Source organism: Vigna unguiculata, chromosome 10 (assembly GCF_004118075.2).
Source record: "Vigna unguiculata cultivar IT97K-499-35 chromosome 10, ASM411807v1, whole genome shotgun sequence".
Lineage (NCBI taxonomy): Eukaryota > Viridiplantae > Streptophyta > Magnoliopsida > Fabales > Fabaceae > Vigna > Vigna unguiculata.
In genome coordinates this window covers 11,062,553-11,134,641 of record NC_040288.1, presented here as the reverse complement: position 1 = coordinate 11,134,641, position 72,089 = coordinate 11,062,553, and the positions used below count along the sequence as shown (strand labels likewise).

The 72,089-nt window shown below is 31.6% G+C and overlaps 3 protein-coding genes and 2 non-coding genes across 13 annotated transcripts; 2 read left to right on the top strand and 3 right to left on the bottom strand.

The window, feature by feature from the left end:
* Window positions 1-18,102: 18,102 nt before the first annotated feature.
* LOC114167999 lies at window positions 18,103-18,178 on the bottom strand. Its single transcript, XR_003600597.1, has one exon. It is a non-coding gene; the product is annotated as a small nucleolar RNA R21 (small nucleolar RNA).
* Window positions 18,179-27,800: 9,622 nt separating this feature from the next.
* Window positions 27,801-35,608, top strand: LOC114167261 (octanoyltransferase LIP2p, chloroplastic-like). Of its 7 annotated transcripts, none has more exons than XM_028052293.1 (7): window positions 27,801-28,029; window positions 29,081-29,158; window positions 32,038-32,115; window positions 33,679-34,051; window positions 34,138-34,402; window positions 34,495-34,641; window positions 35,051-35,232. In XM_028052293.1, the coding sequence occupies exons 4-7, from the start codon at window positions 33,894-33,896 to the stop codon at window positions 35,096-35,098; spliced, it is 618 nt and encodes a 205-aa protein (XP_027908094.1). In that variant the 5' UTR covers window positions 27,801-28,029; window positions 29,081-29,158; window positions 32,038-32,115; window positions 33,679-33,893; the 3' UTR covers window positions 35,099-35,232. The 7 variants fall into 7 exon arrangements, with proteins under 7 accessions (XP_027908094.1, XP_027908092.1, XP_027908088.1 ...); XM_028052291.1 differs by having other exon boundaries at window positions 27,803-27,996; window positions 34,495-34,645; window positions 35,051-35,608; XM_028052287.1 differs by having other exon boundaries at window positions 27,803-28,029; window positions 34,495-34,645; window positions 35,051-35,608.
* LOC114165231 lies at window positions 29,699-30,475 on the bottom strand. Its single transcript, XM_028049889.1, has one exon. The coding sequence runs from the start codon at window positions 30,473-30,475 to the stop codon at window positions 29,699-29,701; it is 777 nt and encodes a 258-aa protein (XP_027905690.1).
* LOC114167998 lies at window positions 33,031-33,104 on the top strand. Its single transcript, XR_003600596.1, has one exon. It is a non-coding gene; the product is annotated as a small nucleolar RNA R21 (small nucleolar RNA).
* Window positions 35,609-39,140: 3,532 nt separating the features above from the next.
* LOC114167582 lies at window positions 39,141-42,740 on the bottom strand. 3 transcript variants are annotated; one of them, XM_028052681.1, is made up of 5 exons: window positions 42,579-42,740; window positions 42,364-42,439; window positions 41,423-41,452; window positions 40,360-40,592; window positions 39,141-39,678 (listed from the first exon to the last, which is right to left on the bottom strand). In XM_028052681.1, exons 4-5 carry the CDS (start codon window positions 40,502-40,504, stop codon window positions 39,395-39,397), a joined length of 429 nt encoding a protein of 142 aa, XP_027908482.1. In that variant the 5' UTR covers window positions 40,505-40,592; window positions 41,423-41,452; window positions 42,364-42,439; window positions 42,579-42,740; the 3' UTR covers window positions 39,141-39,394. The 3 variants fall into 3 exon arrangements, with proteins under 3 accessions (XP_027908482.1, XP_027908483.1, XP_027908485.1); XM_028052682.1 differs by having other exon boundaries at window positions 42,364-42,433; window positions 42,579-42,737; XM_028052684.1 differs by having other exon boundaries at window positions 42,364-42,433; window positions 42,575-42,735.
* Window positions 42,741-72,089: the final 29,349 nt, after the last annotated feature.

The following is a 72,089-nucleotide window of genomic DNA, read 5'->3' as shown; positions in this document are numbered from 1 at the left end:
AGGAGCTAAAAAACTAACTATCTTTGAATGTAATTTATGTTTTTTGCATCCTTTTTGAATTATATATATAGTTACAAAATATTTTAATATAGTTTTTTTAACAATGTCTTTGTAACGTATTTATATTTTGTCCTTTACCTGGACTTTATAGTTTTATATTCATCTAGGAGCTAATGTACTAACTTCTTAATAATACAATTTGTGCTTATGAAACTTCTACGATAAATTATTTTGTTTTACTAGGATTTGTATGGTGGTATGACATTGTTAGTTTAGTTGAAACTTGATGAATGTTTTAGGTCACAATTTGTTTGGAACAAACATCTTTTGGAAGAGCTTATTGAGTGTTAGGTTAGTTTATTTGGCAGTTCTTCATGTTTGACGAAGTAAAAGTACTTTAAGTTTTAGTAAAAGGACATACTTTGTTTATGAAGAAATAGGAATTAAAGTTTTAATGAACCTCCATCTTTTCTTTTATCTAATAAACTTTTTCTACCTTTCATGAATAACAGTTCATGTGGTAACGGGTTGTGTTTGTTTCAAGTGGTTGGCGATGCCTATGCAATGACATAATTGGAGGTGAAGGCTATTCTGATGGGGATTTTGGTTGAAGGTTTATTGCAATTTGTGTTTTTCAATTTTAGTTATTGTCATGAAAACCAATGCTTTTACCATTGTTCTGTGTTTTTCCCATCTGAATATTTTTTTTTGTTCTACATGCACCTTTTAAATAATTTTATCAACTTAATCCTTCAAATTAATTGGCAACATTTCCTTTAATATAATTTTTCTATATAAATTATGTTGAATGCTTTATATATTATAGCTTTATGTTGTGGCTTCTAAAGATGTGGATTCCTTAACATTTTTCCTTTAACTGTTAAACATTTTGTACCTTTCATGAATAGCAGTTCTCATGGTTACTGGTATGCATTTAATTGTAGAGAAGTTAATCTTTGATTATGTATCTTTATTTTATTCTATTATTTTACTAATAGTAATTTAAGAATGTATAATACTATAAGCCCCATTTTCATAAACTATTTAAGATGGTTGGCAGCTTGGACAAAAGTTTTGAAGGTGAATTAATGTTATATATGTGCAGTTATTTGTTAAAAACAAGCACTTTTAGTTCTAACAATGTACCCCCTTTTGATATTATGTTCTCCTTTCATCTAACTATTATATATTCATGCTTGAAGGTATTCCAAGAATTGCTAAAGTTGAAAGATCTGCTAAATATGTAATGACTACAAATGGTTATGTTGCCCTTGAATATGTAATAACTGATATAACCTTTGTTTTTCAAATATGTTCAAATTGTAAAAAGAATGAAAACTACAATTTTCAACAAAACATGAATGTGAATAAAACATTTTTGTACTAATGTTTTGTAACACACATTAGCCAGGGTGAAAATTGTTGGATGGACCAAGAAATATGATTTATGAAATAGCTTCTTTGGAATCAAGTTATTGCTATCACATTGGGGTTAATCCCAATTGTTTTCAGTCCTTTGATCTTGCAACATGGCTACAAATTTTCTTAAAATGATTTATAACTTTCTCTTAAATATAATTTTGAGATAATTTTCTCATTAAGTACTTGATTTTCTCTTAAATATAGATCGATTAAAAATATTTTCTATGGCTCAACAAAAGCTTTATTTACTTGATTGAATTATGATATTTTGTTTCAATTTCAGAATTGCATGCATGAAGCTTGAGGAGTATCATAATGCCAAGGTTGCTCTGGAGACTGCTTCATTGTCTCTAGCCAACTCAAGATTTGTTAATTTAATCAAAGAGTGTGACAAGCTCATTGCAGGTGATTTTTTGTTCTTTTTAATGGTAAAATCCTTTTTATTCAATTAAACTTATTTGTCTTTAAGGTGTAACTTTCATCTTTTAGATTTTGTTTTATGTGTTACTGATGAGTGTGTTTTGACTGTTAGAAGTGAAAATGTAGATTAATGCCATTTTTGGCTATGAAACTGGCTTGAGCTTGATGGACATTTTGTGTTCAACAGAAGAATCTTATACCATCACACCTATACAAGAAAATACTATAGCACATGATGATAATCCAAAAGTCGTTCAACAATAGGATGATCTTTTAGAGAAGCCACCACTTACATTGAATAAACCTAAAATTACGTCAAACATGTTTTTACTTTATGGTTATGCATGTTTATTGTTATGACTATTTGTATATATTAACAATACTTCTGTTGTTGTAACTATTATGACCATGTCATGGTATTTGTTATTTTTGTCTTAAAAATTAACACTCTCAAATACTTAATCTAGAGTTTTTATGCTGAAATTTATCTTTTCATTAAAAGAACGAGGGCATGAAAGATCTAACATTTTATCACTTGATATAGACTTTGATGTTGTGTTTGAACTAATCATCCCAAAAGTCAAAGATTTCAGTGAAGTCAAATGGATCTTTGGACTTTAAGTATGGTATTATATTAAGCTTTATATTAAAATGGTCAAGTAATTAGAACAAATCCTAATGGTCAGAATATATCTAAAAAGGAATAAATGTATCTAGGGATTAGTAGGTTCAGAAAGAATTCTCCCGTAATATTCAATATCCTTATGAAAAATGCATTGCTTATGAAGTATGTGTAAAAGAATAGAAAAAGCTTTTATTGTGTCACTTAAATTATATATAAATTCTTGAACCAAAGAGTTAATAAGAACAAGTTCTTGTTTACCAAGAATACCTAGCTACTGACTATAGTACACAACTATCATTGTTTACACATCACATGTGGATTGGTGGATTTCTCGGTGTTGCTATGCATGCTAGTACCTATTATCCAAAGAGGAATTCTTCCAGTAGTATCGGCCATTTATCCCAGAATTCCCAGTAATAAAAAACAGAACTTCCTGTAGTGTACAAAATAAACTTTGTAGCTGAATACAAACCTTTCCACAGGGACCAGGAGATTGGATCTAGCCATAAGAAGAATCAAATGTCTGGTTGTTAAATAACAAGTTTCTAATAGAACTTCATCCCTCATAGATAGAAATATATATATATATATATATATATATATATATATATATATATATATATATATATTAGATAGATATATTTATTTGTTTCAAGAATTCTTAATTCAAGAGTTGTAGGGAGGGATTTATGTCACCACAAATAGAGACTAAAGAAAGTTTTGGAATTCATTTATTTCTTGCAAGAGTGGCTTGTTTTGGTTTTGGCGCATTTCATGTAACAGGATTGTATGGTCTCGGAATATGGGTGTCTGATCCTTATGGACTAACTAAAAGGATACAATCTGTAAATCCCACGTGCATAAAAATATTTGTATCAAGAAAAAAATCACAGAATTCCTTCGATTTTTTGGGTTTGGAAAAGTCCAAATACGGCGAATATTTTTCGTCGGAAAAAGTAGAAGTCCCACTCCTATTTAAAAAACTGTTTTTTTCAAAATATTTCAATTTTTAGTTTTATAGATGGGACATTTTTTGGTTTCGAAATTTGATTATAGTCATAACTCGAAGTGCTCCTTGGTGTATTTCTAAAAAGTGTGTTTCACATATATATATATATATATATATATATATATATATATATATATATATATATATATATATATATATATATATATATATATATATATTCCAAAACTCGTCCCTTGTCATTATGATAGATAAGAAAATTATGATAGATAGGAAATTGATGAAAATAAAAATTCCAATTTCGTTGGGAAATAATAAATCGAATAAATAAATCATTTGATAATCCAATGAATCTCTGATTCTTTGTTTGACCAAATAGACTTTTTTAATGGACCAATATCAAGCATATTTAGAAATCCGTAGAAAAATCCTTCCCTTTTTTGGCTGGTTGTGGGCGAGGAGAAATTCGAACTCCCGACACCATGGTTCGTAGCCACGTGCTCTAATCCTTTGAGCTACAAGCTCTAGCCCATCATCTCCATTGGAATTTAAATAATTAAATAAATAATTATTTAATAAATGTGGGTAGTGGAAGCCTTTATGGCATTACATTCTAACATGTATAATGTGGAAAAGTGTTAGCTCAAATGGTTGAGAGCACTTTGATTGTGTGAGAGGATTTGAGTTCAAGTCCTATGTATGCCAATTGTGTGTTAGTTAATTATTATTATTTTTAATATATGTTGATCATGTTGTGAGATATTATAATAATTGAATCATATTAGTTAACATGAAACATGGATTAGTTGAATGGTTGAGCATTGATCTGACATTGGCATGGTTGTGGGTTCAAGCCTTAGAGAACCCAAATTAAACTTTTTTTTTGCTATTTTTAGTTTTGGCTTGAATTTGAAGGGTTAAAGGAAACCCAAGGGTGGCTAGAAAACAGTCTATTAAGTGTGCTTGAATGATAATTAACATCATCAATAAGACAATTTTCGTTTTGGGACTTTAATCCATTATTAAGACCCATTAAAAAGCAAATTGAGGGAGAAAAGAAAGGTTTCTGCAATTATCATTGTTGGATAGGCAGAGAAGTGTGAAAATCAGTGGTAATTGAGAGTGAGTGGATCATTAAGGCTGAATTGAGAGAAGTCAAGGAAGGTTATTGGTGAAGTAAGGGAGAACCAAGGGATACTCAAAGTTTAAGCAAAGGAAACCAGGTTAGGGGAGTTCTATTCTATGTTTTGTATGTCCATTATATGCTCGAGTAATAAATATGATGAATGGAATGCATCTATCTCTGTTTCATTTTGAAATTCGTCGTGTTCTGGAAATTCCAGAAACCACCTGGCAACGTCGGGAAGAACCGCTAGGCGACACATGCTCCAGAACCTAAAATCTGGGTTTTCTTTATGAACTGTCTGGCAGTAGAGGGTGACCCGCTAGGCAGAACATATTGTGTTGCCTAGTTTTCTCTGATTTTTGGTATGTCTGTGGTGTGATGATGTTTAGGGTGGATTTTATTGTACGCTAATAATTGACATGATGAATTATGAACTAAAACCATGTAATTGGGGAAAACTGCATGAAACTCGTGAATCAATTTGGGATTTGGTTTCATGTTATGGTTGGAAATAATTAAGTATGAAATATGTTCATGACCTATGCACTATTTTATAGAATTGTTGTAGTATGAATAATGTATAAACTTTGTATGATGGGTACATTTGAAATTATATCGGTATGATGCAAGATGATGGAATTGGGATTGCTTGGGGTCACGACTGGTGTAGATAATCCTGGGCAGAAGCAGATTTTTTACGCATCGCCTGGCGGCACTGAGGTTGCCGCCAGGCGACCCATCAACACAGCGAAAAATTTGATTTTGTTTGTGTTCATGTCATGGGGGTTTTAATTAGGCGAATTAATGTGTATATGTACAGGGATTCAGCATGCAGATGATTGAGACATTTTAGAGAATAAAGAAGGATTAAAAGAAGTGAAATCGTTAAGGGGGATGTAGTGTAAGGGTTGTCTTTAAATGTGTTGTGTTATGTGATAGACTGTAATTTAGTATGTCTTTCATTTGGAATAATTATGAGATTCACCTGTGTGAGATTGATGCCCTGAAGTGGTTTAGATTATATGCGACAATGTTTGTGTAGCTTAGAGTGTATAATATTGACAACTTTGTGGCATGATCCAATATGAAGATAAAGGAGAATAAACATGACATGTAGGGGATTGGTGTTTGAGGTGAAGTAGATTGTATGCTTCACTATTTGTGTTGTTTAAAAGTATATGTGCAATATTGATAATTGTTGTGGCAGGATTAAAAGAATGCATTAAGATTCAGTCATACTGTTGGGACTGGATGACTTTGAGTGTGTTATGATTCGTGTAATGTGTGTTTGGGGTCCTTTAGGAACCTGTTTAATATGCCTAAAAAGCAGTAGCATTTCGCTATTGGTGTGACGCCTAGCGGCTCGGGGCGAGCCACCAAGCAGAAGAGGTACAAAACAGTGGCAGTGGCCACTGTCTACGCGAGGCACCTGGCGGCAAGGTTGTGTCCGCCAAGCGGTGATGAGGTGAGAGGGCTGTTGTATGGCGCTTGGGGCCTGGCAGGGTGAGATGCCCACCAGGCGATCTGGAATTAGGTTCCGCCTGGCGGCGTGACAGGTGCCCCAGGCGGTTATGGGTGCAATGTTGGCTCGTGAGGAGGTTTTCTACACAGCTTTGGGTGAAGGTCATGATGCGATGCTTTGGCTGGGGGCCCAATTACGAGTGCGACTTGTATTTGGGTAACACGCAGCCACTCTAGGTTGTAGCTTGGTGGTTTAGGAAGTCCAGTAGAGTGTGCGAGATCGTGGCTCGTACAACGAGGTTTTGGATGATTGCCCTCTTCAGTGCAACTGATAGAGTTTTGGTTGTTTGGGAACAACTACGGACTTCGATTCATTTTGGGGAACTCCACTTGGTGTCGCGGTGAGAGCCCATGGCAAATTCATTCCCATGTGTGGACTATTAGGTGGTGGCCTGGAGTCGGAGGGGCGAGTAGACACTCGTGCGGCAAAGATCCATCAGTGAACTCACCAAAGGGTGTAGAAATAATAGACGTATAAATCAAGAGTTGAAAGTTGAGAAACTAAGGAAAAAGGGGAAATTTCTAACATGTGTTATATTTCTGAGTTGTTTTACTTGTTGTCATATTTTAGTTGTTTATTTAAATGAGTTCACCCTATCTGTGTGTGTTTGGCGATGATCATGTAACTTGTTACATAGGAGCAGATGTTGATGCAGGTGACCATGTGGATGGTTAGCGATGGAGTGGGGAACAACTATGGGAGTTTTAGTAGTTCTTTTTGTAGTAGTTTTCCTTACGAAGAAAAATTGACTACTTTTATAATACTGTTATGGATGGGTTATTTGTGTAATAATTAAACGCTGCAATTTATTTGTTATTGGCGCGTTAACTTTGAATTTTAAATTTTTCGCGTTTTGGGAAGAACTTTGAGAATAAATGAGGTGTTTTATTATTATGTTTAGTTTATTTTAATTTAAATAAGTAATTTCCGGCTAGGACGTTACAGTTGTTAAATAACAAGTTTCTAATAGAACTTCATCCCTCGTAGATAGAAATATATTTTTTTTAGATAGATATATTTATTTGTTTCAAGAATTCTTAATTCAAGAGTTGTAGGGAGGTATTTGTCACCACAAATAGAGACTAAAGCAAGTTTTGGAATTCATTTATTTCTTGCAGGGGTGGCTTGTTTTGGTTTTGGCGCATTTCATGTAACAGGATTGTATGGTCCCGGAATATGGGTGTCTGATCCTTATGGACTAACTAGAAGGATACAATCCGTAAATCCCGCGTGCATAAAAATATTTGTATCAAGAAAAAATCTCAGAATTCCTTCGATTTTTTGGGTTTGGAAAAGCCCAAATACGGTGAATATTTTTCGTTGCCGTCAGAAAAAGTAGAAGTCTCACTCCTATTAAAAAAAACATTTTTTTTCAAAATATTTCAATTTTTATTTTTATAGATGGGACATTTTTTGATTTCAAAATTTGAATATTATAGTCATAACTCGAAGTGCTCTTGGTGTATTTCTAAAAAGTGTGTTTCACATATAATTTATATCTGTTCCAAATCTCATCCCTTGTCATTATGATAGATAAGAAAATTATGATAGATAGGAAATTGATGAAAATAAAAATTCCAATTTCGTTGGGAAATAATAAATCGAATAAAACAATCATTTGATAATCCAATGAATCTCTGATTCTTTGTTTGACCAAATAGACCTTTTTAATGGAGCAATATCAAGCATATTTAGAACTTCATAGAAAAATCTTTCCCTTTTTTGGCCGGCTGTGGGCGAGGAGAAATTTGAACCCCTGACACCGTGGTTCGTAGCCACGTGCTCTAATCCTTTGAGCTACATGCCCCACCCTGTCATCTCCACTAGAAATTAGTTCCTGGTTTCAGGTACAGGTACCCATTTGTTATAGGTCATTCGAGCTTGTCCATTGTAGCACGTGTGTCGCCCAAGGCATAAGGGGCATGATGACTTGACGTCATCCTAACCTTCCTCCGGCTTATCACTGACAGTCTGCTCAGGGTTCCTTACCTTACTAACTAGAATTAAAGAATTAGTAGATATGCTCCGCCCAAAATGGGAATGGGCTAGGTCAAAGCAAACCCTTTCATTCCGAATTACAGATTTCAGAATCAATTCAATCTCCCCAAGTAGGATTCGAACCTACGACCAGCCATTTATTTCTTTTAAGATAATTTTTTGAAAGTGTTCAAACTAGATAGATTTTGAAATTGGTTTGTGGGTTCCTTAAATAATAAACAATAGAATAACCAACTTTCTTTTTTTCTTTTTGAATCTATTTTTAAATAATCAATCAGTTTAATATTCGATAGTCACAAATTCGTTAAATTAAAGAGTAATTTTCAATTATTCAATTTATTAGATCTTGAATTTAGATGAACTTTTTTTAAGGGATTCGTAAAAGAATAAATCGAGCAAAACCCACCGATTTCGGTCAAAAAAAATGGAATGGAAAAACCCGGAGTATCCTAGAAAAAGGGAACCTTTCCTCTCCCCAGCCTAAGAAGATGTGAAAACGTCTCTCGCTCTATAAGAACGGTGCGTTCTGAGGTGGATGGCAGGCAGGCTTATATTTCTGGGTTTCAATAGGACTCCTTACAATCATTGTTTCTATCTACTATTATCTAAAAATAATCAAGTTATTAATGACTGGAGGAAACCAAGAAATAACTATTCACGTGTTCTATAGGAACTGGACGATCCTATTTGGAGTAGGTGAAAATTCTCCTAATTCCCGCTTGGGGAGTACGTTCGCAAGAATGAAACTCAAAGGAATTGATGAGGGCCCGCACAAGCGGTGGAGCATGTGGTTTAATTCGATGCCCAAATATCAAAATGACATTGCCATAAATCTATAAAATAGTATTTCCATTTATTTATCAAAAACGGAGTATTCTTTAAAACCAGAATTTATTTTTTATTTGGATCATTACTCCATCTAATTGTACGTTAAAAATAGGTTAATGCTTGATGTGGGAAAAGTTTTTCTGGTGAATGGTTTATTTTTGTTATGAGTTCGTGTAAGGCCCATTTTTTCTGCCCTAATGTTTTAAGGGCTGCCTTTGATCTAATGGGCCTAAGGGCTGGCCCAAAGACGAAAATCATACCTAATGTGCCCTAACCCTAACCACTATGCTCATTTTCGTAAAACAGAACCCCTTGCCTCCTTGAGCAGTCGCACTCTCTGCTAGGGTTTGGTTTCCACCACTGCTAAGTTCGCCTAAACTCGTTTCACACCAAGTAAGTTGTTCCCTAACCCATACTTTTTCTCCTTGGGCTGGTTTTCGTAGTTCCTAGTAGGGGGTTCAAAATAGTGACCTCATTTCCTTTTTGTGTCACTGTTCACAGCTCTCAACACTACTCTCGAAGTGGTTGTGTTCATGGGGTAAGCGTCGGGATCCCTTGCTAGCTTATTTCCAGGTAAGGGAAGCTAGGGTTTACAATTATTTACATTTTTCGTATGCTTTCTGACTTTTAATCATATGCTTGAAGTATGCTCGTGGTTTGATTGCTTTGTATTGGTGAAAGTATGATTTTTGGTGTTGTTTCTGACGTTTTTCAGGAGTGAACAATGGTGAGCACTGGTTTTCTCGCCCAAGCGAGCGTGTCTCGCCTAGGCGAGACTAATAGAGGCTCGCCCAAGCTTTTCTGCACAAATTGTCGCTCAGGCGACTGGCTTTCATTTTGAGCGAGGCGTGATCTCGCCTAGGCGAGAAGGGACTCGCCTGAGCGAGAATCCGCAGAAGCCGTTGTTCCACTGCTCGAGCTCTCGCCTACGCGAGAAGGGGCTCGCCTAAGCGAGAGGATCTCTCGCCTGAGCGAGGTCTTCTAGCCTGAGCGAGACTGGGGCAGGTTTTGTGCTATAATGTGGATGGCCAATGATGTGGTTGCTTGCTTGCCTGACTTGAATGCTTTACTATAAAGGTTTGAGGGATGATGCATTGATTAATATATGAGGTTGAGATGGAAATGATAGGTTGATTTATTGTGTATGAATTGGAAAGCATGAGTTGTATGATTGGTTGTTTATACATGATATTATTATTATGGGAACCTTTTGATTGGTTGGTGAAACATGTACAAAGTGTGAGTAAGGCGTAATTCCATGACTCTTGTAGTGAGAGCTCATGGTGGTGCCTCATCTGATGGACATAATCCCATGGACCTTCCTAGTGGGAGTAATTGGTGGTGCCTCATCTATTGGACTTAATTCCATGAACATCGAGGGTGAGAGTTCATGGTGGTGCCTCAACGGTAGGACGTAATTCCACGAGGGTAACGTGGTGGTGCCTCAAGGCCAGGACGTAATTCCACGAAGGCCACGTGGTGGTGCCTCATGTAAGGGTGTAATTTCGCGAAGGCCTCATGGTGACGCCTCACTGCTAGGACATAATTCCACTGTCTTGTGGTGGTGCCTCATTATGCGTATCCGGGTAGTCTAGTCTTGGAGTCTTAAATGATTTGGTACCTCGTGTGTGATTTCCCGTCATTATTGCTTGACTATGTGATTGAATGTGAGTGTTATGATATAAGAATTGTTACACTAGCTTATCCTTCTGTTTGCTTATGTGTTTGTGTGTGGGTTTTACTCCTTTGCGATGATCATCAATTCTATTGATGTGAGCAGATGTGAGAACCCTTGGCAGTGGTAATGACAATAGAGATGTTGCAGCTTGATGGTTTCGAACGAGTATTGGGCTCACTATGGGGCCCATTGCTAGAAGTTTTATTAGTTAGATTTTCTCTTGTTTTGGATAAGAACTTGTTCTACTTTTGAACTATTGTACTCATGTTAGGCACGGTGGTGCCTCTTCCTTTTGTTATGGATATGTTGGGGTATTGTGTACGTCATATTCCGTACTTTCGCACCCTCTGGATATTTTAATGTATGTGGTGTTTCATTTAAATTGATTTTATCTATTTAATTGGGACGTTACAGTTCGCCTGTCTAGAAAAAATAATAAACAATTTTTTAGGTATTGGAGCAACATTACCTATTGAGAAATCCCTAACATTAGGTCTTTTTTAAAATTATAAGATTGGTTACATTTTGAATTCATTTTTCAATAAAATATCATGACATTTATATTATATTCGTCTATAATTCTTCGAGTTTTTTAGGCTTACCCTCTATTAATAACTTTGGAAATCTCATATATATTATGACTTGAATCAGATCCATATCCAATTTTTGCACAACAGAGTTATGAAAATCCCCGAGAAGCAATCGGTCCTCTAACAGCATCTAGGGTTCCTCGAAGCATGTGATATCTCACACCGGGTAAATCTTTAACCCCCCCCCCCCTCTTATTAGGACTACAAAATGTTCTTGTAAATTATGGCAAGACAGTTCTATTTCTATTCGATTAGTATTTTCTATTAGTATTAAATTCGTTTGAGTTAGTGATCTCGGCTCAGCTAGTCCTTTCTTGCATGATGAACTGTTGGCTCCTTTTCAGGGAGAGCTAATGCTTGTTGGGTAGTTTGACACTGCTTCACACCCATTATCCCTAACTAAAAAAGTTTTATCAGATAGGAAATCCTGTATGTTATCGACACCTACTAAATAATCAAAAGAATTATAACTAGAATTTTCACGATCATCCTACCTCTGAATTTTTTTGTTACTTTTTATTTTATTAATGAAGATTTATTTGTGATAAAAATATTCACAAATGAAAAATGTGAATCAAATCAATTCAAAGTTGAAGAAAAGATGGAATATTTATTGATGAAATTATTCACTTCATCATAATCGGAGTTTTTTTAATTATTTTAGATAACAAATTGGGACTGATCTATTTTATAACAGAGTCTCGAAAAATAAGCAATATCTTTTCGGCCTTTATATTTTCTTTAGAATAATTAAATTAGATAGTTATATGAGTGCAATAAAATAGATTTTTTTGAATATAATTTATATAATACACAAAGTCTACACTATTTGGTCATAGTAGGTTACAAAGCAATTAACTAATCATTTGAAAATTTTACAATGTTCAATTAAATTATTCGGTGCCAAGTATTTATTGCTAACTGTTAATAAACTAAATATAAAAGTTATATGTAATTCAATTTTTATTTAATAAGAAGTTATATATTGTTGAGTCCTAATAAATTAAATATAAATATTATGTGATTTAATTTTATTTAGTAAGAATTATATTTGGCGAGTATTGTCATGTTATTGTATATTTTCTAATTTAACTAGTACTCCTATTTTTTCATCTTTAAAAGGTTTCCATGCTCAAAAATTTTGTTTATTGGTCTTTTCGAAAAAAAAAAATAAATGGGAGATAACCTTTCAGCCCATTCCTCTTTTAGTGATACGTTACAAAATTTTTACTTTTAGTTTGTTTCAAAATGTCAATTTATTTTAATACGAATTTTCTAATATTTGTAATTTTATGTTATATGTCATTATTTATTCTAATATTAAAAATGTAATTAATAATTTTTATTACATTTTTATATAGTAGATATATTTTCAATGTCAATATTTTTAATTTCAATAACTTTTACAATTATATTTAATTTTAATATGTTTACTAAACTTTTATATTGTGAATATATTTTTAATTTTAATGTTTTCAATTTTAATAACTATTACAGTGATATTTTAATTTTAATATTTTAATATGTTTATTCATTGATTCGACGAGTCTAACCATATGTATATATTAGATGAGTATGTCCATACACGGATTAAATGAGTTTAACAAAATATTTTAGACGAGTTTGTCCATACACATATTAGACGAGTGATTGAATGTACATTAGACGAGTTTGTACAATGACTGACTAGATGAGTTTTACAATTAAATGAGTTTTTTTCAAAGACAAGTTAGAAGAGTTTCTTAATACACAATACATGAGCATGTTAATTTACTGATTATACAAGTCTTGCAATATATATTATACAAGTCTTTTCATATACTGAGAAGACGAGTCTTAAACGAGTTTGTCCATACACATATTAGACAAGTCTATTAATATACATTAGACGAGTCTTTCCATTATATTACGCGAGACTGTTCATACACTAATTAGACGAGTCTAGCAATATAAATTGATTAGATGAGTCTAACGACACTAATTAGACGATTTTGTCTATACAATGATTAAACGAGTCTACTAATATACATTAGACAAGTTACTTCATATACTAATTAGTTGAATCTAACAATACATATTAGACGACTCTAGCAATACACACTACTTTAGTTTATACAATCATTGGTCTACATTTTTTCACATAATCTATCATATGTATTTTTAAATTGATTATTTTGTATACTTTTTTGTATTGCATAATCTAATCTTTCTATTTTTAGATAGTCTACTGTTTACATTTCTTTGCATCGACTAATACTTTTATTTTTATATTTTGGTTTAATTACTCAGATGGTACCCATTTTGGTAGAGGTGTATCAATCTGGTACCCGTTTTTAAAAAGTGTCAATTACATCCCAACTTTTGAAAAAGTGTTTCAATTAGGTCTGACACGTGGCATTTTTTTTATTTTTTTCTTCAAAAAATTAAAAAAATTAAAAAAAGTCAAAAAACCATAGACTGACACATGGGATGCAATTGACACTTTTTTAAAAACGGATACCAGATTGACACACTTTTACCAAAGTGGATACCATCCGAGTAATTAAACCTTACATTTTCTACTCTTTACCTTTTTTTATCGTATTTCTATATCATTTACATTTCTTTGTATTGTCTAAAATTTTTATTATTAAAAATATTTATTTCCCCTCAAACTCTAAATATCTTCTAATATAATATATTTACTATATGAAAAAACACACAAACAAACATTGTTGCGTGCGTATGCACGGGTTTTGTTGGATGTGTAATATTAGCGGTTTATTTGTTGGGTTGTATTGTAGTGCTTAGTAAATGAGTTTTTTTTTTTTTTGTTGTTATTTGGTGTTAATCTCAGTTTATAATTGTTATGATAGATTGTATGGTTAAATATATTTTTGATACATCTCTTCTAACCAATATAAATAATTTAGAGACAACACATTTAACCTTTAATTTTACTATTCATTACTATTCACAAATTTATTTATAACTATAAGATTCATTAAATTTTTTTCATGTTATCAAAATTTTAATATAAAAATTATATCTATACAATATACATTTTTTATCTTAGGAGTACAGTGTAAACTTAAATGAGATGCCAACTTATGGAATATTAGGATAAGATGACTATGGAATATTATTAGTCATACAATTATACAATATGAAGAGTCATATAATTATGAAATATTAGGATTCATAAATATGAAATATGAGAGGTCATATAATAAATCCTGTATTTCATTCAAAAATAATTATTCTCACATTACAAGATGAACAGTTAAGAGACACAAAAACAAAAGTCAAGGTTCACATCATCCGCGGAATGCTCACTAATGTACTCACCATTTGCCAACAACATCATAGTTCGTTTGTTGGGACATTCAGCTGCGATATGTCTTCTACCCAAACATTTAAAACATTTTATTGCACTAGAACGTGAAGAATCATTATTACTAGCTTGAGAAGTTACTTTACCATTTGAGGACTCTTTCTCCTTAGATTTAGGAATGGTAGAAGTAGCTTCCTCCTTCTTATATTTCTCCGTATCTCTCCATGAGGTGGATGACTTCCTATAGGCGCTTCGTCTCTTGAGCTGTTGTTCCACTCTGGTGGCTTGGTGAATAAGATCCTCCAAGGTCTCATAATGGTGCATTTCCACCACATCTTGAATCTCCCTATTTAATCCATTCAAGAATCTAGCCATTGTAGCCATATGTGTTTCTTCCACTTCAGCTTTCATCAAGGTGACCTCCATCTCTTGAACATACTCTTCAACACTCTTATTTCCCTGTGTAAGTCGTTGTAATTTGTTGAAGATCTGTTTTTTATAATAAGGAGGCACAAATCTTTCCTTCATAGCTACCTTTAATTGCTCCCATGTAGAAATTGGCAACCACCTTCTTCTAGCTATGTCCACGGTGATTTGATTCCACCAATTCATAGCATAGCCTTCAAACTCCAAGGAAGCCATAAGCACCTTATCATCATCCTCATAATCGTAAGAGTTGAAGATTTCGTCAAGCTTCATTTCCCATGCCAGGTAAGCTTCCGGGTCATTAGCTCCATTAAATTTAGGAATTATAATCTTCTTCCACATCTTATCTCTTCGAGGTGTGTGGTTCCCGAACTCCTCTCGTCTTTGGCCTTGTCTTGGCTTAAAATCATGCTCCTCCTCATCATTATCCCTCCTAAGCATGTGGTTCCCAAATGCCTCACGTCTTTGGCCTCGCCGTGGCCTAAAATCATGTGTCGCTTCATCATTATGAGAAGAATGGTCTGAATCATCATGTCTCCTTCTTCTTCTCTCCACTCCCTCTAATCTCACGCTCACATCTTCATTAAACTTTTGGAGCCTTTCGAACTGTTGTTGATTGTGTTGTTGCATTTGATTCATTTGTAATGTGAGCTTATCAAGTGCAACCATGAGTGTCGCAGTCTTAGGTGAGACAGGATCACTATTCTGGGAAGAAGTCATGTCCTGCAAGAAAATGTTAGCAATAATAATTTTTTTTTTTGTTTTTTACCTCACCACTCTACTAAATGTTTCACTCAATTTTCCACTCGTGTATCACACATATAGGCTTTTTCTTGAATGTACTCTCTTGCCTTTTACCACTCAAATTCCCTTTAGTGCTTGGCAAAGAACTCTAGTGGCTTAAGGAAAGAGTGAACAAACAATGTGAAGAAAGTTGCGAGATCTAAATCTTGACTTAAGAAGACAAAGAAGATTCAAAACACTAGACAAAACTTCAAGGAATTGTAAAGACACAAAACAAGAAAATTAAAATTAGAAAATAATAGGACTACCAAAGAGATTTAAATGAGACAACACGGAGACTCTGAGAGAAAGACTGATTGCAAGTAAATATCAATAAACCAGAAATAAAATTGCAATAAAAGTTGTATTGAACTCCCCCTTTTTTTTTCTGGATCCTTCTTTTTCTACTTTTTTTTTTCAATATATATTTGTTTCTTTTTGACTTGATCCACAATATTTTTTTTTTTTTGCAGTTCAACACAAAAACAAATTAAACAATTGAACCTTCAAACCCTCATACTCATGTAAATCAAAGTAAGGGCACTTGCAAATCCCAAACACAATAACAAATAATTTCCACGAATCAAATGTAGAAATACACAATTTAAATAGCAAACAAGAAAGAAAAAAAAATACGCCAAATAAAAAAAAATCAACCAAATTGGAAACAACCTTAGGGGTTTTACTCCTTACAAAGGAAACAAACAAAATTTAAAACAAAACACAAAACAAGCAGACATTAAAAATTGTAATTTTTTTTTGTTTCATATGACAGAAAAATAACATAGAAGAGGAAATTCAAACCAGAACCTTGCTCTAGATACTAGATGATACGATCCTATCCAGGAAAGAGTATGATCGTTTCTGAATTTGAATCCTCAAGAGGCATGACACGAATAAATCAGAGAAGAATGCGAAATAAGACAGAGATGGAGGACGCCACAATCTAGCAGATTGATAAGTCAAGTGAAGATTCGCCACAAAGATGTTAATCTTTGATAAGAACCAGAGGCCTAAGCCAAGAACAAAGAGAACCCTCTCTTTAATGAAAATCAAATTCAATATATGACTAAAAGTTCTACATCAGTTTTTAGTACCTTTATTTATAGGCACATAAGTTTAAGCAAACATGCAAACCCTACAAGAAGGCCCAAGCCCAAAACATAAAAGCATAAACTAATTATAAAAGAAAGCTCAAAACTCAAAAACATAAAACATAACTAATTTCTAAAAGAAAACCCAAAAGTTCATCTTCAAGTTCTTCTTGTATGGAATCTTGGGATAGTCCTCTATCAATTACTTTGTTAGAACAATCCAAACTACAATCCATGTGAAGTATTATTTGACAATACAAAGTTGATGAGGAAATCATTCAAAACTTGACACTAAGCACAGATGTGGTTCGCGAGTGATATAAAGAGTTGATAAAGTCAATAAAAAAACAACATTTTAATGTTAACAATTATTTTAATATCTATAATTATTAATTATTTCTTTAAATTATTAAACTTTTCAAAATCATATATATATATATATATATATATATATATATATTTATATATATATATATATATATATAAATTTTCAAAATATATACTAAATTATTTCATTATATACATAGTAGATTATTTAATTAATTGAATAATATATATATATATATATATATATAAATGTTTAAATATTATAATATTTAATATATATATATATATATATATATATATATATTTATATATATATATATATATATATAATTAAAAAAACGAAAAAAGCCTGTGCATACGCACGAGTATAAATACTAGTTTTCAACTAAAACAGAAGTAATAAATGTAAACACAAGGCACCAAATTAGTCATCAAAGTACATGCCATCAAAAAATGAAAGTACTATTTGATGTAAGTGTTCATCAAAGTACATGCCACCAAAAAATGAAAGTACTATTGAAGTAAGTGTTCCACTTTTTAGTTGAGACATTAATAAGAACCAAAAAAGCTGAAATCTTTTTTTTTTTTGAATCTTATGGTGACAAAAAATCATTTCCAATAAGATTAACAGTAATAGGATAAAAGTAACAAGTCCGATGGTAAAAAGGGTCTATGCCTCATTAATATATGAATCAAGTGGAGGAGAGGAGGACACAGAAGGAAAACTCTAGTGGAAAAACTCCATAATTGGTAAGTTGACAGCTATGACTCGAAACGCTTTCATGATAAGAATTAAGGAAGGTGATCTTAAGGGTCGTGCTTATACATGCTATAAGTTCATGACACAAATGAAATCAAACTGTTTATGACACAAAATACTTCATAAATTGAAAATTGAATCAGTAGAAGTTTTTGCAATTTTGTCTAGACACATACCACTGGGACTCATAATGATTGCTACATGACACAATACTTCAACAAACTATCCCTCGGATTTCATTTCTCCTCAAGGAAATTTAGTCCACTACTTTCAGTATTATATAAATCATCATAGGAAATTCCATTCATGACAATAAAGTACAATAAAGTATAGATCCTTTGGGTTTCACACAGCATCCCCACAAACAAAAATAGGGGAAGAGAAAATAGAAGAAGGAAAAAGCAGAACAGGGAAAGCAAGATGGCCTTAATATCTGGTCCTGTCTGGGATCAATGTGACTTAGATGCAAATTAAAAATATGGATTCAAATCCTAGGCCCACTTCAAGACATGGGAACAAAGAGTTCAAACACCCACAATATTTGGCTGGTTAACATACAAACCAAAATATTTGAAGAAAACACACATTCACAACCAGAGTGTGGTTAGGTCAACACCCACAAAACATATTACAAAAAATATTATATCTTTGTAATCACGAGACAGAAAAGAGTAAATTCAAATTCTGACAATCATATACCGAACCAATTAAATTCTTACTAGAAATTCAGAAAACTGAAAAATTTTGAAACTAGGTTGAAGGGTCGATTTAACAACACTACACATATTCTTATGAAAATAAAAGTCTTTAGATAATTATCAGGCCTCTTCAATTTTTGGTCCCACTTTTGATCGAATTTGTTTGAGCTCCAATTTTAACAATATTAATTCTTTTTATTCATGATGTATATTTATGTGATGTATATTTATTTAGAGTTTCGATCATCGTGCATACCTGAAACTTTATTTATTTATTTATAATTTTAATCGTAAAATTGTAAAATTTTAACAAATTTTTATGTGAAAATAATTCATATCTATAAATATCAAAGTTTTGTACCCTTTAAAAATAATTTTAGTATTATCTTTCTATAAAAGTTCTTAATTTAATTATAAAGTTCTCAAAATTTAAATTTTCCTATAACCATTTTAATTATTAATTACAATTTGTAATTTTTACATAATTAATATATGTCAATTAATAATTTGTTAAAGGTAACCATCATAATTAATATATTATTTTTCTAATTTTATATTTCATAATTATATAATTTTACAATTTTATAAATTTATAATGGCTTGATTATAAAATATAAAAACATTATCCGTAAAATTAAATAATTAAAAAATTAAAAAATTAAAAAATTAAAAAAATATGAAATTAAAATTAAAAAATATATTTTTTATTTATATTTAGTAATTTTAATAATTTTATTATTATCTGATAATCTAATTTTATATTTTATAATTTTGTATAATGTTTATCTTTTTATTTGCTTTAAGAATAGTTTTAGTTAAATTTATTAAATCTTTGGAAGAGATCTTCGTCACTAAAATTTAATAATTTTTGTTAAATACAGTCAATTTTTAGAGAAGATCTTCGTCATTAACCAGTAAGAAACTCGTGCATACGCACAGGTCGTATTTTTTTTCATTTTATATTTTATAATTTTTAAAACAGATTTTATTTTGTTATATATAAATCAATGATTTGAATATTATTATTACTGGTTTAATTATATATAATAATTAATTTCTTATTTAAATATATTACTGATTTAATTAATTATAACAATTTGTAATAATAGTATTAATAATAATAATAATATTATTATTAATATTAATAATATTAATATTAATATTAATAATATTAATATTAATATTAATAATATCATTATTATATTAAAATAAAATGTGTATGTATGGTGTTGTTAAAGTAAAATATAGAAATATTATGTAATATTGTCTAGTATAAATTAAATACAACATAAAATTGATGTTAAATTTTTTGAATTGAAACACGTAGATATAAATACTTGTATGTTATATTAAAGTGAAAGGCATATGCACGGATAATTATTTAAGTAAAATGTAAGCATATGGTGTTATATGGTCCCGTACAAAATATATACACCATAAATTGATGTTAAATTTTTTAAATAGAAATCCATGTAGATATAAATAAAAACATGTATATTATATTAAAATAAAATATGTATCCATGAGCTGTTGTTAAAGTAAAATGTAGGCATATTGTGTAATAAGGTTCTGAATAAATTAAATACAACATGAGATTGAATGTATTAACATTTTTTAAATAGAAACACATGTACATATAAACCTTTGAATGTTATATTAAAATGATATGTGTATGCATGGATCGTTATTAAAGTAAAATGTAGGCATTTGGTGTAATATGACTCTTACAAAATATATATAACATGAAATTGATATTAAAATTATTAGCCTTAAATATACATTTGGTCCCTATTTTTGTTGTTTTTATTCAATTTAGTCCCTATTCTCATTTTGTGTTCAATTAGGTTCTTATTTTCGTCAAATTATGGTCAATTTGGTCCTTTTCACTAACAATGTTTAAATAATTAACGTTTTTTAATAGTACATGCCACGTGTCAGTTCCTGGTTTTTTTAATTTTTTTTATTTTTTTTTAATTTTTTAATTTTTTTAATTTTTTTAATTTTTTAATTTCAAAAAAATTGTCCATGTGTCAAGTCACGATTGTGCCACATGTCAATGCTAGTGTCACATTTCAGTTTGTGGTAGTATTATTAAATTTAATTATAAATTGAATAAATTCTTATATTTAATTGCTAAATAGAATATAATTATTTAAAATAATTATAAGAATATAATTATTTTTTTTTTCTTTCTAATATTTATATTCTAAAATACTTTTAAAATTGATATATAAAAATATTTTAAATATTCAAAATATTTTAGAAAAATAAACTAATATTTGTAAAATTAACATTTAAATATAAAATATTTTAGATTTTAATATCTAAAATGAAATAAAAATATTAAATATTTTAAATTTAAATGTGAATTTTACAAATCTTAATATATATTTTAAAAATTTTAATAATTATATTTTAATAATATTTAAATAATTATATTCTATTTAACAATTGAATCTAAGAATTATATTCAATTTATAATTAAATATTATAATTTATAATTGAATTTAAAAAATAACTAATAATAATGTCAATTTTAAAAATTGAATGGTTCTATTTTAACAAAATTTGGGATAAAATTAAACAAAAATAATGAATACAGGGACTGAATTGAACAAAAATAACGAATATCTGGATTAAATTGAATAAAAAGAAATAACACAACCACAAATTGACACGTGGCACTAGCATTGACACGTGGCACAATTGTGACTTGACACGTGGACAATTTTTTGAAATTAAATAAATTATAAAAAATTATAAAAATAATAAAAATAATTATAAAATAATTAAAACAAAATTAAAAAAAAATCAAAAAGACCAGTAGCTGACACATGACATGTACTATTCAAAAACGTTAACTATTTAAACACCGTTAGTGAAAATGATCAAATTGACCACAATTTGACGAAAATGATGACCTAATTGAACAGAAAACGAAAATAGGGACCAAATTGAATAAAAATAACAAAAATATTGACCAAATATATATTTAAGCCAAATTATTAAATATAAACTTATATAGATATAAACACATGTACATTATATTAAAATAAAATGTGTATCCACAAATCGTTGTTAGTGTAAAATGTAGGCCTATTGTGTAATATTGTCCCGTATAAAATAATACAACATGAAATTGGTGTTAAAATTTTTAATTAGAAACACATATAGATTTAACACATGTATATTATATTAAAATAAAATGAGTATGCATAGGTCATTGCTAAAGTAAAATGTAGCCATATTCATTGGCGGAACTTTATTATGACTAAGGGGAGCCATGGCTCCCCAAAAGTCTTTTTAATTTTATTTTTTATATGTAATTTATATATTTTATATATATATATATATATATATATATATATATATATATATATATATAATATACATATATATATATATATATATATATAATATACATATATATATATATATATATATATTATATATATATATTATATATATATATATATATATATATATATGTATATGTATATTATATATATATATATAATATACATATATATATATATAATATATATATATATATATATATATATATAATATACATATATATATATATATATATATATATTATATATATATATTATATATATATATATATATATATATAATATATATATATAATATATATATATATATATATATATATATATATATATATATATATATATATAATATATATAATATACATATATATATATATATATATATTATATATATATATATATGTATATTATATATATATATATATATATATATATATATATTAAGTTTTGAAAAGTTTTTATCATTTAATTTATATATATATATATATATCTTATTTATTTATGTATTTTTATTGTTTAAAAAATAAAATAAAAATCAATTTGGTGGATGTTCGTTAATAAAAAGAAATAGGATTTTGTCTCCGTACATAAGGTTCTTTTTTCAATAAGTTATCTAGAAAATATAAAAGTAAAAAGAAAGATAAAAAGATAATCAGTGAAGATATGGAAGAACAAATAGATTGAGGAATGTATTATCACAATATATCTCATTAATCAAGTTTAGTATTCTATTATGATTTATGTATTTTAAATTTATGATTCTCTTATAACTATTACGATGTTTTTCCCAACTTAAGTTTTCCCCAAATTAGTATGAACCCTAATCAAGATTTTAGGAATTATTTTATGAAATTGGCATGAACTATTGTAGTTTTCCTTATATTAGTATAATTCTAAATTATGAAATTTAAGGATTTTGTATTTTCAATTTAAATTTGTAAAATTTTATGAATGTATCTGGGTTGCATTGCAAATTTTGTTACACATAATAAATAAGTTGAATAGTCTTAAATTGGAATAGAAATGAAAAATATTAGAAATTGGAAAGTACATTCGTAAATCAATGTAGAAAAATAATTTAAGTAGAGGAAAATGAAAAGTTTATTTGTTTAATTAAAAAAATTATATATATAAAAAAATTTAATTTGGCACTGTAACACCCTAGATGGATATTACTAGATAAAGCATATATCATAAAATTTCTTTTGGATTTAAGACATTATATAAAGTTCCCAAGTGCGGGAAAATTTAAAACTTATCTCGCTGTAGTTCAATCACACTACTCCATCTTTATTACATGTTCATAATAGAGAAAAAGCATCATAAAATTTATTACAAAATGCATGAAAATAAAACATAGAGAACAATCCCCCATCGTCTGCCTCGCTCTGTCACTATGCATCGGCGTTCTCACCTGGATTCACATATGTTCCCGCGTGACAAGTCACATGATCATCGCCAAACACAAACAGAAAGGGTGAGCTGAGAAAGAAAAATAATACAATCAATAAAATAATAAAAATTAACCCGCACCCGATCTATCTTAGCACAATTTTTAGTTTATTGACTTCTTGATAACATTACACCCCAATCTCATAACCTATATGAGAAAGATCCATTCACAACCTTGGTCCTTAGGGATTATCATGCTTCCACGAACGTACCCGCTCGTGGTCTAGCTCTACGGACCTCCCCGCTCGTAGTCTAACTCTACGAACCTACCCGGTCATAGTCCAACATGCGTGAACACCTACTATGAACCTTCCCGCTCATAGCAGCCTCAAGTGTGAGCACGAAACATACGAACATCCCCGCTCGTATCCCCACACAAGAGTACAACAGATACGAACCTCCCCACCCGCATCAATCACACATCTCAAATCTCCATTACGAACATTCCTGCTCGTAACTAATCTAGCATATCCCTGACATTTTTAAATAGAAACACATGTACATACAAACATATGTACATTACATTAAAATGAAATGCATATGCACCGGTTGGTGCTAAAGTAAAATGTAGGCATACTGTGTAATATGGTCCTGTACAAAATATATATAACATGAAATTGATGTTAAATTTTTAAATAGAAACACATGTATATTATATTAAAATAATATGGGGTTAAATATGTTTTTGGTCCCTTAACTTTCAGTAAATTTTGGAATTAGTCTATTTCGAAACTTTGTACCAATAGTCCACATGCGGGAATAATTTGCCACGACCACAATTCGTGACACCAAGTGGAGTTCCCCAAAACGAATCACAGTCTGTAGTTGTCCCCAAACTACCAAACTCAATCAGTTACACTAAAGAGGACAATCTTCCGAAACCCCGCCGTACAAGTCACGATCTCTCACACTCCACTGGACTTCCAAAACCACCAAGCTACAACCTCGAGTGGCCACGTTTTACCCCAATACAAGTTACACTCCATCCAGACCTCCATCCAAGCCGTGTAGAATTATCCTCGTAGTCCAATTCAACACCCCAAACCGCCTGGCGCATCACACATGTTGCCTGGCTTTGTCTGGTTCCAGACCGCCTGGCGGACACCTCACGCCACCAGGCGCCATGCACTTTCTTAGAGCCTCTACCCGATCTTCTCTTCCTGGCGGAATCACCCTTTCCGCCAGTGCCACGCGTTGCAGGCTTTTTCTGGTTTTCCTTTATCGCCTGGCGGCACACCCCACACCGCTAGGCGCCACACTAGTAACGTCCTGCTACTAATTTTTTTGGAACTTTGGAGCAAGTTCCAAAGAACCCCAAGCACTCAACATACAATCCATAACATCAAATATGCTTATTCAGTCATAATCACATGGCTGGATCACAATCCAACACAATCACATACATCATGAATTCATTACACCATCACTTAAGGTTTCACAATAATCCCTTACACATTTTATTTTATCAATAAATCATGCCATATTGAATTTAACTCCAAAACATTTTCTACAATATTCTATTCATTCCAAATGCATTATGCCAAGCCCACAATTTATCATCACTATGCATTTTAAAGACTTCCAATCTAGCAACCATGTGTGTCATATATCTCCAGCTACAGACATCCAAACTAAGATCACACTGTTCAAACTAAAGAGCAACATGTTATGAACCCTCTGTCAAAAATTCAGCTAAATCAAATGGTTAACGAACCAGAAAATGTAGTTTTACGAAAACTGCGTAGACCAGAAAATTCATAGTCGCCAGCGACTTGATCTTGCCGCCCAACGAAACAAGATCAGTGACCTAGCGCCTAGTGGCAAGAAACCACCGCCCGGCGATCCCTACTGCACGAAAAATCCGAAAAACAGCATAATTGCACCTACTTTGGTCAATTTAAATGCACTCAATTGCAAATCACATAATCAAGCACCAATTATTCATCCAAAGTTATCCATATATATATATATATATATATATATATATATATATATATAAATTATGACTGTATTGATTTCCTAAGTTAATCTTTATATATATATCTTGCTCAATTTTATAATTTCGGAAACCCTTAACACTTTTGGTTATGAAATTGTCAATCTCAAGTGCCAGACAATATAACATAGAAATGTATATCGGTTACTTACAAAAAAAATAATGTAATCAAATAATGTATAAATAAATATTCATATAAAACTAATATATATAATAACCAAAGGAAATAAATTTGTCCCGAAATGGTTCAAAGAGAACCCATCACCCCACACATAATAAGGTTATGTACCCCATAACCGAAGAAAAGAAACATATGAAAACCACAAGAATCATACCATCACATACAGATTTCACAACATTCATCGGATAACAAAAGATAAGAAACGAAAACAGGTCTAACTTCCCCTAACCTGGAATTCTGTCTCCAAAAGTACTCTTAGAATCCTTCCTTACACCATAATTGATCTCCCATTTGATCTCCACCCTTGGGCACTCCTTTCAGCCTTCTAACACTTTCCTAAGTTATATTTTTAGGGTTCTAAAACTCCGTTTTGGTAGTCACACAAAAATGTCTTCCCAAGAGCACCACTCTCCTCCCTTTTCATCCATTATTAGCCTTATTAATTCTCCCTTAATTACCCAAAACGAAAATAACAATTAACACCATTAACATGTGAGTTCATTGGAGTGTAACAGATTATTCCATGCCTCTTTGGTTTCTTTGATGGCTACTAGGGTTTCTAGGTTTTCCCTAACATTGCAAAACCAAAAAAAAATATTAAAATGCAAATAAGTCAAGCTAAATTGTGCTAGTTGTAAGACCCGTGAAATTTAAATAATTAAATAAATAATTATTTAATAAATGCGGGTAGTGGAAGCCTTTAAGACATTAACTAATATTAAACTTGGTTTTTATTATGGATTTTATGTTTCAGTTATAGTAGAGGTTTTGAGATTATTTATTACTACTACACGGTTTTAATTTTTCCCGCATTTTGGGAACATAAGTTATAATAAATGAAGTTTTATTATATATTTCTTTATTTTATTATTTAAATCCGTAATATCCGGCCAGGATGTTACACTAGCCAAGGTTTGAACCTACCCTAACTCAATTACCAAACAATTGCACAACCATTCAACCAATTCATGTTTTGTAATAAATCCTACACCTCTAGGATTATATTATTACACACCATGATCAAGCATATTATTAAAATAATTAAACAATTAAATTAATATGCTAATGAAACAAGGCTTGAACCTAAATCCTCTCATAATAGTCAAGTACTCTTAACCACTTAAGCTACCATTGCTCTTTGTCTTCTTTATTCATATTAATGAACTTAGGGATTCTCGCCCTCACATTTATTAAATAAATATTTATTTATTTATTTATTTTTCTCAGATCTTACATTCTACATATGAACAAACTTCACAAACGTTAACCTGAAGCCAAGGGTGAATTGAATTAACACATCAGAACCGTACATATCGAAATTGTTTAATTTTCAAAATGAACTATTTGTACCCTGTGAAAGAAGAGTACTTTGATTCGCCACCACTATCCTCCTCATCGTCGCCAACGTCTCAAAATAGGAGGTGATGAATCAACAGTGGTTTCTCTTCCGAGGCCAATGGAGGGGCTTCACGAAGTAGGGCCACCCCATTTCTAACCAAGACTTATGATGCGGTGGAGGACCCTACCACTAGCCACATAGTTTCATGGAGCAGATCGATACCTCTTGCTTCTCTTCAAACACTTACGACTGCGGCCATTGTTCTCTTCAGTCCCATCTATGACCGCTTATTTGTGCTAGCGACGAGAGCTATCACTAGCAAACCCTCAAGCATCACAATGCTGCAAAGAATTGGGACTGGCATTTTTATATCAGTTTTCACTGTAGTATTTGCAGCCCTTGTTGAGACTAAGAGATTGAAAACAGCTCAAGAGTCTGGTGTTGTTGATGAACCTAAAGCAACTGTTTCGGTGAGTATACGGCGGTTAAAAACCCTAATCCTAATTTAATTTCACTATTATTTTTTTTTATTTTAAATTTCCCCTTCCACTTTTACGTCACTATGCTCTGTTTTATCATAGTTTCATTACTGGACAACCTTGTCATGTCACTGTCTAGTTAACGACATCTAGCTCAATTTAATAGAAAGGGTACATTTGAGATATTTAAAAAAAAAAACTAAATTAAAATTTTTATAAATAAGAATACCAAATTAAGATTTTGCCTTCAAAATAAAAATCAAAAAATGATTAAATCTTAAATAAAATAACATCGTAAATATACTCAAATAAAACGTTTTAAAATTAAGATTTATTCCACCACAAAGATTTAAAAAAGACTCGATTAATAGTTCTCAAATTTATGAACTCCAAACATAGACAGATATAAAACAAACAAAATTATCCGTGCAAAATAAAAGGAGAAAGACAAGAAGGGTATACGTACGCACCAGGGAACAACGAAACAGGGAAATTAAAAGAAGGGAACAGTGACGCCGCTGAACCAGAGACCCGACGGAGCTGCCACGCGAGGCGATCGGAACTGCGACGCGAGGCGACCAGAACTACGACGTGGACGAGCGGAGCTACGGCGTCGAAGGTGATGAAGCTCAAACTCGAGATCACGAAATAGGTTAGCGTTCGATTAGGGTTTTCGATTTGGGATTTGGGCTTCGATCTCTGCTTACAATTGGATTTTCGATTTGGGTCGTTGGGTTTTAGTTTGAGCTTAAAATCCGAATGCCAACTACATGTTTTTCTGTCATTTCATCCCGTTTTTCGAACTCGGTGACTCGGTCTCAAACTCGCGAGTCTGGTACGAAGTCAGCGAGTTAACTCCGAGTTTGAAAAATAACGAGTTTATAAGCGAGTTAACTCGTCAACAGTGTCATGACTCGCAGACTCTTACGGGTTTACGAGTCAACCCGCGAGTTCGATAACCTTGTTGGTGATGAAGAAGTTGAAAATGTTTCTAGTCTTGTATCTATTGTTTTTCCATCATTAAGTACTGAAGAACCAAGAAGTGTCAAAGACAACAGAAATGGAGTCAAAATCAATAATTTATTTTGTGATAGAGATGGCGTCAGTAATGTGGAAAGGAAATATGCAAGCTCATGCATAGAAGAAATAGCTTCTGATCTTGAAAGCCGGATTGGGAGGCTTGAAAGAGTGGTTGCCAAGCTTAAAGCAGAAACATTAGGTCATAAAGTTTAAAATATTGGAGTCAAAGCTGAACCATAGTGTCCTTTTTTGTAAATGAAGTCCAAGAATCCTTTTTTGCCATTATAGAGCAGAGTTCCTGAATCTAGCTAGTAGAACAGAATGTGTAGATTGCTAACTTGTATTGCTGGTTATTTTGATGCGATGGTCCCTCTTTTGGTAACACCTGTGTAGTTGCCTTTACTTGTTTTTTAGCAATGGTTATGTTAAAATGAGATATTTGAATTTTGTTTAATTCATTGATAATTCTCTTGACCGAAGTAACAATATTCTTTGAAACTTGAATATTGTCTTGTACTCAGAAGCAAATTCAAATTATGTGCAGACTTGTATGGAACTGGTTAAAAGAATAGCTAAGAAAATTACCAAGTGTGTTTGTTTCGGCTTTTGTACCGCACGTGCACATCGAATCTGATACACAACATGTGCAAAGAGTGATTTTAGGTTCTGTCCTTTTCTTGCAGGATTAAAGAGCATTGTTAATTCCTTCATTTCATTCTAGACTTGTTGAAGTACTGCATAGGGAGAATCTCCACTAGCAGGTCAGATGAAAACCAGAATCTGCATTAACATCTGTCCCTGCCAACTATGCCAGCTTTAGGTTCACATGCATGATTTCAGTTTTTTTGCATTCCATTTTGCATCATAATTGCATATCTCATATTAGCAAGGCAAATTAGACTTGTTGCATGCATTAGATCATAAAAATCAGTATTTGGATTTCTCTGGTCTATCAACAGTTTCTGAAGTTGCTAGCCTGCACTGTTTTCAGCTTTCTTGCATCATCATTAGTTGCATTTTGCATTCAGATAGCACGCATTGGGTCCAGTTTAGGTATATACATTCTTTTAATCTTTCATTCCCCCATTGTTTTCATTTTAATTTTAGCAAGGATAAAAGTACACTAAGGCTTAAGATTACCATCTTGGATTGATTCCCGAGTTAATTCCCTAAACTACATTAGGACGAAACTCGAATCTTTGTTTGAACTTGTTCAACAAGGATTGTAAAAAAATTTGTGTAAATGAACCAATATTATATTATACAAAAGTTGATCGATTTCCACATGGAAAACACCCATCTCAAACCCTGTAAATGTTGGCTAAGACAGCAGGTGCAAGAGCTAGTTTAGTCCCTCTTGCTAACTGTATGGCAATAGGAAAAACACTTTTCAGAATGGAGTTATATGATCTACCAGGGAAAACAAACCTCGACAACCAGCAGCACAAGAATGCCTCATGTTCCACATTGCTTTCATTACTCATGAAATACTTCATCCATGGATTATGATCTGCCCTTTTGGCCTTCGATTTGAAAAACATCCTAAACACAGTAATCAACTCTTGTTCTACTTCCTTTTCCTCATCACTCACAAGAGGTCTAGAGAAAGGCTCTCCCCTGACAGAGTAACCCCAACACACATTCAGATCCTGCAGGGTTATAGCTGCTTCTACCCATGAAAACATAAACGTGTTAGTCTTTGAACACCACCTTGGTGCAAGCTCAAGAATCAACTCATCATTTCTACAGATAAGAAAAGTAGAAGCTTTGATAGCATGGTCTATCCCAGCCCTTATCCACATATATTCATACTTTTGTTGCATCTGTTGAACCCATGTATTCCATTCTTGATTTGGATTATGCCATCCCCTGTATATCACTTCTAGTGGCAGCTTTTCGGGGTTGGAAGCAACTGTTGCTGTTCTTCCAGAAGAGAACATGTAATGAGGAGGATTTGCTGAGCCTTCCATGCAGGGTTTGATAAAATAAGCAGTTCTGCGAATTGGGTATCCACCAGATAATGATGAAACCATGAGTTCTTCTTTTGCTTCGATAATACTGTCCTGTGATAGCTCCATAATGTAGATGAAAATCAGCAAGTACCTGAAAACACAGAAAGAAGAGTTACATCAATCTACCAATGGATAAGAAACAACCCTACTGAAAAGGACCTTTGAACTTACCAACTTTTTGCTTCTTTCTCTTCTTTAAAACATGTCTTGCACTTGATCAGAGGGAAGCTTCTATTACTGATATTTTAATAAGATTTCGTGGCTCACAAAACAACACAACCTTCACTTTGTTTGAGTAGAATTCTTTGAACCCAAAAAAGAATGTGAGAACGGAGAACAGAGATTTTGAAAAGTCTTTGAGTCATATGTCAGCGTTTGAGTTCTAGCTCAGAACATGTAGTCATCAAAAGTTCCACACGTCACTTTTAATTGAAGACATCACTTGGATTAAGGAGATTTTTTTTTTTTTAACTATTAAAACTCCTTTAATTTCTATTAGTATGTATATCTTATAATTTTTATATTTAAAAATTATTAGTTTTAATCTTTTCACGTATTAGTTTTTTATGCTATGTTTTTAGGTAACCATTATATATATATATATATATATATATATATATATATATATATATATATATATATATATATATATATATATATATATATATATATATATATATATATATATATATATATATATATAGAAATGCTATGTTTTTTATGCTATGTTTTAATATATATTAATAATTTTCATATACGTATAGTTAATTAATATAATTATGCAATAGAGAGATTGTGTATTACACATGTTATTTGTATTAGTTTCACGTAAAAACTTCTAATCGTGCATCTGATAATATAGAAATTTTTTGTCTTATAGAAAAACATATCGGAAATTTTGTATTCTCAGTAAATTTTTATTATTGAAAAAATGGCATTTTTTTCATTCTATTAAGAGTTTATTTGTTTTATTTTATTCGTGTCACCAAAAAAGGTCTTTTGTTTACACAAATAATCAGTTTTAACAATTTTTAAAAATAATCAAAAGCTGAAAACAATTTTCATAAAGTCAATTTTGTTTTAGAAAAAAATTTAATTATAAACAGACATGTTAATTTCTCTTTTAAGCCCAAAATAACCCACCTGGGAGAACTACGCCTATCATTTTAACCCACAGCACATAAGTCAGCTCCAATCTCCTTTAAAACTATATCCTATTTTAATGACCTATTTAATGGGGATTTTTTAAAAAGCTCCAAACCCCCAAAACCCTGAGTGTAGTGAGTTGGGACAAGATTAGTGTGGGTTTAACCCCTTTTCCATAAAAACTCTTTTGTTCACTGCCAATTGGAAGTTCTCTCCGAAACTTCTTCTCACCCACGAACCTCGTTCCTTCGGTGCTCTCCTCCGTTGAGACCACGCCAAATACATTATTCGTAGAACAAACCCACTCCCAGTTCCGCCTCTGAATTTCAACCTCTAGTAAGTCTTCTTTTTTTCTTTGTTTTTATTTTTGTTTAGCGTTGGTTTTCTGTTTGATTGGTGGCCAAAATACATTTCTTACGTCCCTTCTGAGGGAAAGCAGTGGATTCAATCCTTCTCTATAATGATTTTATTTACTGGTCCAGCGGTAGAGGTACTTATACGAAGGGATAAAATTGGAGTTCAACCAAATTCAATCAAAGTGGGACAATTGAAGAGGCCTGGTAATGATCTAAAGACTTTTATTTTTCATAAGAATATGTGTAGTGTTTTTAAATTGACCCTTCAACCTAGCTTCAAAATTTTTTGGTTTTCTGAGTTTCTAGTTAGAATTTATTTGGTTCGGTATATGATTGTCAGAATTTGAATTTACACTTCTATGTCTTGTGATTGTAAAGATATAATCCTTTTTGTAATATGTTTTGTGGGTGTTGACCTGACCACACTCTGGTTGTGAACGTGTGTTTTCTTGAAATATTTTGGTTTATATGTTAACCAGCCAAATATTGTGGGTGTTTGAACTCTTTGTTCCCATGTCTTGAAGTGGGCCTAGGAGTTGAATTCATATTTTTAGTTTGCATCTAAGTCACATTGATCCCAGACAAGACGAGATATTAAGGCCATACTGTAACTCATGGCCTTTCTTTCATCTTGCTTTCCCTGTTCTGCTTTTTCCTTCTTCTATTTTCTCTTCCCCTGTTTTGTGGGGATGTTGTGTGAAACCGAAAGGGATCCACACTTTGCTTCAATCTTTCAACTGAATAAAGACTTCCCCAACACCTTTTAAAACTACTTGTACCATGGTTTATAGCTTAACTGTGTAATTCTTTACTATTATAATCAAGTTTAAAAATTTACTGCAAATATAAGTTGTTATTAAAGTGAAATATAAAAATATTAATTACTTTAATGTTTTATAACACCTTTTTCACTCTTGTTTCAATTAATAAATTAAATAAAAAAAAATGAGACATTGACGTTCACAGCTTTGGTGACTTTACTTTTCTTTTTCTTTGTTGAGGGTAGCCGTGAGCCTCATCCTATCTTACTATAGAAGAAAGGGTATACAGTTGAAGTGTCAATGCCTCACATCCTTGTAAGTTAGGTGACCTTTATTGCCCTTTATTCTCAGGAATGGAATTCCCTATGATGATTTATAATATTGAAAGTAGTGGACTGAATTCCCTTGAGGAGAAATGAAATCTGAGGGATGTTCTTCGACCCTTAAGATCGCCTTCCTTAATTCTTACCATGGAAGCGTTTGGAGTCATAGTTGTGCCATATCAACTAACCAATTATGGAGTTTTCCCACTAGGGTTTTCCTTCTGGGTCCTCCTCTCCTCCACTTGATTCATATATTAATGAGGCATACACCCTTTTTACCATCGGACCTGTTACTTTTATCCTATTACTATTGATCTTATTGGAAACGACTTTTTGTCACCATAAGATTCAACGAAAAGGATTTTAGCTTCTTTGGTTCTTGATTAATGTCTCAGCTAGAAAGTGGGAACACTTACATCAAATATTACTTTCATTTTTTGGTGGCATGTACTTTGTTGACTGATTTGGTGCCTTTTGTCTGCTTTTATTAGTTCTGTTTTAGTTGAAAATATACAATTTTTGTTTGATGAATCGATTAAATATGAGTGAGAGGAAGTCGTTTCTAAACTCAAATTATGAGTCATTGATATTGATAAACCTGACTCGACATTTCTAAATATGTTGAGAAATACCATGGAATAATTTTAAGTAGATCGCTCAATTGGTATATTTATCATGTGCAGAAGGGCATTGGAAAAGATTGTCCCCCTCCCTTTTCATGTTCTCTTTGCAAGGCGCATATTCTTTGAACTCAGGTGGCAATGTTCACACTTTTGGATTTTGGGTTGAGCTCATTGGTCCCCTCATTCCTTCCAATTTCCTTTGATTGCTCCATTGTTTTCACACTACACATTAAGTAGTAACCATTTCAGAGAGAGTTAGTTTTAGCAAATTAGACATGATTTTATTAGGTACATGTTGTTTGAGCACAATCCCATCAACAACACCAGCATACCCTTCTCTACCTCTAGGGTCCTACTTTGATCTGCACAAGCCACTTCTATATTCCAAACCATCCAAATTCACCTCTCTTGTAATCAATGGCCACAGAAGGATGTAAGTTGCATTGTTCTTGTCTTCCCTTTCCATTAATATCCTTCTTCCTTACTCTGAAAAATCTAACCATTAAACTAAATTTACAGCTGTGATCTCTTTGATTTGCATCAGGAGCATGTCCCTTATGAAGTGGCATGGTCTTGGCAAAAGGAAATTGTCAGGGACAAGAGGGCACAAATTGAAAAGGAAGGAGATTGTAATGACACCCTTATTGTTCTACAACACCCTCCTGTTTATACATTGGGCACTGCTAGTACTATGGAGAACCTCAAGTTTGACATGAAAAATGCTCCTTTTAATATTTATCGCACTGAGCGTGGTGGAGAGGTTACATACCATGGCCCTGGTCAGGTGCTTGCACTAAATCACTTGCTACAGTTTAGATTCCTATTTTTATTTATTTTGTATAGCAGTTCATAACATAACTGTGCTTTGCATTACAGCTAGTTATGTACCCAATTATCAACCTCCGAACACACAAGATGGATCTTCATTGGTACCTTAGGACTCTTGAAGAGGTTGTCATTCGTGTTCTTTCTTCAACATTTTCAATTCAGGCTTCTACGGTGGAAGGTTTAACTGGTGTTTGGGTTGGTAAACCTCTAAATCCTATTTATATAACACTTGTAGTTTCGTATTTTTTTCTCTGCACCACCTGCTATGCTTCTGAATTATCTTGGTTGTTTATTACACATTAGCAGATAATTGTTTGTCCTTGGACTGTGTTGTTTAACTCTAAAGTATTTTCACATATGATCCAATAAGATTTTTCTGTCTTAGCTATAATATTTGTGTACATTTCATGTGACATTCCCTCAGGGATTTTTGAGATGATAAGTTTTTAGTATCATCCATAAATTTCAAATTAAATCAAGAGTACAGACAACAACATTTCTAGTTTTCAGCAAAACGGATGAGACTTGCTGCTGTGAAATAAGATTATACAACACATTTGATTATGCTTGTGAGTTTTTCTCTTACCTTAGCAATGCATTACAGGAAATGAGAAACTGGCAGCTGTTGGCATCAGAGTGTCTAGCTGGATAACCTATCATGGCTTGGCACTTAATGTCACAACAGATTTGTCTCCCTTCAAATGGATCATCCCATGTGGAATTCGAGACCGTCAAGTAGGAAGCATTAAGGAGTTGGTGAGAGAGGGTGTTGGTCGTGGAAGAGCTGATTTGCATCATCTGAATGATGCTAGTCTTATTCATATTACACATGAATCCTTGCTTGAAGAATTCTCACAAGCATTTCAACTTGAATACAGTTACAAAAGCATTTCTTCCTCCATGTTGTATGAAAGGAAATGAAGCTCTCTTACCAAATAACACAGCAAGGTTAAATTTGTATGATGGTCTAATATATCCCTTGTCTCTGAAAAATATCATCTGTTTTGCATTAGAACACACTTGTACATACTTTCTACGTTTTACCAATTTCTTGAGATGAATAGCTAGATGATAAATTTTTTGAAACTATTGAGATTGTGGCTCATGTATCTTGAGGATGGCGTTTGGTTTGGAGATTTATGAAAAAGTTATCATTGGATTAGACTCTTCTCTTGTAAAATAAAACATTTAACAAAAACTGGAATTCATACATCTTTTCAGTGAATACATAATTCTATTGTTTGTTCAACCGTCATCACAATCGTCAAAAAAACCCAACAATGTAATGAATAGTTCTCTATATTGTGTTTGAAAAAATATTATTCATGCTCGTTTTACTGACCCTGTTAATTTGATGGTTGCTTCAGAGATTGAGAAATGTAAATTTCTGGGGTCTATTTTTTTATCTTCGGAGTTTGAGAAATGTGAATTTCTGGGGTCTATTTTTTTATCTTCAGTGAACACGAAAAATTAGTAGTGAGTTGATTTATATCATGATGGTGGGGCAACTTGCGTTTCTTTTCTTTCAAATCACGTGGTAGGTTTTGGGTGGACTATATATACATTGTTATAAACTGCGAGATACATTTATATTATTATATTGATTTAAGGAAAGATGGCCAGAGGTGAGGTTTTAGAAAAGCAAGAACGGGTAGAGAAAAGGAATAATGGCTTTTTCAAACAATATAAAAAGTGGGGTGGTGATTTCTTCACCCAGAGATACTTAAATTAAGTACGGGTTGTTTATAAGCAAAATGAAAATGGTGATGTGATTATAGACGGTCCTGTAGAGTTTTATTTGTTTGGTGAAGCGTTATATTTATTATGATGATCAAGATTGTAGTATAAGTTGGTAATTTTGTCAATTTCTGTCAGTATTTGTCTCTACGAAAGTGTCTAATTCTTCATTATCATTAATTGATTTTTAGAATGATGGAACCTTTGGTTTAAACAACACGTCATCTTTTAATGGTAATTTATCTTAAATAGATTATTAAAGGAGTTGAAGTGAAAAACTTGTTTCACCATAATATTTAACAAATCTATCCTATTTTATGCTTCATTTGGTTCAATGAAATATTTAGATTAAAGCTGAACTTAAACTACTTACTAAACTAAACAAATACACCAAAGTCAAAAAATAGAAACCAAATCTAGATTTTATTTATTTACAAAATTAGAAATTAAACAAAATAAGACCTAAACTAATAATTGTATTTAAAAACACTATTAACACAAATTCTTAAAATCAAGTAATTTTTATCCTTTAAACTAAATCTGAATTAAAAAGAAATTACAACAGAACAATACCCAAAAAGAATTCTACTAACTATGAAATATTCAACAAGACAGAGACTTATCACACCCCACACTCCAGGAAAAAATCAAAAAGAAAAACTACATAAACATAAAAGAGAAAAAAATTACAATACTGAATTGAACCACACACTTTCACAGCACTGCTGCAACCTGAGAGCTTCAGATCTTCCAAAATCACTTTCCAAAGCCTCAAGCTGGTTAAAAAGAGGTCAATTAGAGTGGATGCACTAGAAATTACTCAAACCATGCTCTAAGAATCAGAATTAGCCTCACCAGGTAGGGTTTCACTCATATCACTCAAGTGTTTAAAGTTAAAAGTCTGTCATCACATCATGAAAGTTAGCATTACCATAAATTTGAGAAGGCTCTAATTTCACTATTTATCAATCAATGCACTGAAGATCTCAAGGACCTGATTCAAGCTTATAACTTGGCTGAGGTAGGCTCAAAAAATCAGGGTCCAATGCAGAAGAAATTAATCATGGTGAGCTATTTGGCTAAGTGGTTTTGAAAACAAAGAAGGCCTTGACCATTTCAAAAAGGCAATGTAGATTAGGCTATGTCAAAGAGAATCAACTCAAATTTTTCAATACTAAGCAATCAAGAGTGAATCATACATGAAAAATTATAGGCTCAAAAGCTTACAGGACTAACAATTTGCCAAAACTGGTGTAGAGTAGGCTTCAAAATAACTTATTCATCGTCTCTTAACTTACCTACTCCTAACAAGCTGAAACTTTATAATTATGCATGGCAGACTAATTTGCTAACTGGGAAACAGCTATGGTGCCTAAGAGTTGTTCAAAACAGATTGCAAATATTTTTCTAAGAGCAAACGTTACAAAAGACTCAAGACTAATCTAAAGAAACTATCTAAGAAAAATTAAAACAGCAAAAGAAAGTACTGAACAAGTCCATAACAGAGAAATAAAACTCAAAACAAGAATTGACTATTCAAACTAACAAGAAAAACTAGAACTAGAAACCAGCATAGTGAAAGAAATCAGCAAACCTAATGGCTAAAACAAGACTAAAACAGTTTCTAATCTAAAAACAGCAAAGAAATTAGCTAAGCAAGTTTAAAATGATAAAAGCAAGATAAAAACTATGCTAATTACTGTAGAAGTAATTAGTATATCTAGGCAATCATGATGTGTAAGCTAGGAGGTTGAGTGTTGGATAACCTCTAACCTAGCACCTAGTTGTAGCCTTTAATGTTTCAACTTCTTTGTATCTCCTTCATCATTTATATAAATATCAGGAACAGTAGAGGGGACTAATTAAGCCCTCAAGCATATCTTTGTCTGTTTTAATCTCAATTTTACTATAAAACCTGGAATTATACTACTAAGAGAACAAAACTTAGTTAACTAAACCCAAACCAACAAATGTGATCATATTCGAACTACTTCTACAATTTTGCATTAGAAAAGTATGACTAAAATTAATGCTCACTGCCAAAAACACTGAAACTAAATCAAAATATCAAATATGAACTGGAATCTAGCTAAAAACAGCAAGGGGGACTAAATCAGCTACCAAAATACTACTAAATTTTGTATCTGAATCTAAATCTGCATCTATAAAACTGAAACATAACACTAAAAATAACAAAAACAGAACAAAATCAAATAGATCACTACACAGTAACGTAATCGTAAGTACCTAAACAAAGTTAAATCAACAAGATGGGATTAAAACTATATCTACACACTAAAAACAGCAAAGAATGTATATTAATACTGCAATCAGACTACGAAACAGTGAAACAGATTGACTCTTGAAAGGTTAACTCAAACCATATTCAGCTAAAATACTATGCAGTAAATACCTCAAAAAAAAAAGAAGAAAAAATTACGAAATAACACGTGCCAATCATTGTTCATTATCGTTAATTATTTAAACGACATAAGTAAAAAATGACCAAATTGAACAAAATTGATAAAAATTAGGACCTAATTGAACAAAAAAACAATATTAGAACTAAAATAACAAAACTGAACAAAAATAGGGACTAAATGTATATTTTAACAAAAAAAAGTAGTTATCTTTAATTTAGCCTAAGTCAAATTTTTTTTTTTTAGTTTATATAAAAAATAGATCAAATTGGGACTAACACAATTAAAGGATGTCATAACTAACAAGTTTAACATTCTTTATCAATGCCAATTAGTACCTAACAAGTTTAACATTCTTTATCAACATATAAGTAATGAAAGTAATTTTCATATCAATTAGACGAATTTTACCACATTCAACAAAATCTTCTCCATACATAAAGTCAACCTTGTCTTTTCATCATGTTTACACAAACCAGTTATATCAACTTTGTGAAACTTTGGTAGTTAAAGTATAATCGTAAGAATAAACATGCATTTAAGCCATGAGATTCATTGCACTGTTCAATGACAGTGCCCTTTACTATGATTTTGCTTTGCTCTCTATAATATTATCATTTACAATTACTCAATCGTCTCATGCTTACTATTTCTAGGTTCTAAAGAAACACTGGAACACAACTTCACCTACATGTATAGTATAAAGAGAATATGTTCATATGCTCATCAATTTTGAACTAGTTCAACCAAAGCATAAGTACTCACAGATTCAGAACAAGACCATACATATATCATATGCAGTAAGTTGGAACATTGGTGGGTCTATACACAAAGGTCCTGACATTGTGTGAATATCCTGATGGGTGATTGTAACTGAATTTAACTCCCAAGCTGCCCTCACCAAGTTGAGTGCACTGTTCATGAAAACTACTGATTGGTCGAGCTAGACACGCGTCCCAACGATCACTCTCTGGCATTGTCTCGGCCACTGTGTATATGCCCTTGGCATCTGTGAATGCCTGATAGTTTAGAACTTCTCCAGACCTGGTGATGCAAAGAACAGCAACCTCAGCACCTACATTGGAGCACTAAAGTCAATTACCTTTTTGTTAAGAGAATGAGATATTAGTCTAATAGTACGTTAGAATAAGTTAAAATTGATATATGGAAATTACATTCTGATGTGTGAGTTGCAGCAACATTTTAAAATGCACCAGTAAAAGGAATCCTGTGTGAATCAACATAGGCAACATTGCAAGTTTAAATACTTCTGACTGATCGATAATGAAGTAGTACAGTTAGAAAATGGTGAAACTAACACCCATAAGAAAGGGAAATACAACATGAAACTGAAGGGAGAAATATGCATGAATATACTTCAGTTTCAAAGCAATTGTAGAGGATGGCAAGATGACCAGTGAAATCTCCTTAGTTCAGTTTTTTGTATGATTGTTAAATTTCAAAATTAAACCATCACCCGAGGAATGATATGAAAGTTGAAACTATGAATCATCACCCAAATGGTTAAATCTGAAAATGGAATTGGATTACATAAAAAACCAGATACGGATGAATAAGAAAGAATGCTTGTTTCAACCCAGTTAAACAATCGGTGGACAGTGATATGGCTTATTTACACCAGCAAAAAACAAACAATTTTCATCAGAAAAGGAATACACCATCCAGAAACTCAATCAAAACGACAAAAATTGAAACAAAACGCATATTGAAGAGAACAAGAGAGTGAGAGGAAAACCTTCAACCACATGATCTTCAGGTCCAAGAGAAGAATCTCCACAAACATCACAAACAACTCTTCCATGGATTTCACCAGTCCAAGCACTCACACCCAAAACAAAAAGCAAAAGAATCAAACCCATCACCGTCTTCTGTTTTTCCATGGTTCAGATTGAGAAAAACAGCAAAAAATGACACCTTTCTCAGAGAAATGCTTCTGGGTTTACGGGTAGTTTTCTTTTAACTCTAACACTGCATTGATATTTCCACAACACAATAGGTTAAATACTGAATGAATATACCTGTCAATTTAGCCCATTTCACATGGGCTGGGGCCAAAAAAGCCCACAGGAAAAAAATATCCACAAAAGCCCTTGGGGCTAGGCCAACCCATGGGCCTTCTTTAACATAAAAAACTATTAATTATACATGCAAGAATCCTGTCAATTTTCAATTAAGCCCTCAAGTATCGAATATGTCCCATGGTTAACAATGTTTATAATTAACAAAAAATGATAAATAATATTGAATAATTATAACATCATCAAACTTCTATACTTAAACCTCAATTACAAAACAAGAGCTGAAATTTCTTTCCTTTCCTGAAATCCCCCTGGAATTTCCCCACTTTCACTTTGTAATAGTAATGGCACCTAGAAACAATAATATTCAACAAAGCCCTTCCTCTTTTGAAGAACCATGAGAGTTGTGTGGTGGAAAGTAAAAAAGGTAGATTATGATTTCAATTGGCAACAAACCATCATATACAACTATGAAATCAGCGATAAAAATTCACATAATTTTCACATAAAATGTCAGAATAAGAAAGTATTCCATACAAATTTTTGGTCCCAAAATCACCCAGAAAAGTAAAGCAGAGAGAGAAAGAGAAGCTTTCCATGAAAAGCCTTGGAAATTATATCATCGTGGAGTGAGACCTAGTTTCTACAATTAGAGCAGCAATACTAGCAGGGTCTATCAGTTCCGCCATGAATTGGTAAGAAAGAAATCAGATTAAACACTTCACTGCTCCAAATGAATCATATACCAATAATCCAAGAGAGTAACAAAAATTTCTTTACCTACACCAGACTCAATGATGATCCAAAAGTCTGCAACAAAAAGATAAGAAGATATGTCGTTAGTTAGCGTGCAAGAGTAGGCTTGATCACAAAAGTTAATGAAGATTCCCAATTAGGCTCTTCAAAATAAAATAAAATAAATTGCATTATATATGGTAATCAGAAAATCAAAATTAACTGAAAGAAAACAATCAGTGAAAAGTAACCAAAGTGGGAGGAACAATTTCTGAGCGCCGCAGTGTAATCATTCAAAATGATAATCACAAGGGACCACAATCTCTCCAACTTCCCATAATAACAACTTATATTTGCAGTAAATTTTTAAACTTTATTATAATAGTTAAGAATTACACGTACCCTACATACATATTAAGCCATGAAACATGGTACTAGTAGTTTTAAAATGGTGTTGGGGAAGTCTTTATTCAGTTGAAAGATGGAAGCAAAGTATGGATCCCTTTCGGTTTCACCCAGCATCCCCACAAAACAGGGGAAGAACAAAGGGAAGAAGGAAAAAGTAGAACAGGGAAAGCAAGATGAAAGAAAGACCATGAGTTTCAGTATGACCGTAATAACCTTTCTCTTCCTGTCTAGGATCAATGTGACTTAGACGCATATTTTTATTCAAGACATGGGGAGAAAGAGTTCAAACACCGAAAATATTTGGCTGGTTAACATAGAAACCAAAATATTTCAAGAAAACACACATTCACAACCAGAATGTGGTTAGGTCAACACCCACAAAACATATTACAAAAAGGATTATATCTTTATAATCACAAGACAGAAAAGAGTAAATTCAAATTCTGACAATCATACACCGAATAAATTAAATTCTTACTAGAAACTTAGAAAACTGAAAATTTTTGAAGATAGGTTGAAAGGTCGATTTAACAACACTACACATATTCTTATGAAAATAAAAGTCTTTAGATCATTACCAGGCTTCTTCAATTCTTGGTCACACTTTGATCGAATTTGTTTGAGCTCCAACTTTATCCCTTCGTACCTCTGTCCCTGGACAGTAACAAAAATCATTAAAGAGAATGACTGAATCCACTGTTTTCGCTCAAAAGGGGCGTGAGAATGTATTTTGGCCACCAAGAAGAAAACCAATACTCAACAAAAATGAAAACAAATAAAAAAGTAGACCTACTGAAATTCGGAGGCGGAACCGGAAGTGGTTTTGTTCTACGAAGAATGTATTTGGCGAGGTCTCAATGGAGCATAGCACTGAAGTGGCGAGGTTAGTGGGTGAGAAGGAGAATTTCGGGAAGAACTTTCGATTGGAAAAGACGTTAAACCCACCCGAACCATGTCCAACCCTTCACTTTGTAACAAAAATGACTTTATGAAAATTGTTAATTTTTACTTTTTTCAGTTTTTGATTATTTTTAAAAGTGTTAAAATGATTATTTTTAAAAGTGTTAAAATGATTATTTTTGTAAACTAAAGTACTGTTTTGGTGACACGAATAAAATAAAACAAATAAACTCTTTAATAGAATGAAAAAAATGCCATTTTTTCAGTAACGAAAATTTAGTGAGAATACAAAATTTTCAATATGCTTTTCAAAGGGCAAAATATTTATATATTATCAAATGCACGATTCTAAGTTTTTGTGAACAAGACATGCCGTTATTTAAGTATAGAAGAAAGTTGACATTGAAACTAGTATAATAACATGTGTAATACACAATCTCTCTCTATTACATAATTATATCAAATAACTATACGTATATGAAAATCATTAATATATATTAAATTTAAAATAAATTTAGTGAATAAAATATTACTTGACTAAGTGATGTAATTGTATAAACCAATGTTGTTAACTATTACATAACATATAATTTTGCTCTTAATTTCACTTCACTTTTGTAACAACATAAATAAATGATTTTCTTTGAATATATATATATATATATATATATATATATATATATATATATATATATATATATAAATAGCAACTAACAAATAACAACTTTTTCAATTAAATACTATATATCACACACTTCAATTCAAAAAATTTTATCTACAAAAAGAAAAAAACTAACGTGTCACACTCTCATCATTTTAACACTTCAAAAAAAAATTCAATTCTTTCTCTTTCCACTTTCTCCACGTATCCCACCACTTCTTTTTCCTCTCTTTTCACTTTCAAAAACAAATTCAATTCTCTCTCTTAAACTTCTTCTCTCTCTTTCTAACTTTTCGTCTCTCATTTTCACTTTCACACATTCAAACGCTTCATCTTCTTCTCATTCTCTCTTGCACGAGTTTCTTTTGATTTTTGTCTCTCTTTCTCAGGCCATCGAAACACCGTGGACTCCACCTAATGTTCATCTGCAGATCTCTCTGTATTTTTGCTTTTTTTCAATTCTTGATCTCAATGTGTTTCTGTATAGGTTTCTGAAGCGAACAATTGATATTTTTTTTACGCATGTTTCGTTGTATTGTTTCAGCTTCTTCTCTGTCTTCCTATTTTTTCAGATGCATGAACGGAGTAGAATATTGTTCACTGCTAGATTTCAGTTGATTGAACTAAACATTTGATGTTTTCTTTTATTTTTTACCCAAGTTTCGTTGTACGGTTTCAGCTTCTTCTCTGTCATCCGATTTTTCTTCGCGGTCAGGTTTTGTGTGATTACCCAGATTTCGTTTTTGGTTCAGCTTCATATTCTTCTTAAATTTTAACCCAGATTTCGTTCATGCTATTTTTTAGAACTTACAGGCTTGAAATGAAGAGTTTCTAAACATGCAAGAGTCTTGAAGACAAAAAATCGGTCATTCTTTTTCTCTGCATATCTATTTGAATTTTTGCTTTTTGTCGATTCTTCATCTCACTGTGTTTCTCTAACATCTTCGCATTTGTTATTTTTTTTTTGTTTTATGTCTGTTCTTAATTTTTTGGTGATCAATGAACTGACTCTTAATATTCTTCTTATATTTTAACCCAGATTTCGTTGATGCTATTTTTTAGAACTTACAGGCTTGAAATGAAGAGTTTCTAAACATGGAAGAGTCTTAAAGACCAAAAATCGGTCATTCTTTTTCTCTGCAGATCTCTTTGAATTTTTACTTTTTTTCGATTCTTCATCTCACTGTGTTTCTCTAACATCTTCGCATATGTTATTTTTTTTTGTTTTATGTCTGTTCTTGAATTTTTTTGTCATCAATCAACTAACTCTTCATGTTCTTCTTATATTTTAACCCAGATTTGGTTGATGCTATTTTTTAGAACTTCCAGGCTTGAAAGGAAGAGTTACAAAACATGCAAGAGTCTTAAAGAACAAAAAACGGTCAGTCTTTTTCTATGCATATCTCTTTGGATTTTTGCTTCTTTTTTTTTTCGATTCTTCATCTAACTATGTTTCTCTATCATCTTGGCATCTTCTATTTTTTTGGGGGGTTATGTGTGTTCCTGAGTTTTTTGGTGATCAATGAACTAAGTATAACATTGGTCACGACCAGATTTCAGGTTTTCGAAGGAAACAGTTGATCTTGCTCAATGTTTTTGATCTTATTCTTCTATTTTTATGGAGATTTCTTATTTGTTTTATATTCTTCTTCTACCCTTACCCATATTTATTCTTTTTAAAGCTTTGATTTACTTTTTTTTTGTGGTATAAATGTTTTATTCAAGACTTTTGAAGACCAAAAAATGCTCATTCTTTTTCTGTGCATATCTCTTTGGACTTTTGCTTCTTGTCGATTCTTCATTTCACTGTGTTTCTCCAACATCTTCGCATCTGTTATTTTTTTTTTGTTTTATGTCTGTTCTTGAATTTTTTGGTGATCAATGAAGTGCCTCTTCATATTCTTCTTATATTTTAACCCAGATTTCGTTGAAGCTATTTTTTAGAACTTACAGGCTTGAAATGAAGAGTTTCTAAACATGCAAGAGTCTTAAAGACCAAAAATCGGTCATTCTTTTTCTCTGCAGATCTCTTTGAATTTTTGCTTTTTGTCGATTGTTCATCTCATTGTGTTTGTCTAACATCTTCGCATATGTTATTTTTTTTGCTTTATGTCTGTTCTACAATTTTTTTGTCATCAATCAACTGACTCTTCATGTTCTTCTTATATTTTAACCCAAATTTGGTTGATGCTATTTTTTAGAACTTCCAGGCTTGAAATGAAGAGTTACAAAACATGCAAGAGTCTTAAAGAACAAAAAACGGTCAGTCTTTTTCTATGCATATCTCTTTGGATTTTTGCTTTTTTTTTTCGATTCTTCATCTCACTATGTTTCTCTAACATCTTGGCATCTGTTATTTTTTTTTTGTTTTATGTCTGTTCTTGAATTTTTTGGTGATCAATGAAATGAGTCTTCATATTCTTCTTATATTTTAACCCAGATTTCGTTGATGCTATTTTTTAGAACTTATAGGCTTGAAATGAAGAGTTTCTAAACATGCAATAGTCTTGAAGACCAAAAGTCGGTCATTTTTTTTCTCGACAGATCTCTTTGAATTTTTGCTTTTTGTCGATTCTTCATCTCACTATGTAACATCTTCGCATATGTTATTTTTTTGGTTTCATGTCTGTTCTTGAATTTTTTTGTCATCAATCAACTTACTCTTTATGTTCTTCTTATATTTTAACCCAGATTTGGTTGATGCTGTTTTTTAGAACTTCCAGGCTTGAAATGAAGAGTTACAAAACATGTAAGAGTCTTAAAGAACAAAAAACGGTCAGTCTTTTTCTCTGCATATCTCTTTGGATTTTTGCCTTTTCTTTTTTTCGATTCTTCAACACACTATGTTTCTCTAACATCTTGGCATCTTCTATTTTTTTGGGGGTTATGTGTGTTCCAGAATTTTTTGGTGATCAATGAACTGAGTATAACATTGGTCACAGCTAGATTTCAGGTTTTCGAAGGAAACAATTGATCTTGCTCAATTTTTTTTGATCTTATTCTTCTATTTTTACGGAGATTTCTTATTTATTTTATATTCTTCTTCTACCTTTACATATATTTATTCTTTTTCATGCTTTGATTTCCTTTTTTTTTGTGGTTTAAATGTTTTTATTCAAGAGTTTTGAAGACCAAAAAATAGTCATTCTTTTTCTCTGCATATCTCTTTGGATTTTAGCTTTTTGTCGATTCTTCATCTCACTGTGTTTCTCTAACATCTTCGCATTTGTAATTTTTTTTTGTTTTATGTCTGTTCTTAAATTTTTTGGTGATCAATGAACTGACTCTTCATAATCTTCTTATGTTTTAACCCAGATTTCGTTGATGCTATTTTTTACAAAATACAGACTTGAAATGAAGAGTTTCTAAACATGCAAGAGTCTTGAAGACCAAAAATCGATCATTCTTTTTCTCTGCAGATCTCTTTGAAATTTTGCTTTTTGTCGATTCTTCATCTCACTGTGTTTCTCTAACATCTTCGCATATGTTATTTTTTTTGTTTCATGTCCGTTCTTGAATTTTTTTGTCATCAATCAACTGACTCTTCATGTTGTTCTTATATTTTTACCCAGATTTGGTTGATGCTATTTTTTAGAACTCCCAGGCTTGAAATGAAGAGTTACAAAACATGCAAGAGTCTTAAAGAACAAAAAACGGTCAGTCTTTTTCTCTGCATATCTCTTTGGATTTTTGCTTTTTTTTTTTCGATTCTTCATCTCACTATGTTTCTCTAACATCTTGGCATCTTCTATTTTTTTGGGGGTTATGTGTGTTCCTGAATTTTTTGGTAATCAATGAACTGAGTATAACATTGGTCACGACCAGATTTCAGGTTTTCGAAGGAAACAGTTGATCTTGCTCAATGTTTTTGATCTTATTCTTCTATTTTTATGGAGATTTCTTATTTGTTGTATATTCTTCTTCTACCCTTACCCATATTTATTCTTTTAAAGCTTTGATTTACTTTTTTTTTGTGGTATAAATGTTTTATTCAAGACTTTTGAAGACCAAAAAATGCTCATTCTTTTTCTCTGCATATCTCTTTGGACTTTTGCTTCTTGTCGATTCTTCATTTCACTGTGTTTCTCCAACATCTTCGCATATGTTGTTTTTTTTTTGTTTTATGTCTGTTCTTGAATTTTTTGGTGATCAATGAAGTGCCTCTTCATATTCTTCTTATATTTTAACCCAGATTTCGTTGATGCTATTTTTTAGAACTTACAGGCTTGAAATGAAGAGTTTCTAAACATTCAAGAGTCTTAAAGACCAAAAATCGATCATTCTTTTTCTCTGCAGATCTCTTTAAATTTTTGCTTTTTGTCGATTCTTCATCTCACTGTGTTTCTCTAACATCTACGCATATGTTATTTTTTTTATTTTATGTCTGTTCTTGAATTTTTTTGTGATCAATCACCTGACTCTTCATGTTCTTCTTATATTTTAACCCAGATTTGGTTGATGCTATTTTTTAGAACTTCCAGGCTTGAAATGAAGAGTTACAAAACATGCAAGAGTCTTAAAGAACAAAAAACGGTCAGTCTTTTTCTCTGCATATCTCTTTGGATTTTTGCTTTTTTCTTTCGATTCTTCATCTCACTATGTTTCTCTAACATCTTGGCATCTTCTATTTTTTTGGGGGTTATGTGTGTTCCTGAATTTTTTGGTGATCAATGAATTGAGTATAACATTGGTCACGTCCAGATTTCAGGTTTTCGAAGGAAACAATTGATCTTGCTCAATGTTGTTGGTCTTATTCTTCTATTTGTACGAAGTTTTCTTATTTGTTTTATATTCTTCTTCTACCTTTACCCATATTTATTCTTTTTAAAGCTTTGATTTATTTTTTTTTGTTTAACAGTTTTTATTCAAGACTTTTGAAGACCAAAAAATGGTCATTCTTTTTCTCTGCATATCTCTTTGGATTTTTGCTTTTTGACGATTCTTCATCCCACTATGTTTCTCTAACATCTTCGGATCTGTTATTTTTTTTTGTTTTATGTTTGTTCTTGAATTTTTTGGTGATCAATGAACTGACTCTTCATATTCTTCTTATATTTTAACCCGGATTTCGTTGATGCTATTTTTTAGAACTTATAGGCTTGAAATGAAGAGTTTCTAAACATGCAAGAGTCTTGAAGACCAAAAATCGGTCATTCTTTTTCTCTACAGATCTCTTCGAATTTTTGCTTTTTGTCGATTCTTCATCTCACTGTGTTTCTCTAACATCTTCGCATATGTTATTTTTTTTGTTTTATGTCTGTTCTTGAATTTTTTTGTCATCAATCACCTGACTCTTCATGTTCTTCTTATATTTTAACCCAGATTTGGTTGATGCTATTTTTTAGAACTTCCAGGCTTGAAATGAAGAGTTACAAAACATGCAAGAGTCTTAAAGAACAAAAAACGGTCAGTCTTTTTCTCTGCATATCTCTTTGGATTTTTGCTTTTTTTTTTCGATTCTTCATCTCACTATGTTTCTCTAACATCTTGGCATTTTCTATTTTTTGGGGGGTTATGTGTGTTCCTGAATTTTTTGGTGATCAATGAATTGAGTATAACATTGGTCACGTCCAGATTTCAGGTTTTCGAAGGAAACAGTTGATCTTGCTCAATGTTGGTGATCTTATTCTTCTATTTTTACGGAGATTTCTTATTTGTTTTATATTCTTCTTCTACCTTTACCCATATTTATTCTTTTTAAAGCTTTGATTTATTTTTTTTTGTTTAACAGTTTTTATTCAAGACTTTTGAAGACCAAAAAATGGTCATTCTTTTTCTCTGCATATCTCTTTGGATTTTTGCTTTTTGACGATTCTTCATCCCACTGTGTTTCTCTAACATCTTCGCATTTGTTATTTTTTTTGTTTTATGTTTGTTCTTGAATTTTTTGGTGATCAATGAACTGACTCTTCATGTTGTTCTTATATTTTTACCCAGATTTGGTTGATGCTATTTTTTAGAACTTATAGGCTTGAAATGAAGAGTTTCTAAACATGCAAGAGTCTTGAAGACCAAAAATCGATCATTCATTTTCTCTGCAGATCTCTTTAAATTTTTGCTTTTTGTCGATCCTTCATCTCACTGTGTTTCTCTAACATCTTCGCATATGTTATTTTTTTTGTTTTATGTTTGTTCTTGAATTTTTTGGTGATCAATGAACTGACTCTTCATATTCTTCTTATATTTTAACCCAGATTTCGTTGATGCTATTTTTTAGAACTTATAGGCTTGAAATGAAGAGTTTCTAAACATGCAAGAGTCTTGAAGACCAAAAATCGGTCATTCTTTTTCTCTGCAGATCTCTTCGAATTTTTGCTTTTTGTCGATTCTTCATCTCACTGTGTTTCTCTAACATCTACGCATATGTTATTTTTTTTGTTTTATGTCTGTTCTTGAATTTTTTTGTCATCAATCACCTGACTCTTCGTTTTCTTCTTATATTTTAACCCAGATTTGGTTGATGCTATTTTTTAGAACTTCCAGGCTTGAAATGAAGAGTTACAAAACATGCAAGAGTCTTAAAGAACAAAAAACGGTCAGTCTTTTTCTCTGCATATGTCTTTGGATTTTTGCTTTTTTTTTTCGATTCTTCATCTCACTATGTTTCTCTAACATCTTGGCATCTTCTATTTTTTTGGGGGTTATGTGTGTTCCTGAATTTTTTGGTGATCAATGAATTGAGTATAACATTGGTCACGTCCAGATTTCAGGTTTTCGAAGGAAACAGTTGATCTTGCTCAATGTTGTTGATCTTATTCTTCTATTTTTACGGAGATTTCTTATTTGTTTTATATTCTTCTTCTACCTTTACCCATATTTATTCTTTTTAAAGCTTTGATTTATTTTTTTTTGTTTAACAGTTTTTATTCAAGACTTTTAAAGACCAAAAAATGGTCATTCTTTTTCTCTGCATATCTCTTTGGATTTTTGCTTTTTGACGATTCCTCATCCCACTGTGTTTCTCTAACATCTTCGCATTTGTTATTTTTTTTGTTTTATGTTTGTTCTTGAATTTTTTGGTGATCAATGAACTGACTCTTCATGTTGTTCAGATATTTTTACCCAGATTTGGTTGATGCTATTTTTTAGAACTTTTAGGCTTGAAATGAAGAGTTTCTAAACATGCAAGAGTCTTGAAGACCAAAAATCGATCATTCATTTTCTTTGCAGATCTCTTTAAATTTTTGCTTTTTGTCGATTCTTCATCTCACTGTGTTTCTCTAACATCTTCGCATATGTTATTTTTTTTTGTTTTATGTTTGTTCTTGAATTTTTTGGTGATCAATGAACTGACTCTTCATATTCTTCTTATATTTTAACCCAGATTTCGTTGATGCTATTTTTTAGAACTTATAGGCTTGAAATTAAGAGTTTCTAAACATGCAAGAGTCTTGAAGACCAAAAATCGATCATTCATTTTCTCTGCATATCTCTTTGGATTTTTGCTTTTTTCTTTCGATTCTTCATCTCACTATGTTTCTCTAACATCTTGGCATCTTCTATTTTTTTGGGGGTTATGTTGGTTCCTGAATTTTTGGGTCATCAATGAACTGAGTATAACATTGGTCACGGCCAGATTTCAAGTTTTCGAAGGAAACAGTTGATCTTGCTCAATGTTTTTGATCTTATTCTTCTATTTTTATACAGATTTCTTATTTGTTTTATCTTCTTCTTCTACTTTTACCCATATTTATTCTTTTTAAAGCTTTGATTTACTTTTTTTTTATGGTTTAAATGTTTTTATTCAAGACTTTTGAAGACCAAAAAATGGCATTCTTTTTCTCTGCATATCTCTTTGGATTTTTGCGTTTTGTCGATTCTTCATCTCACTGTGTTTCTCTAACATCTTCGCATCTATTATTTTTTTTTGGTTTATGTCTGTTCTTGAATTTTTTGGTGATCAATGAACTGACTCTTCATATTCTTCTTATTTTTTAACCCAGATTTCGTTGATGCTATTTTTTAGAACTTACAAGCTTGAAATGAAGAGTTTCTAAACATGCAAGAGTCTTAAAGACCAAAAATCGGTCATTCTTTTTCTCTGCAGATCTCTTTGAATTTTTGCTTTTTGTCGATTCTTCATCTCACTATGTTTCTCTAACATCTTCGCATATGTTATTTTTGTTTTGTTTTATATCTGTTCTTGAATTTTTTTGTCATCAATCAACTGACTCTTCATGTTCTTCTTATATTTTAACCCAGATTTGGTTGATGCTATTTTTTAGAACTTCCAGGCTTAAAATGAAGAGTTACAAAACATGCAAGAGTCTTAAAGAACAAAAACGGCCAGTCTTTTTCTCTGCATATCTCTTTGGATTTTTGCTTTTTTTTTTACGATTCTTCATCTCACTATGTTTCTCTAACATCTTGGCATCTTCTATTTTTAGGGGGTTATGTGTGTTCCTAAACTTTTTGGTGATCAATGAACTGAGTATAACATTGGTCACGTCCAGATTTCAGGTTTTCAAAGGAAACAGTTGATCTTGCTCAATGTTTTTGATCTTATTCTTATATTTTTACGGAGATTTCTTATTTGTTTTATATTCTTCTTCTACCTTAACCCATATTTATTCTTTTTAAAGCTTTGATTTCCTTTTTTTTGTGGTTGAACAGTTTTTATTCAAGATTTTTGAGAACCAAAAAATGGTCATTCTTTTTCTCTGGATATCTCTTTGGATTTGTGCTTTTTGTCGATTCTTCATCTCACTGTGTTTCTCTAACATCTTCGCATTTGTTATTTTTTTTGTTTTATGTTTGTTCTTGAATTTTTTGGTGATCAATGAACTGACTCTTCATAATCTTCTTATGTTTTAACCCAGATTTTGTTGATGCTATTTTTTAGAAAATACAGACTTGAAATGAAGAGTTTCTAAACATGCAAGAGTCTTGAAGACCAAAAATCGATCATTCTTTTTCTCTGCAGATCTCTTTGAAATTTTGCTTTTTGTCGATTCTTCATCTCACTATGTTTCTCTAACATCTTCGCATATGTTATTTTTGTTTTGTTTTATATCTGTTCTTGAATTTTTTTGTCATCAATCAACTGACTCTTCATGTTCTTCTTATATTTTAACCCAGATTTGGTTGATGCTATTTTTTAGAACTTCCAGGCTCGAAATGAAGAGTTACAAAACATGCAAGAGTCTTAAAGAACAAAAAACGGCCAGTCTTTTTCTCTGCATATGTCTTTGGATTTTTGCTTTTTTTTTTCCGATTCTTCATCTCACTATGTTTCTCTAACATCTTGGCATCTTCTATTTTTTTGGGGGTTATGTGTGGTCCTGAATTTTTGGGTCATCAATGAACTGAGTATAACATTGGTCACAACTAGATTTCAGGTTTTCGAAGGAAACAGTTGATCTTGCTCAATGTTTTTGATCTTATTCTTCTATTTTTATAGAGATTTCTTATTTGTTTTATCTTCTTCTTCTACTTTTACCCATATTTATTCTTTTTAAAGCTTTGATTTACTTTTTTTTATGGTTTAAATGTTTTTATTCAAGACTTTTGAAGACCAAAAAATGGCATTCTTTTTCTCTGCATATCTCTTTGGATTTTTGTGTTTTGTCGATTCTTCATCTCACTGAGTTTCTCTAACATCTTCGCATCTGTTATTTTTTTTTTGTTTTATGTCTGTTCTTGAATTTTTTGGTGATCAATGAACTGACTATTCATATTCTTCTTATATTTTAACCCAGATTTCGTTGATGCTATTTTTTAGAACTTACAAGCTTGAAATGAAGAGTTCCTAAACATGCAAGAGTCTTAAAGACCAAAAATCGGTCATTCTTTTTCTCTGCAGATCTCTTTGAATTTTTGCTTTTTGTCGATTCTTCATCTCATTGTGTTTCTCTAACATCTTCGCATATGTTATTTTTTTTTGTTTTATGTCTGTTCTTGAATTTTTTTGTCATAAATCAACCGACTCTTCATGTTCTTCTTATATTTTAACCCAGATTTGGTTGATGCTATTTTTTAGAACTTGCAGGCTTAAAATGAAGAGTTACTAAACATGCAAGAGTCTTAAAGAACAAAAACGGTTATTCTTTTTCTCTGCATATCTCTTTGGATTTTTGCTTTTTTTTTTCGATTCTTCATCTCACTATGTTTCTCTAACATCTTTGCATCTTCTATTTTTGGGGATTATGTGTGTTCCTAAACTTTTTGGTGATCAATGAACTGAGTATAACATTGGTCACGTCCAGATTTCAGGTTTTCAAAGGAAACAGTTGATCTTGCTCAATGTTTTTTATCTTATTCTTATATTTTTACAGAGATTTCTTATTTGTTTTATATTATTCTTCTAAATTTACCAATATTTATTCTTTTTAAAGCTTTGATTTCCTTTTTTTTGTGGTTTAACAGTTTTTATTCAAGACTTTTGAAGACCAAAAAATGGTCATTCTTTTTCTCTGCATATCTCTTTGGATTTTTGCTTTTTGTCGATTCTTCATCTCACTGTGTTTCTCTAACATCTTCGCATATGTTATTTTTTTTTGTTTTATGTCTGTTCTTGAATTTTTTTGTCATCAATCAACTAACTCTTCATGTTCTTCTTATATTTTAACCCAGATTTGGTTGATGCTATTTTTTAGAACTTCCAGGCTTGAAATGAAGAGTTACAAAACATGCAAGAGTCTTAAAGAAAAAAAAACGGTCAGTCTTTTTCTCTGCATATCTCTTTGGATTTTTACTTTTTTTTTATTCTTCATCTCACTATGTTTCTCTAACATCTTGGCATCTTCTATTGTTTTGGGGGTTATGTGTGTTCCTGAATTTTTTGGTGAACAATGAATTTAGTATAACATTGGTCATGACCAGATTTCAAGTTTTCGAAGGAAATAGTTGATCTTGCTCAATGCTTTTGATCTTATTCTCCTATTTTTTACGGAGATTTCTTATTTGTTTTATATTCTTCTTCTACCTTAACCCATATTTATTCTTTTTAAAGCTTTGATTTCCTTTTTTTTTGTGGTTGAACAGTTTTTATTCAAGATTTTTGAAAACCAAAAAATGGTCATTCTTTTTCTCTGGATATCTCTTTGGATTTGTGCTTTTTGTCGATTCTTCATCTCACTGTGTTTCTCTAACATCTTCGCATTTGTTATTTTTTTTTGTTTTATGTTTGTTCTTGAATTTTTTGGTGATCAATGAACTGACTCTTCATAATCTTATGTTTTAACCCAGATTTCGTTGATGCTATTTTTTAGAAAATACAGACTTGAAATGAAGAGTTTCTAAACATGCAAGAGTCTTGAAGACCAAAAATCGATCATTCTTTTTCTCTGCAGATCTCTTTGAAATTTTGCTTTTTGTCGATTCTTCATCTCACTGTGTTTCTCTAACATCTTCGCATATGTTATTCTTTTTGTTTCATGTCTGTTCTTGAATTTTTTTGTCATCAATCAACTGACTCTTCATGTTCTTCTTATATTTTAACCCAGATTTGGTTGATGCTATTTTTTAGAACTCCCAGGCTTGAAATGAAGAGTTACAAAACATGCAAGAGTCTTAAAGAACAAAAAACGGTTAGTCTTTTTCTCTGCATATCTCTTTGGATTTTTGCTTTTTTTTTTCGATTCTTCATCTCACTATGTTTCTCTAACATCTTGGCATCTTCTACTTTTTTGGGGGTTATGTGTGTTCCTGAATTTTTTGGTGATCAATGAACTGAGTATAACATTGGTCACGTCCAGAATTCAGGTTTTCGAAGGAAACAGTTGGTCTTGCTCAATGTTTTTGATCTTATTCTTCTATTTTTATGGAGATTTCTTATTTGTTTTATATTCTTCTTCTACCCTTACCCATATTTATTCTTTTTAAAGCTTTGATTTACTTTTTTTTTGTGGTATAAATGTTCTATTCTAGACTTTTGAAGACCAAAAAATGCTCATTCTTTTTCCCTGCATATCTCTTTGGATTTTTGCTTCTTGTCGATTCTTCATTTCATTGTGTTTCTCCAACATCTTCGCATCTATTATTTTTTTTTGTTTTATGTCTGTTCTTGAATTTTTTGGTGATCAATGAAGTGCCTCTTCATATTTTTCTTATATTTTAACCCAGATTTCGTTGATGCTATTTTTAGAACTTACAGGCTTGAAATGAAGAGTTTCTAAACATGCAAAAGTCTTAAAGACCAAAAATCGGTCATTCTTTTTCTCTGCAGATCTCTTTGAATTTTTGCTTTTTGTCGATTCTTCATCTCACTGTGTTTCTCTAACATCTTCGCATATGTTATTTTTTTTGCTTTATGTCTGTTCCTGAATTTTTTTGTCATCAATCAACTGACTCTTCATGTTCTTATTATATTTTAACCCAGATTTGGTTGATGCTATTTTTTAGAACTTCCAGGCTTGAAATGAAGAGTTACAAAACATGCAAGAGTCTTAAAGAACAAAAAATGGTCAGTCTTTTTCTATGCATATCTCTTTGGATTTTTGCTTTTTTTTTTTCGATTCTTCATCTCACTATGTTTCTCTATCATCTTGGCATCTTCTATTTTTTTGGGGCGTTATGTGTGTTCCTGAATTTTTTGGTGATCAATGAACTAAGTATAACAATGGTCACGGCCAGATTTCAGGTTTTCGAAGGAAACAATTTATCTTGCTCAATGTTTTTGATCTTATTCTTCTATTTTTATGGAGATGTCTTATTTGTTTTATATTCTTCTTCTAACCTTACCCATATTTATTCTTTTTAAAGCTATGATTTACTTTTTTTTTGTGGTATAAATGTTTTATTCAAGACTTTTGAAGACCAAAAAATACTCATTCTTTTTCTCTGCATATCTCTTTGGACTTTTGCTTCTTCTCGATTCTTCATTTCACTGTGTTTCTCCAACATCTTCGCATCTGTTATTTTTTTTTGTTTTATGTTTGTTCTTGAATTTTTTGTTGATCAATGAAGTTCCTCTTCATATTCTTCTTATATTTTAACCCAGATTTCGTTGATGCTATTTTTTAGAACTTACAGGCTTGAAATGAAGAGTTTCTAAACATGCAAGAGTCTTAAAGACCAAAAATCGGTCATTCTTTTTCTCTGCAGATCTCTTTGAATTTTTGCTTTTTGTCGATTCTTCATCTCACTGTGTTTCTCTAACATCTTCGCATATGTTATTTTTTTTGTTTTATGTCTGTTCTTGAATTTTTTTGTCATCAATCAACTTACTCTTCATGTTCTTCTTATATTTTAACCCAGATTTGGTGAATGCTATTTTTTAGAACTTCCAGGCTTGAAATGAAGAGTTACAAAACATGCAAGTGTCTTAAAGAACAAAAAACGGTCAGTCTTTTTCTCTGCATATGTCTTTGGATTTTTGCTTTTTTTTTTCGATTCTTCATCTCACTATGTTTCTCTAACATCTTTGCATCTTCTATTTTTTGGGGGTTATGTGTGTTCCTCAAATTTTTGGTGATCAATGAACTGAGTATAACATTGGTCACGTCCAGATTTCAGGTTTTCGAAGGAAACAATTGATCTTGCTCAATGTTGTTGATCTTATTCTTCTATTTTTACGGAGATTTCTTATTTGTTTTATATTCTTCTTCTACCTTTACCCATATTTATTCTTTTTAAAGCTTTGATTTACTTTTTTTTTGCGGTTTAAATGTTTTTATTCAAGACTTTTGAAGACCAAAAAATGGACATTCTTTTTCTCTGCATATCTCTATGCATTTTTGCTTTTTGTCGATTTTTCATCTCACTGTGTTTCTCTAACATCTTCGCATTTGTTATTTTTTTTTGTTTTATGTTTGTTCTTGAATTTTTTGGTGATCAATGAACTGACTCTTCATATTCTTCTTATATTTTAACCTAGATTTCGTTGATGCTATTTTTTAGAACTTACAAGCTTCAAATGAAGAGTTTCTAATCATGCAAGAGTCTTAAAGACCAAAAATCGGTCATTCTTTTTCTCTGCAGATCTCTTTGAATTTTTGCTTTTTGTCGATTCTTCATCTCACTGTGTTTCTCTAACATCTTCGCATATGTTATTTTTTTTTTGTTTTATGTCTGTTCTTGAATTCTTTTGTCATCAATCAACTGACTCTTCATGTTCTTCTTATATTTTAACCCAAATTTCGTTGATGCTATTTTTTAGAACTTCCAGGCTCGAAATGAAGAGTTACAAAACATGCAAGAGTCTTAAAGAACAAAAAACGGCCAGTCTTTTTCTCTGCATATGTCTTTGGATTTTTGTTTTTTTTTTCCGATTCTTCATCTCACTATGTTTCTCTAACATCTTGGCATCTTCTATTTTTTTGGGGGTTATGTGTGGTCCTGAATTTTTGGGTCATCAATGAACTGAGTATAACATTGGTCACAACTAGATTTCAGGTTTTCGAAGGAAACAGTTGATCTTGCTCAATGTTTTTGATCTTATTCTTCTATTTTTATAGAGATTTCTTATTTGTTTTATCTTCTTCTTCTACTTTTACCCATATTTATTCTTTTTAAAGCTTTGATTTACTTTTTTTTATGGTTTAAATGTTTTTATTCAAGACTTTTGAAGACCAAAAAATGGCATTCTTTTTCTCTGCATATCTCTTTGGATTTTTGTGTTTTGTCGATTCTTCATCTCACTGAGTTTCTCTAACATCTTCGCATCTGTTATTTTTTTTTTGTTTTATGTCTGTTCTTGAATTTTTTGGTGATCAATGAACTGACTATTCATATTCTTCTTATATTTTAACCCAGATTTCGTTGATGCTATTTTTTAGAACTTACAAGCTTGAAATGAAGAGTTCCTAAACATGCAAGAGTCTTAAAGACCAAAAATCGGTCATTCTTTTTCTCTGCAGATCTCTTTGAATTTTTGCTTTTTGTCGATTCTTCATCTCATTGTGTTTCTCTAACATCTTCGCATATGTTATTTTTTTTTGTTTTATGTCTGTTCTTGAATTTTTTTGTCATAAATCAACCGACTCTTCATGTTCTTCTTATATTTTAACCCAGATTTGGTTGATGCTATTTTTAGAACTTGCAGGCTTAAAATGAAGAGTTACTAAACATGCAAGAGTCTTAAAGAACAAAAACGGTTATTCTTTTTCTCTGCATATCTCTTTGGATTTTTGCTTTTTTTTTTCGATTCTTCATCTCACTATGTTTCTCTAACATCTTTGCATCTTCTATTTTTTGGGGATTATGTGTGTTCCTAAACTTTTTGGTGATCAATGAACTGAGTATAACATTGGTCACGTCCAGATTTCAGGTTTTCAAAGGAAACAGTTGATCTTGCTCAATGTTTTTTATCTTATTCTTATATTTTTACAGAGATTTCTTATTTGTTTTATATTATTCTTCTAAATTTACCCATATTTATTCTTTTTAAAGCTTTGATTTCCTTTTTTTTGTGGTTTAACAATTTTTATTCAAGACTTTTGAAGACCAAAAAATGGTCATTCTTTTTCTCTGCATATCTCTTTGGATTTTTGCTTTTTGTCGATTCTTCATCTCACTGTGTTTCTCTAACATCTTCGCATATGTTATTTTTTTTGTTTTATGTCTGTTCTTGAATTTTTTTGTCATCAATCAACTAACTCTTCATGTTCTTCTTATATTTTAACCCAGATTTGGTTGATGCTATTTTTTAGAACTTCCAGGCTTGAAATGAAGAGTTACAAAACATGCAAGAGTCTTAAAGAAAAAAAACGGTCAGTCTTTTTCTCTGCATATCTCTTTGGATTTTTACTTTTTTTTTATTCTTCATCTCACTATGTTTCTCTAACATCTTGGCATCTTCTATTGTTTTGGGGGTTATGTGTGTTCCTGAATTTTTTGGTGAACAATGAATTTAGTATAACATTGGTCATGACCAGATTTCAAGTTTTCGAAGGAAATAGTTGATCTTGCTCAATGCTTTTGATCTTATTCTCCTATTTTTTACGGAGATTTCTTATTTGTTTTATATTCTTCTTCTACCTTTACCCATATTTATTCTTTTTAAAGCTTTGATTTACTTTTTTTTTTGGTTTAACAGTTTTTATTCAAGACTTTTGAAGACCAAAAAATGGTCATTCTTTTTCTCTGCATATCTCTTTGGATTTTTTCTTTTTGTCGATTCTTCATCTCACTATGTTTCTCTAACATCTTCGCATCTGTTATTCCTTTTTTTTTATGTTTGTACTTGAATTTTTTGTGAACAATGAACTGACTCTTCATATTCTTCTTATATTTTAACACAGATTTCGTTGATGCTATCTTTTAGAACTTCCAGGCTTGAAATGAAGAGTTACAAAACATGCAAGAGTCTTAAAGAACAAAAAACGGTCAGTCTTTTTCTCTGCATATCTCTTTGGATTTTTGCTCTTTTTTTTCGATTCTTCATCTCACTATGTTTCTCTAACATCTTGGCATCTTCTACTTTTTTGGGGGTTATGTGTGTTCCTGCATTTTTGGTGATCAATGAACTGAGTATAACCTTGGTCACAGCCAGATTTCAGGTTTTCGAAGGAAACCGTTGATCATGCTCAATGTTTTTTATCTTATTCTTCTATTTTTACGTAGATTTCTTATTTTTTTTTATGTTCTTCTTCTACCTTTACCCATATTTATTCTTTTTAAAGCTTTGATTTACTTTTTTTTTTGCGGTTTAAATGTTTTTATTCAAGACTTTTGAAGACCAAAAAATGGTCATTCTTTTTCTCTGCATATCTCTATCGATTTTTGCTTTTTGTCGATTCTTCATCTCACTATGTTTCTCTAACATCTTCGCATCTGTTATTTTTTTTTTGTTTTATGTCTGTTCTTGAATTTTTTGGTGATCAATGAACTGACTCTTTATATTCTTCTTATATTTTAACCCAGATTTTGTTGATGCTATTTTTTAGAACTTACAAGCTTGAAATGAAGAGTTTCTAAACATCCAAGAGTCTTAAAGACCAAAAATCGGTCATTATTTTTCTCTGCAGATCTCTTTGAATTTTTGCTTTTTGTCGATTCTTCATCTCACTGTGTTTCTTTAACATCTTCGCATATGTTATTTTTTTTGTTTCATGTCTGTTCTTGAATTTTTTTGTCATCAATCAACTAACTCTTCATGTTCTTCTTATATTTTAACCCAGATTTTTGTTGATGCTATTTTTTAGAGCTTCCAGGCTTGAAATGAAGAGTTACAAAACATGTAAGAGTCTTAAAGAACAAAAAACTGTCAGTCTTTTTCTCTGCATATCTCTTTGGATTTTTGCTTTTTTTTCTCGATTCTTCATCACACTATGTTTCTCTAACATCTTGGCATCTTCTATTTTTTTGGGGATTATGTGTGTTCCTGAATTTTTTGGTGATCAATGAACTAAGTATAAAATTGGTCACGACCAGATTTCAGGTTTTTGAAGGAAATAGTTGATCTTGCTCAATGTTTTTGATCTTATTCTTCTATTTTTACGGAGATTTCTTATTTGTTTTATATTCTTCTCCTACCTTTACCCATATTTATTCTGTTTAAAGCTTTGATTTCCTTTTTTTGTGGTTTAACAGTCTTTATTCAAGACTTTTGAAGACCAAAAAATGCTCATTTTTTTTCTCTGCATATCTCTTTGGATTTTTGCTTTTTGTCGATTCTTCATCTCACTGTGTTTCTCTAACATCTTCACATCTGTTATTTTTTTTTGTTTTATGTCTGTTCCTTAATTTTTTGGTGATCAATGAACTGACTCTTGATATTCTTCTTATATTTTAACCCCGATTTCCTTGATGCTATTTTTTAGAACTTACAGGCTTGAAATGAAGAGTTTCTAAACATGCAAGAGTCTTAAAGACCAAAAATCGGTCATTCTTTTTGTCTGAAGATCTTTTTGAATTATTGCTTTTTGTCGATTCTTCATCTCACTGTGCTTCTCTAACATCTTCGCATATGTTATTTTTTTGTTTCATGTCTGTTCTTGAATTTTTTTGTCATTAATCAACTGACTCTTCATGTTCTTCTTATATTTTAACCCAGATTTGGTTGATGCTATTTTTTAGAACTTCCAGGCTTGAAATGAAGAGTTACAAAACATGTAAGAGTCTTAAAGAAAAAAAAAACGGTCAGTCTTTTTCTCTGCATATCTCTTTGGATTTTTACTTTTTTTTTGATTCTTCATCTCACTATGTTTCTCTAACATCTTGGCATCTTCTATTGTTTTGGGGGTTCTGTGTGTTCCTGAATTTTTTGGTGATCAATGAATTGAGTATAACATTGGTCACGGCCAGATTTCAAGTTTTCGAAGGAAACAGTTGATCTTGCTCGATGCTTTTGATCTTATTCTCTTATTTTTTACGGAGATTTCTTATTTATTTTATATTCTTCTTCTACTTTTACCCATATTTATTCTTTTTAAAGCTTTGATTTACTTTTTTTTTTGGTTTAAATGTTTTTATTCAAGACTTTTGAAGACCAAAAAATGGTCATTCTTTTTCCTTGCACATCTCTTTGGATTTTTGCTTTTTGTCGGTTCTTCATCTCACTGTGTTTCTCTAACATCTTCGCATTTGTAATTTTTTTTTTGTTTTATGTCTTGATATCGCTGTCGTTAGGCGATCAAATTACCACTACTTTAGCAACTTCAGTATTGCCAGTTAATAGTGAACAATATAGTTAGGGTTAAGATAACCCTGAGTCGTCTCACAACGAATACGGAATTGATCTCAAATATTTGATTCTTAAAAATGCAATTAAAACTAGCAATTATAAAAATAGGGGGTTTTGATATGCAAAGAAAATGACACGGAAGATTGTAAACACAGTAATAGTAAATAGGTCAATTCCACTGCTTTTTCTAAATCAGATTCTTCATTGGTTATCTAGAGATTATTGTTAAATTAATTATTGTTGTTGATTTACAAATAAATCAATGTAAAGACTCAATTCATTTGTTGGCATCCTCACTTTTGATCAAAGTACAATCTCAATTAAAAGTGAGAATTGTTAGATTGTCCATAGTAAATTTAATCAAAGTACAGTCTCAATTAATTTTACTATGCCTAATCATGTCTATTCCTTTGTTTCTTTACCAAATAGAAAACTTAATTAATCAAAGTAAAGTCTTGACTAATTTTAGTTAAAGTAATTACCTCTAATTAAATTAAAGTCTCAATTATTGGCAAAAACTTATTTAATCAAATGAAAGTTTCTAAACAAAATCAAAGTAAAGTCTCAATTTAATTTAAAAACCTTTTAACTCATATGATTAGCATGCATGTAGATTTAAAATCATTATTTTCTATTCGATTAAGAAGCAAAGGACATAGATAAACAAAAACCACAACAATAATCAAAATAACAAAACATATAAATTCATCTAACCTCAGAATCCATTTAAGAAATTACAGTGGAATCAACCCTTAAAGCTTAGCCCTCCATGGCTTTGATGGAATACATGATAATATGATGAAGGAAAGAAAATAAAAGAAAGAATGAGAGATGTGGTGGAGACGGTATCTGCCAAAACCAGAGAGTTCTAAGTGTCTAAGCTGTAAGTTGTAAATTCTCAGTCCCCCCGCTTTTGCTCCCTTAAGTCTCTTTATATAGGCTTCCACTGGACTTTGGGCTTTATCTGTCAGTTGCTAAAATCTTTTATTTTTATTTAATTAATTAGCAACTTAATTCCTGTCCAATTTCCAATTCTGCCCCTCTCATTTAACCATATTTGCAGTTTTGACTAGAGTTGACTGCTGACTTTGACCAGTTGACCAGAGTTGACCAGTTGACCAGTTTGACTGTCCTATCAGATGCTGACACGTGGCGCAGAGTACTCTCTCTCCAGAATTAGGGTTTCTGCCCCTTCCTCCTTCCTCCCTTGGCTGCGCGACTGATGGCAATGGCGGCTGCTCCGGTGGGCGCGATGGTTGCAGGTGCGCGAACTGTGGCGGCCGGAGGCGCACTGCGGTGGCTGCTGTGTGCTCGCTGCTGCAGCGGTGGCTGTGCAAACGGTGGAGGCGAGAAGTTGCGCTGCTGCGATGTGAAGGTTGTTGTGCTGTTGATGGTGGCGGAACTGGTGCAGCCATGGCTGCTGCGTGAGGTGCAGAGAACGTGAAGATCTCGCGGTGGCCGTGAATCTGAAGGTGGATTCGAGCTGGTGCAGGTGCGGACGGAAATGGTTGCGCGTCGCTGCAGGTGCGGAGGCGAGAAGATGGTGTGTGCTGCAGAATCGTGGTGGTCGCGGACGAAGATGGTGGTGCGGGAACTCATGCGCGGTGGCTGACGGCGCTTTTGCGTGAAGGAAGAGATGCGACTGCGGTGGCCGGTGAAGATGGAGGCTGCACGAATGGAGGAAGATGGTGGCGCTATCACGGTGTTGATGGTACGTCGTGGTGGCCGAAAAACAAGCTTCATGGTGGCTGACGGAGATGGCGGCGGCGGCTGCCGTGGAGGGTGGAAGGGAAATTAGGGTTAGGGTTTCATGTGTGAGATGGAGGAGATGATGACGTGGCAAGATTTGAGTGGTCAATTTGGTGAGTGGAGGATTATGACACGTGGCAGCTTATGGTTGGCTAATCTTAAAAGGTGGGGATTGCCACATGGCATGATCTGGTTTAGTGGAGTTTAAGTGGTAGGAGGGGTGCAACTTAGTGAAAACTGGGGGTGCAGAACAGGTTTTTGGTGGTCCACTTTAAAAGGAGTGTGCAAGTAAAAACTGGGGGTGCATTTAGCTCCTGATTTATTCTTTTTCAGAATTTCTTGATTTTGGACTTATTTTGTAACTTTGAATATTTTAAAATCACACTATTAATTGACCAAAAATAAATTCCAGCTGCATTAACAAACGTTAGAATATCCAATAATATTTTATGCAACTAAAATCAATTTTTATGCCACTTTTACCAAACTTACTCAATAAATCCAATAATCACAAATCCTAATTAAATCAATCTTTAAGCACAGAAAATTCAATTAAATCCCCAAATTTAAATATTAAATGAGGGCAAAAATTTGAACTCATCATGTCTGTTCTTAAATTTTTTGGTGATCAATGAACTGACTCTTCATATTCTTCTTATATTTTAACCCAGATTTCGTTGATGGTATTTTTTTGAAAATACAGGCTTGAAATGAAGAGTTTCTAAACATGCAAGAGTCTTAAAGACCAAAAATCGGTCATTATTTTTCTCTGCAGATCTCTTTGAATTTTTGCTTTTTGTCGATTCTTCATCTCACTGTGTTTCTCTAACATCTTCGCATATGTTATTTTTTTTTTGTTTTATGTCTGTTCTTGAATTTTTTTGTCATCAATCAACTGACTCTTCATGTTCTTCTTATATTTTAACCCGGATTTGGTTGATGCTATTTTTTGGAACTCCCAGGCTTGAAATGAAGAGTTACAAAACATGTAAGAGTCTTAAAGAACAAAAAACGGTTAGTCTTTTTCTCTGCATATCTCTTTGGATTTTTGCTTTTTGTCGATTCTTCATCTCACTGTGTTTCTCTAACATCTTCGCATCTGTTATTTTTTTTTTGTTTTATGTCTGTTCTTGAATTTTTTGGTGATCAATGAAATGAGTCTTCACATTCTTCTTATATTTTAACCCAGATTTCGTTGATGCTATTTTTTAGAAAATACAGGCTTGAAATGAAGAGTTTCTAAACATGCAAGAGTCTTAAAGACCAAAAATTGGTCATTCTTTTTCTCTGCAGATCTCTTTGAATTTTTGCTTTTTGTCGATTCTTCATCTCACTGTGTTTCTCTAACATCTTCGCATATGTTATTTTTTTTTGGTTTTATGTCTATTCTTGAATTTTTTTGTCATCAATCAACTGACTCTTCATGTTCTTCTTATATTTTAACCCAGATTTGGTTGATGCTATTTTTTGGAACTCCCAGGCTTGAAATGAAGAGTTACAAAACATGTAAGAGTCTTAAAGAACAAAAAACGGTCAGTCTTTTTCTCTGCATATCTCTTTGGATTTTTGCTTTTTGTCGATTCTTCATCTCACTGTGTTTCTCTAACATCTTCGCATCTGTTATTTTTTTTTTGTTTTATGTCTGTTCTTGAATTTTTTGGTGATCAATGAAATGAGTCTTCATATTCTTCTTATATTTTAACCCAGATTTCGTTGATGCTATTTTTTAGAACTTATAGGCTTGAAATGAAGAGTTTCTAAACATGCAATAGTCTTGAAGACCAAAAATCGGCCATTTTTTTTCTCTGCAGATCTCTTTGAATTTTTGCTTTTTGTCGATTCTTCATCTCACTGTGTTTCTCTAACATCTTCGCATATGTTATTTTTTTTGTTTCCTGTCCGTTCTTGAATTTTTTTGTCATCAATCAACTGACTCTTCATGTTCTTCTTATATTTTAACCCAGATTTGGTTGATGCTGTTTTTTAGAACTTCCAGGCTTGAAATGAAGAGTTACAAAACATGTAAGAGTCTTAAAGAACAAAAAGCGGTCAGTCTTTTTCTCTGCATATCTCTTTGGATTTTTGCTTTTTTTTTTCGATTCTTCATCACACTATGTTTCTCTAACATCTTGGCATCTTCTATTTTTTTGGGGGTTATGTGTGTTCCAGAATTTTTTGGTGATCAATGAACTGAGTATAACATTGGTCACAGCTAGATTTCTGGTTTTCGAAGGAAACAGTTGATCTTTCTCAAATTTTTTGATCTTATTCTTCTATTTTTTCGGATATTTCTTATTTATTTTATATTCTTCTTCTACCTTTACCTATATTTATTCTTTTTCATGCTTTGATTTCCTTTTTTTTTGTGGTTTAAATGTTTTTATTCAAGACTTTTGAAGACCAAAAAATAGTCATTCTTTTTCTCTGGATATCTCTTTGGATTTTAGCTTTTTGTCGATTCTTCATCTCACTGTGTTTCTCTAACATCATCGCATTTGTAATTTTTTTTTGTTTTATGTCTGTTCTTAAACTTTTTGGTGATCAATGAACTGACTCTTCATAATCTTCTTATGTTTTAACCCAGATTTCGTTGATGCTATTTTTTAGAAAATACAGACTTGAAATGAAGAGTTTCTAAACATGCAAGAGTCTTGAAGACCAAAAATCGATCATTCTTTTTCTCTGCAGATCTCTTTGAAATTTTGCTTTTTGTCGATTCTTCATCTCACTGTGTTTCTCTAACATCTTCGCATATGTTATTTTTTTTGTTTCATGTCTGTTCTTGAATTTTTTTGTCATCAATCAACTGACTCTTCATGTTCTTCTTATATTTTAACCCATATTTGGTTGATGCTATTTTTTAGAACTCCCAGGCTTGAAATGAAGAGTTACAAAACATGCAAGAGTCTTAAACAAGAAAAAACGGTCAGTCTTTTTCTCTGCATATCTCTTTGGATTTTTGCTTTTTTTTTTCGATTATTCATCTCACTATGTTTCTCTAACATCTTGGCATCTTCTACTTTTTTTGGGGTTATGTGTGTTCCTGCATTTTTTGGTGATCAATGAACTTTGTATAACCTTGGTCACAGCCAGATTTGAGGTTTTCGAATGAAACCGTTGATCATGCTCAATGTTTTTTATCTTATTCTTCTATTTTTACGGAGATTTCTTATTTTTTTTATGTTCTTCTTCTACCTTTACCCATATTTATTCTTTTTAAAGCTTTGATTTACTTTTTTTTTGCGGTTGAAATGTTTTTATTCAAGACTTTTGAAGACCAAAAAATGGTCATTCTTTTTCTCTGCATATCTCTATGGATTTTTGCTTTTTGTCGATTCTTCATCTCACTATGTTTCTCTAACATCTTCGTATCTGTTATTTTTTTTTTGTTTTATGTCTGTTCTTGAAATTTTTGGTGATCAATGAACTGACTCTTTATATTCTTCTTGTATTCTAACCTAGATTTCGTTGATGCCATTTTTTAGAACTTACAAGCTTGAAATGAAGAGTTTCTAAACATGCAAGAGTCTTAAAGACCAAAAATCGGTCATTATTTTTCTCTGCAGATCTCTTTGAATTTTTGCTTTTTGTCGATTATTCATCTCACTGTGTTTCTCTAACATCTTCGCATATGTTATTTTTTTTTGTTTTATGTCTGTTCTTGAATTTTTTTGTCATCAATCAACTGACTCTTCATGTTCTTCTTATATTTTAACCCAGATTTGGTTGATGTTATTTTTTGGAACTCCCAGGCTTGAAATGAAGAGTTACAAAACATGTAAGAGTCTTAAAGAACAAGAAACGGTCAGTCTTTTTCTCTGCATATCTCTTTGGATTTTTGCCTTTTATCGATTCTTCATCTCACTGTGTTTCTCTAACATCTTCGCATCTGTTATTTTTTTTTGTTTTATGTCTGTTCTTGTATTTTTTGGTGATCAATGAAATGAGTCTTCATATTCTTCTTATATTTTAACCCAGATTTCGTTGATGCTATTTTTTAGAACTTATAGGCTTGAAATGAAGAGTTTCTAAACATGCAATAGTCTTGAAGACCAAAAATCGGTCATTATTTTTCTCTGCAGATCTCTTTGAATTTTTGCTTTTTGTCGATTCTTCATCTCACTGTGTTTCTCTAACATCTTCGCATATGTTATTTTTTTTTGGTTTTATGTCTATTCTTGAATTTTTTTGTCATCAATCAACTGACTCTTCATGTTCTTCTTATATTTTAACCCAGATTTGGTTGATGCTATTTTTTGGAACTCCCAGGCTTGAAATGAAGAGTTACAAAACATGAAGAGTCTTAAAGAACAAAAAACGGTCAGTCTTTTTCTCTGCATATCTCTTTGGATTTTTGCTTTTTTTTTTTCGATTCTTCATCTTACTTTGTTTCTCTGACATCTTGGCATCTTCTATTTTTTGGGAGTTATGTGTGTTCCTGAATTTTTTGGTGATCAATGAACTAAGTATAACATTGGTCACGGCCAAATTTCAGATTTTCGAAGGAAACAGTTGATCTTGCTCAATGTGTTTGATCTTATTCTTCTATTTTTACGGAGATTTCTTATTTATTTTATATTCTTCTTCTACCTTTACCCATATTTATTCTTTTTCATGCTTTGATTTACTTTTTTTTGTGGTTTAACAATCTTTATTCAAGACTTTTGAAGACCAAAAAATAGTCATTCTTTTTCTCTGCACATCTCTTTAAATTTTTGCTTTTTGTCGATTCTTCATCTCACTGTGTTTCTCTAACATCTTCGCATATGTTATTTTTTTTGTTTCATGCCTGTTCTTGAATTTTTTTGTCATCAATCAACTGACTCTTCATGTTCTTCTTATATTTTAACCCAGATTTGGTTGATGCTATTTTTTAGAACTCCCAGGCTTGAAATGAAGAGTTACAAAACATGCAAGAGTCTTAAAGAACAAAAAACGGTCAGTCTTTTTCTCTGCATATCTCTTTGGATTTTTGTTTTTTTTTTTTTTCGATTCTTAATCTCACTATGTTTCTCTAACATCTTGGCATCTTGTACTTTTTTGGGGGTTATGTGTGTTCCTACATTTTTTGTCGATCAATGAACTGAGTATAACCTTGGTCACAGCCAGATTTCAGGTTTTCGAAGGAAACCGTTGATCATGCTCAATGTTTTTTATCTTATTCTTCTATTTTTACGGAGATTTCTTATTTTTTTTATGTTCTTCTTCTACCTTTACCCATATTTATTCTTTTTAAAGCTTTGATTTATTTTTTTTTGTTTAACAGTTTTTATTCAAGACTTTTGAAGACCAAAAAATGGTCAATGTTTTCGAAGGAAACAGTTGATCTTGCTCAATGTTTTTGATCTTCTTCTTCTATTTTTACGGCGATTTCTTATTTATTCTATATTCTTCTTCTACTTTTACCCATATATTTTTTTAAAGCTTTGATTTACTTTTTTTTATGGTTTAAATGTTTTTATTCAAGACTTTTGAAGACCAAAAAATGGTCATTCTTTTTCTCTACACATCTCTTTGGATTTTTGCTTTTTGTCGATTCTTCATCTCACTGTGTTTCTCTAACATCTTCGCATCTGTTATTTTGTGTTTTTTTTTATGTCTGTCCTTGAATTTTTTGGTGATCAATGAAATGACTCTTCATATTCTTCTTATATTTTAACCCAGATTTGGTTGATGCTATTTTTTAGAACTTATAGGCTTGAAATGAAGAGTTTCTAAACATGCAAGAGTCTTGAAGACCAAAAATTGGTCATTCTTTTTCTCTGCAGATCTCTTTGAATTTTTGTTTTGTGTCGATTCTTCATCTCACTGTGTTTATCTAACATCTTCGCAAATGTTATTTTTTTTGTTTCTTGTCTGTTCTTGAATTTTTTTGTCATCAATCAACTGACTCTTCATGTTCTTCTTATATTTTAACCCAGATTTGGTTGATGCTATTTTTTAGAACTTCCAGGCTTGGAATGAAGAGTTAAAAAACATGTAAGAGTCTTAAAGCACAAAAACCGGTGAGTCTTTTTCTCTGCATATCTATTTAGATTTTTGCTTTTTTTTTCGATTCTTCATCACACTATGTCTCTCTAAAATCTTGGCATCTTCTATTTTTTTGGGGGTTATGTGTGTTCCTGAATTTTTTGGGGATCAATGAACTGAGTATAACATTGGTCACGGCCAGATTTCAGGTTTCAGATGGAAACAGTTGATCTTGCTCAATTTTTTTGATCTTATTCTTCTATTTTTATGGAGATTTCTTATTTATTTTATATTCTTCTTCTACCTTTACCCATATTTATTCTTTTTCATGCTTTGATTTACTTTTTTTTTTGTGGTTTAAATGTTTTTATTCAAGACTTTTGAAGACCAAAAAATAGTCATTCATTTTCTCTGCATATCTCTTTGGATTTTTGCTTTTTGTCGATTCTTCATCTCACTGTGTTTCTCTAACATCTTCGCATATGTTATTTTTTTTTGTTTTATGTTTGTTCTTGAATTTTTTTGTCATCAATCAACTGACTCTTCATGTTCTTCTTATATTTTAACCCAGATTTGGTTGATGCTATTTTTTGGAACTCCCAAGCTTGAAATGAAGAGTTACAAAACATGTAAGAGTCTTAAAGAACAAAAAACGGTCAGTCTTTTTCTCTGCATATCTCTTTGGATTTTTTTTGCATCTGTAATTTTTTTTTGTTTTATGTCTGTTCTTAAATTTTTTGTTGATCAATGAACTAACTCTTCATATCCTTCTTATATTTTAAGCCAGATTTGTTGATGCTATTTGTTAGAAAATACAGGCTTGAAATGAAGAGTTTCTAAACATGCATGAGTCTTAAAGACCAAAAACTGGTCATTCTTTTTCTCTGCAGATCTCTTTGAATTTTTGTTTTGTGTCGATTCTTCATCTCACTGTGCTTCTCTAACATCTTCGCATATGTTATTTTTTTTATGTCTGTTCTTGAATTTTTTTGTCATCAATCAACTGACTCCTCATGTTCTTCTTATATTTTAACCCAGATTTGGTTGATGCTATTTTTTAGAACTTCCAGGCTTGAAATGAAGAGTTACAAAACATGTAAGAGTCTTAAAGAACACAAAATGGTCAGTCTTTTTCTCTGCATATCTCTTTGGATTTTTGCTTTTTTTTTGATTCTTCATCACACTATGTTTCTCTAACATCTTGGCATCTTCTATTTTTTTGGGGGTTATGTGTGTTCCTGAATTTTTTGGTGATCAATGAACTGACTATAACATTGGTCACGGCCAGATTTCAGGTTTTCCAATGAAACAGTTGATCTTACTCAATTTTTTGATCTTATTCTTCTATTTTTACAGAGATTTCTTATTTATTTTATATTCTTCTTCTACCTTTACCCATATTTATTATTTTTCATGCTTTGATTTACTTTTTTTTTTTGTGGTTTAAATGTTTTTATTCAAGACTTTTGAAGACCAAAAAATGGTCATTCTTTTTCTCTACACATCTCTTTGGATTTTTGCTTTTTGTCGATTCTTTATCTCACTGTGTTTCTCTAACATCTTCGCATCTGTTATTTTTTTTTTGTTTTCTGTCTGTTCTTGAATTTTTTGGTGATCAATGAAATGACTCTTCATATTCTTCTTATATTTTAACCCAGATTTCTTTGATGCTATTTTTTAAAACTTATAGGCTTGAAATGAAGAGTTTCTAAACATGCCATAGTCTTGAAGAGCAAAAATCGGTCATTTTTTTTTCTCTGTAGATCTCTTTGAATTTTTGCTTTTTGTCGATTCTTCATCTCACTGTGTTTCTCTAACATCTTCGCATATGTTATTTTTTTTGTTTCCTGTCTATTCTTGAATTTTTTTTGTCATCAATCAACTGACTGTTCATGTTCTTATTATATTTTAACCCAGATTTGGTTGATGCTATTTTTTAGAACTTCCAGGCTTGAAATGAAAAGTTACAAAACATGCAAGAGTCTTAAGGAACAAAAAATGGTCAGTCTTTTTCTCTGCATAACTCTTTGGATTTTTGCTTTTTTTTTTCGATTCTTCATCTCACTACGTTTCCTACCATCTTGGCATCTTCTATTTTTTTGGGTTTGATGTGTGTTCCTAAATTTTTTGGTTATCAATGAACTGAATATAACATTGGTCACGGCCAAATTTCTGGTTTTCGAAGGAAATAGTTGATCTTGCTCAATGTTTTTTATCTTATTCTTCTATTTTTACGGAGATTTCTTATTTATTTTATATTCTTCTTCTACGTTTACCCATATTTATTCTTTTTAAAGCTTTGATTTACTTTTTTTTTTGTGGTTTAAATGTTTTTATTCAAGACTTTTGAAGACCAAAAAATGGTCATTCTTTTTCTCTGCACATCTCTTTGGATTTTTGCTTTTTGTCGATTCTTCATCTCATTGTGTTTCTCTAACATCTTCGCATCTGTTATTTTT

Coding starts and splice junctions, on each gene's coding strand:
- LOC114165231 (XM_028049889.1), bottom strand. CDS start 30,475: ATGGAGCTATCACAGGACAGTATTATCGAAGCAAAAGAAGAACTCATG.
- LOC114167261 (XM_028052291.1), top strand. CDS start 33,894: ATGATTTTATTAGGTACATGTTGTTTGAGCACAATCCCATCAACAACA. Junction 34,403..34,494: donor CATACCATGGCCCTGGTCAG/GTGCTTGCACTA, acceptor TTTGCATTACAG/CTAGTTATGTACCCAATTAT. Junction 34,646..35,050: donor TTTAACTGGTGTTTGGGTTG/GTAAACCTCTAA, acceptor AATGCATTACAG/GAAATGAGAAACTGGCAGCT.
- LOC114167582 (XM_028052681.1), bottom strand. CDS start 40,504: ATGGAAAAACAGAAGACGGTGATGGGTTTGATTCTTTTGCTTTTTGTT. Junction 39,679..40,359: donor TGAAGATCATGTGGTTGAAG/GTTTTCCTCTCA, acceptor GCTCCAATGTAG/GTGCTGAGGTTGCTGTTCTT.